Source organism: Myiozetetes cayanensis, unplaced genomic scaffold, assembly GCF_022539395.1.
Source record: "Myiozetetes cayanensis isolate MyiCay16 unplaced genomic scaffold, myiCay2020 scf31, whole genome shotgun sequence".
Lineage (NCBI taxonomy): Eukaryota > Metazoa > Chordata > Aves > Passeriformes > Tyrannidae > Myiozetetes > Myiozetetes cayanensis.
In genome coordinates this window covers 4,988,428-5,047,827 of record NW_026087533.1, presented here as the reverse complement: position 1 = coordinate 5,047,827, position 59,400 = coordinate 4,988,428, and the positions used below count along the sequence as shown (strand labels likewise).

At 65.2% G+C, this 59,400-nt stretch overlaps 4 protein-coding genes across 4 annotated transcripts; 2 read left to right on the top strand and 2 right to left on the bottom strand.

Moving 5' to 3' along the window:
• Positions 1 to 8,577: 8,577 nt before the first annotated feature.
• On the top strand, positions 8,578 to 18,474 carry KCNQ4 (potassium voltage-gated channel subfamily Q member 4). Its single transcript, XM_050326103.1, has 15 exons — positions 8,578 to 8,663; positions 11,455 to 11,545; positions 12,158 to 12,284; positions 12,369 to 12,544; positions 12,622 to 12,747; positions 12,859 to 12,969; positions 13,058 to 13,153; positions 13,369 to 13,457; positions 14,631 to 14,780; positions 15,520 to 15,564; positions 17,122 to 17,339; positions 17,467 to 17,569; positions 17,650 to 17,781; positions 17,936 to 18,071; positions 18,184 to 18,474. The coding sequence occupies exons 1-15, from the start codon at positions 8,578 to 8,580 to the stop codon at positions 18,400 to 18,402; spliced, it is 1,905 nt and encodes a 634-aa protein (XP_050182060.1). The 3' UTR covers positions 18,403 to 18,474.
• A 4,050-nt stretch (positions 18,475 to 22,524) lies between these two features.
• Positions 22,525 to 30,525, top strand: TINAGL1 (tubulointerstitial nephritis antigen like 1). Its single transcript, XM_050326599.1, has 12 exons — positions 22,525 to 22,541; positions 23,166 to 23,496; positions 24,215 to 24,278; positions 26,021 to 26,113; positions 26,209 to 26,323; positions 27,268 to 27,391; positions 27,490 to 27,640; positions 27,897 to 28,080; positions 28,334 to 28,379; positions 28,841 to 28,964; positions 29,405 to 29,450; positions 29,590 to 30,525. The coding sequence occupies exons 2-12, from the start codon at positions 23,184 to 23,186 to the stop codon at positions 29,728 to 29,730; spliced, it is 1,401 nt and encodes a 466-aa protein (XP_050182556.1). The 5' UTR covers positions 22,525 to 22,541; positions 23,166 to 23,183; the 3' UTR covers positions 29,731 to 30,525.
• A 2,105-nt stretch (positions 30,526 to 32,630) lies between these two features.
• PEF1 (penta-EF-hand domain containing 1) lies at positions 32,631 to 36,203 on the bottom strand. Its single transcript, XM_050326618.1, has 5 exons — positions 36,169 to 36,203; positions 35,638 to 35,857; positions 34,828 to 34,983; positions 34,189 to 34,332; positions 32,631 to 33,461 (listed from the first exon to the last, which is right to left on the bottom strand). The coding sequence occupies exons 1-5, from the start codon at positions 36,184 to 36,186 to the stop codon at positions 33,232 to 33,234; spliced, it is 768 nt and encodes a 255-aa protein (XP_050182575.1). The 5' UTR covers positions 36,187 to 36,203; the 3' UTR covers positions 32,631 to 33,231.
• Positions 36,204 to 36,836: 633 nt separating this feature from the next.
• COL16A1 (collagen type XVI alpha 1 chain) lies at positions 36,837 to 57,396 on the bottom strand. Its single transcript, XM_050326102.1, has 71 exons — positions 57,382 to 57,396; positions 56,415 to 56,527; positions 54,486 to 54,548; positions 54,231 to 54,348; positions 52,762 to 52,885; positions 52,400 to 52,675; positions 52,227 to 52,307; positions 51,876 to 52,007; positions 51,437 to 51,490; positions 50,632 to 50,667; positions 50,165 to 50,191; positions 49,944 to 50,006; positions 49,728 to 49,769; positions 49,606 to 49,650; positions 49,365 to 49,400; positions 49,131 to 49,193; positions 48,959 to 49,003; positions 48,786 to 48,881; positions 48,639 to 48,677; positions 48,335 to 48,379; positions 48,046 to 48,081; positions 47,750 to 47,866; positions 47,621 to 47,656; positions 47,481 to 47,516; positions 47,312 to 47,401; positions 47,163 to 47,210; positions 47,005 to 47,040; positions 46,835 to 46,888; positions 46,556 to 46,672; positions 46,445 to 46,480; positions 46,231 to 46,338; positions 46,022 to 46,144; positions 45,898 to 45,951; positions 45,788 to 45,829; positions 45,669 to 45,704; positions 45,427 to 45,480; positions 45,291 to 45,359; positions 45,131 to 45,175; positions 44,980 to 45,006; positions 44,837 to 44,902; positions 44,671 to 44,724; positions 44,545 to 44,595; positions 44,404 to 44,457; positions 44,233 to 44,277; positions 44,032 to 44,148; positions 43,588 to 43,623; positions 43,279 to 43,359; positions 43,093 to 43,137; positions 42,742 to 42,786; positions 41,500 to 41,553; positions 41,340 to 41,393; positions 40,992 to 41,045; positions 40,824 to 40,868; positions 40,667 to 40,720; positions 40,538 to 40,573; positions 40,232 to 40,294; positions 40,042 to 40,113; positions 39,786 to 39,839; positions 39,648 to 39,692; positions 39,389 to 39,433; positions 39,233 to 39,286; positions 39,098 to 39,151; positions 38,927 to 38,977; positions 38,691 to 38,780; positions 38,556 to 38,591; positions 38,413 to 38,457; positions 38,092 to 38,280; positions 37,923 to 37,989; positions 37,670 to 37,846; positions 37,434 to 37,511; positions 36,837 to 37,333 (listed from the first exon to the last, which is right to left on the bottom strand). The coding sequence occupies exons 2-71, from the start codon at positions 56,488 to 56,490 to the stop codon at positions 37,131 to 37,133; spliced, it is 4,839 nt and encodes a 1,612-aa protein (XP_050182059.1). The 5' UTR covers positions 56,491 to 56,527; positions 57,382 to 57,396; the 3' UTR covers positions 36,837 to 37,130.
• Between the last annotated feature and the right edge of the window lie 2,004 nt (positions 57,397 to 59,400).

The following is a 59,400-nucleotide window of genomic DNA, read 5'->3' as shown; positions in this document are numbered from 1 at the left end:
TTGAATGGGAATAAATTGCTTAATGGACAGAAAATGGGGAGGGAGACGCTGCTCCTGAAAGGAGTGTCCAGCTGTTGCTTTAAGTGAATGAAATTTGGCTGAAAATAAACCCTGTTGTGCCCCAGGGGATCAGGGGGACTGGGGGATGGCTGGGATGAATCCCTGGTTATATCTAATTAGGCACAAGAAGTCCTGTGATTTCGTTGCATTCTTCAGCACCAAACCAGGACCACCCTCCATCCACAGGGCCCTCCCAGCCCTTCCTGACGTCCCCTCTGCAGGTCCCCATCCCCAGAGGTCACCCAGAGCACATGCTGGGAAGGGTGAGCCTTGGCTGTTCACCCCCAGCAGGTGAGGTGGGAGTGGGCTGTGGGGTGACACAGAAGGAAACACGTGTTCCCTGAGAGGCCCAGTGAGCCCTGGCAGCCCCTTCTCTCCCAAGATCCCGTTTGTCCTGGGGGTGATGAGCTCAGCACTGCCCTGTGCTGGCACCTGGGCGCTGCCACGCTCGGTGTCCTGCAGGGTGGGCTGCTGGCAGCTGTCCTTCCCAAAGACACCCCATTCCAAGGAAAACTCCCTGCAGTGAAGGTCACACTGCCACCCTGGGGACCAGGGTCCCAGAGGGCCACCAGGTGTGAGAGCCAGGGAAAGGCACTGTCCTGTCACGGGCTCTGGGGTCACCACCTGCAGCCGGCGCTGGAAAATTCTGTTCCCTCGGGGATCAGCTCTGGCTCTTCTCCCCTGTGGGACTCGGATCCATCTTCACAGGGACCTGCTGCCACTGGAGGGAACTGGCTGTGAACTGGAGAGCCCAGGGGTGCAGAGCTCTCTTGGAGCTCCCTGTCCATTCTTCCTCCCTTACCCTGGGAGATGGGAAGAGGAGCTGAGTCCCTGCTTTGTCCCGCCCTCCCCCCGTTGCAGCAGAGTGGGGTGGGATCATCCCTGTTCCTCCTGTGGGGCTGCTCTGGGATGTGCCCCAGCTCCCGGTGATGCTGGCACCGCTTCCAGCTCGAGGCCAGGGCAGTGAGCTCTGTGATGGCCCCACAGCAGTGCCAGGACCTGGACTGGGGGCTCACCCTGGTTTTGGGGTAGAGCAGCTCCTGGCCCAGAGGGTCCCCCATCCCACAGTGGGCAGCAGGAAGGAGGGAGTGGGGGGGGGGCCTGGATGTCCCAGCCGCTTTGTCAGAGCGTGTGAGCACCGATGCCAGGAGCTCATTGCCCTGGGACGAGGCCAAGCCTCCTGAGAAGCAGGTGCTCTGCAGCCCTTCCCAGTCCCCCTTTGTCCCCAGCGCTCACCCCATGGACTGTGCCATCCCTGGAGCCCCCAGCTCTGCCCATCCTGCTCACCCAGGTCAGGCTCCCTCCCACACAGGGGCTGGGTTTGCATCCTCCCCTCTGCAGTGTCACCCTCGGGACCCCCCAGCACCCCCAGTCTGGGAGGCCAGGAGGGGCTTTGCTCCCATCCCTGTGAGAGGGGTCCCAGCTGCCCCGGTGCCATCAGCCCCTCTCCCCACCCCACAGCCCTGCAGCTGCATTCCAGGCCTGCAAAACTTACTGGAAATCCTGTAGATGCAAATCCTGGCCTCCAATCCGTGCCAGGAACTTGAGCTGCAATCCCGAGAGGGCAGCAGGCTCTGAGCACTCAGGCCTCCCCCTCGCCATCCCCTGGCCTCTGGAATCCTCCTGAAAGTCTCACCAGAGTGGGGAGCACCGGTGGCTCTGCGGGACCCCCGCAGCTGGGCAGGTGGGGGGCAAAGCTAGCGAATCCTGGGATGGCCTCCCAAAACCTCTGCTGGTTCTGACAGTGGCTGGGGTTGGTGCTGTGTTGATTCAGACTCCCTGGCTCCACTCCAAGCCCTCCCAGCTCCAGGCTCAGTGGAAGTTCCCAAGGTTTGGGCAGGTGGTAAGGTGTGGATGGGACCTGCCCACTGCGAGCAGTGACCCACAGCCCCGGGAATGAACCACCTCCCACCTGCCCTGGGTCACCTCAAGCGAGTGCCCACCTTGGTCCAAGTCCTTCCCAGGTCACCTCAACCCTGCCCCCTCCACAGCCCCGAGGCTTTAATCAATCCCAGGTGAAACCTAAACCTCCTCCCCAGGGGAATACGCTGAACAGAACGCAGCGGGATGAAGGTCAGGAGCATCTGCTGGGGGGTGAGACGAGCTGGGGGGACACTCAGGGGGCTGTTCTCCTTGGGGAGCACGTTTTGGGGGGGGTCTGCAGGGGTTAGGGATGGAGGGGAGCACAGAGGAGACATCGGGGTTCTCCAAAGGTGTGAGAGCATGTGGATGCTGCCAGGATGGGGCGTTTGCCTCTGGCTTGCTTGGAAAGGGGATTCCCAGCAGCCTGCCTCAGTTTCCCTGCTGCTGGTGGGAGGCTGTGTGGAGCCGAGGGGAATGAGGTGGGAGAGCCAAGGGCTGTGGGTGTTGGCCGGGAGAAACTCAGAGCCTGGCTCAAGGCTGAGTCCGTGGAGGATGGGTGGGTGTGGACGTGGGCTGCTCCATCTCCTCCAGAGGTGCTCCATCTCCTCCAGAGGTGCTCCAACCCGCGTGGGTTGGGCAGCTCACTCTCATCCGGGGATGCTCCACACCCCACTGCTTGGGATGCGGTGTGGGATGCGGTTTGGGATGGGATGCGGTTTGGGATGCGGTTCGGGATGCAGTTCGGGATGCAGCTGGGGTGTGGCGTGCGCTGCTCACTCCCGGGATGCTCCACACCCCGCGCCGCAGGACACCCCCAGTCCCCAGAGACCCCGCGGGGTCCCCTCACCTTACCGGGGGGTGCCCGCGGCTCGTCCCCCCCCGCCCCATCCCCTCCACGCCCGGGGGTGCCGCCACCTCTCCGCATCCCCGCATCCCCTCCCGGCGCCCGCCCCGTCCCGCGGGAGCCCCGGGGGCGGGGGCCAGGTACGGCGGGGCGGGCCGGGCCGGCGGGGGAGGCGGCGGGGAGGGCCCGGCGGCGTTGGCGGGCAGCTAAAGGCAGGTGATCCCGGGAGCGGCCCCGGGCTGGCTCGGGGTCCCGCGCTGGCCGGGGCCATGCGGCGGGCGGCGGCCTGAGCGGGGCGGCCATGGCCGGGGAGCGGCGGGCGGCGCTGACGGCGGTGCGGACCGAGGGCGCGGGGACCCCCGCAGGCGGCCCGGCCCCGCCGGCGGGACCCCCACCCCGCCGCCTCCCCGCCCCGCCGCCGGAGGCTGCTGGCGGGCCGCGCCCGGGCCGCCCCGCCCCGCCGGGGCCCCGCGCTGCTGCCGCCGCCGCCTCCAGAACTGCCTCTACAACGTGCTGGAGCGGCCCCGAGGGTGGGCTTTCATCTATCACGTCTTCATGTGAGTACCGCGGGTGGGTGGGTGGGTGGTCCGGGGGGTCTCCGGGGCGGCCGGTGCCGGTGGGGCGGCGGGGAGCGGGCGCTGCCGGGGGAAGGAGCGCCGGGAGCACCGCGGGGCAGCCGCCGCTCCCCGCGGGCACCTCCGGGCTCCACCGGAGAAGTTTCTCCACCGGGAGCGTCCGGCGTGGGGGACGCGCCGGTTCTCGCTCCTGCCGCCGCTCCCGGTGCCTCTCCCGGTCCCGGTGCGATGGGGGGATCCGCCACCCGGGGGGATCCCGGGCGGGGCGAGTCCTGCAGCGGGTCCGGTGCGAGTAGCAGAGCTTGTCCCCGGGGATGGGATTCGGTCCCCTCGGTGCCCCGGAGCCCCTTCCCGGTGGCCCCGCAGGGAACCGGGTCACCGTCCCGCTCTGCCGCTGTCCCAGGCCGGGGTCTCTGAGCCTGGGAAGACCCTCAAAGGCAGGAGCCGCCCGAGGGGTGACAGCAGGTCTGGGTGGGAGCAGGGACCCTGTCCTGTCGTGCTCTGGGACAAGGCAGAAGTGCCAGCCCAGCATCCCCAGAGACGTGTCCGGGTGGGATGGGGGACAGTGGGGGTGTTCTTGTCCCTGCTGTACCCCGGGAGCTGTGCCCGTTCCTGGGTCACTGTTGGTCCCCAGCACTGGAGCATCCCTCTCCAGAGCTGGAGAGAGCCCAGGATGCTCCCTGGAGCACACCTGCTCCCTGCCCTGCTCAGTGTGTTCTCCCAGGCACTGTGGTGCTGCTCCAGCTTTCCTTGCTGGATTTGAGCATCCAATGGCTCTTGCCAAGCAGAAGCCTCTCCAAGACGAGCAGGCTCAGCTTGAGGCTGGGGAGCAGCTTCACCCCCTGGGGGTTGTTTCCTCAGGGGGACATGGCAGGGCTGCAGTTTTGGGGCATCCATAACCCGCTGGGAGGCTGTGGGGAGACAGGGAGGCTCCGTGCTGGGGGTTGGTTTGGATTTCCCAAACCTGGGATCCCCTGCTCTGCTCCGGTGGCACTGCTGGGACACCGCCAGGACGTTGCTGCCCCAGCCCTGGGGAAGGAGGGTGTTTTCCCTCCCTGCCTCGCTGTGTGCCAGGTGTGTTCTTGGTGCCCCTCTCTGAGAACCATGAGCCCAAACGTTGCCTCCTTCCCTCTCCCCCCGCGGCGCTGCGTCCTTACCGGGGGTGCGTGAGCTGGAGCTCGTTAAGAGGCAGGAAAATGGGTCTTGCCTAAGTTAGCACATCGAGCTGGCAGGATGAATTTGTCACTGGATAAAAGGGCACCTGAGCTCCCCAGGGAGCCGCCAGAGGAGCCCGGGGCCCATTTGTAACGCCTGCGACACCTCCGCAGTGGGCTCCCGCCAGAATTCCTGCGTGGAAAATACCACCCTTGGAAGAGCTTCTCCTGCAAGGAACGAAGAGATGGCAGCCAAAGCCCCTGCCAGGGGAGGGAATCAGACTTTATGGCGTAGGTGCTCACGGGCTGTGGAACAGGGATGCTCCTGCTCGTCCGTGCCCTTCACCAGTTCGTCCTCACGATTCGAGCGTGTTTTGCCCCAGAAACAACCGAGCAGCTCCTCTTGCAGAGCCCACCGAGCCCCTCCAGACCCTGCTGGGCCTGGCCCCAACTCTTGGGTGACGGGCTTGGTCCCACAGGATGTGCAGAACAGAGAGCGGGGGCAGAACATCTTCAGTCTTGCCTGGGGAGGGTTTGTGTTCACCTGCTCACTTAATTTTAGGGCTGAGGCAGCTGCAGGGCAGAGTCCTGCCAGGGACCCCCTGACGCTTGTGGGAAGACACCGCAGTGGGTGCAAGGTGTGGACATCTGTTCTGTGAAGCCTTTCCTGTAATGTTGCTCATTTCTGGCTTCTTCCAAGTTGTGCTGTGGGTTTTTTTTTTTTTTTTCCTTCTCTCCCACAGCAGATGGGAGCTGCTAAGCTGTTGCAGTGGTGTTGAAGTTCTCAGGGATGATTTGTGTGCCTCGATACCTTTTTTTTTTTTTCCCTACAAAAGAGGAAGGAGTTGTCACCCCTGCTTGAAGGGGTAACTGAGGCACGGGGGGGATGGAGCCCCCGGCCCGAGGTCACGGCAGTGCTGGGGGCAGAGCCGTCCCCTGAGTGGCAGCTGCACTGCCTCCCCAGGGCAGCCTTGGCTCCGAGGCAGGGCTGGGAACTGCTAAAATGGAAATACCCGCTGAGAAGTGACGCCTTTCCCTCCCTGGAGCAGCTCGGGGCCGGGAGCAGGAGCCGGGCTGAGCCCATCCCGTTTATTGACCAGCTTCAGCCTCTTTCTGTCAGCAGATTGATCCCAAATAACTCCTTGAACCGGCTCCTGCTCCTGGCTGGGTAGTTTGGTGGCTGCACCATCTCTGCAGCCCCTGAGCCTGCTGCCAGCTCTGCCTGGTGGGCTGGGGGGGGCTTGGGGACGCTCCCGTGCTCCAGGGAGGGGGTGATGTGGATGTGGGTGCCCGTGCAGGTGGAAAGTCAAGGTTCTGAGGTGTGTGGAGTTGTCTGGCCACCTCCAGCCCCTCCAACCCTACGCTGCCCATGGCCCAGCCGGGCCCCCAAAGCTGCGCTTTGCCCGCTTGGAATGAGACTTTCTAGCCCTGGAGCTTATGGAGGAAATCCAGGAGTGAGCCCAGAGCATTAACCGAAGGGCTTTAGAGCCAGAAGGCAAAATATCAACTTCCTTTCCCAATCTCCTCCTCTTTAGCCAGTGGGAAGGCTGTTCCCTGCTCCCAGCAGAGCTGCCGTGGGCTCCTGCCCTTGGCACGGGCACGGCTGAGTGTCCCATGGGCAGGGGCTGCCCTGCCAAGGGGTCTCCTGCAGCCTGGAGCTGCACCACCCAGCTGTCCAGGTGTCCAGTTCCAGCCGTTCCTGCTGCCCACCGTGCCTTGTCCCTGCAGCATCCCCTCCTCACCCACCGGCCCCCCCACGGCGGCTCTCGGTGCCAGGCGGGGTCTGGGAGCTTGTATTGATGGTTATGAAATGGCTCCTGGGTGCACCAGGAGCTCAGCTCAGCACTTTTTCCTGTTCCTAGAGGAACACTTTCATACAGAACAGTTTAACCTGGAGCAAATTAGGGAAGACAGAGCCAGCAGCACCAGTAACAACCGCAATCCCCTGCCTGGAGCAGTGTCCCCCTTGCCAGGCCCGGTCCCCCTGCCTGTGCTGTTGGTGGCTCCTTGCCTGGGTTTTATTTGCCTTGTGGAAATGTCACCCTGTGCCTGGGGCAGGGAGGGGACAGGAGCACAGAGCTCTATCCTTGTCCTTGGTGTGTGTTTGGTGCCGTTGGATCCCTATGGGACAGAAGGGTGGCAGGTCCTGTCAGAGCCCCAGGGGCAATGCTGGCCCTGAGTGAGTGATGCCAGGCAGGGCTCTGCTCGGCTCAGGGCTGGCTGGGCACTCTGGGGCTGTGGGAAATCCTGGCTGGCTCGGGGCAGCAGGACAGAGGGGGTGGGATGTGTCCCCTGTGCTCTGGCCAGGGACCAGGGTGCTGGCAGCTCGTCTGTCCCAGAGCATCCCTGTGCTCGGATCCTGTTGTGGCAGAGGGTCTGTCACCCCGAATTGTGTCCCCTACCTCGTCACATCCCTCTACCGCTGCTTGCAGAGCAGGAAAGCGCTTCCCTGCCACGCTGGGAATGCCACTGTGGTCACTGCCTGCAGCAGCCCCAAATCCCAGCCCTTACCATCCCACCCAGGACTGTTCAGAGGGCTGGAGGAGCCCTGGCTGCTTTGCAGGGAATCTGCTCCATCCCTGCTCTGTGCTGACTCTCCACCGCCTGCCGCTCGGAAAAACCCCGTTTCAAACTCCAGGCTTTGAACTCGTCCCCCCGCCCAGCACTGGGGGGATGCCACTGCCACAGCCAGGGGGGCTGGAGGCTGTGCCCCCTGTGCCCTTTGAGGGCTGCCCCTGCTGGGTTTGAAACGGGAGCTGGTTTGGGGGCACTGCCAGCGGCGAGCAGAGCCGTCGCAGCACTTTCCCCGGCCCGGCGGTGTCACCGGGGCATAAAATTAAGCGGCTTCGGCGCAACATGAAACTGGGCATTGATTTTCCTTCTCGGCTTTTTCCCTTTTGCTGCTCCTGTCGGACCCCCCCCACCCCAGCCCAGAGCAGGAGGTGCCAGTTTGGTGAGGATGCTGGTTTTGGTGAGGCGCCCCGATGGTGGGGATGGAGGGGCAGCCCCATTGCCAGGGGGGGCAGGGCTGGTGCTGGGTCACCCTGGAGAGCTTTTGGGTCTTTGCCCCCTCCTGACAGCAACCCAAACCTGCCCCCTCTGCCTATGGGTGCTGCTGCCCTCCCTGCTTTGGGGTCCCAGCCTGCCTGGACTTCTTGGGGCCGCTCATGTCACTGTGCCCCAAATGCCCCCATCCCTCCCCAGGTGCTGGAGGAGGGTGCCAGCCCCGATCCCTCTCCTGGGGCACAAGGCCCAGCGGGCACCAGAGGTGCACTGGAGAACACTCTGGTTTCTTCCCCCCCCCCGCCCCCTCTCCAGCCCAGCTCTTTGCCAGATGATTCAAGAGCAAAACTATCTCGGCTGCTCCGTGTGAGTGTCTTGGCACCGTCCGCAGGAGCCTTGTGACCGTGCTCCCCGTGGGGACCGTGGGGCCGGGGGGTGCTGGGTGGCACTGGGGTGCAGACACGTGCCGTGCCAGGGGGATGGGCAATGCCATCGGCAGGATTTGGCTGCCAAAGGACAAAGGTGCTGGGGCCCTGTGTGTGCTGCGGGACGTCATCTGGACGTCACCCTGCTGCCGTGGGTGCTGCCGGGTCCCTGCCATGGGATGCAGCCTGAAGACAGGCTCTGCATCCCAGCTCAGCTTCCAGGCTCTGTCAGGGCACTGGGAACACCCCGTGCTGCCTCATCCCTGGGTGTGGGGGCCAGGAGGGCTCTGGAAGCAGTGCCCTTCCTCTGCTGCTGCTGATAACCGGGCTGGGGCTGGGCTCTGAGCGTGTGCTGGGGTTTGTGGTGTCAGAGCTGCAGCGGGGCTGGACGGCTCCTGGCTCCAGCCCTGGTTCCCCTGACCGTGGGGAAACACTCGGAGCTTTTCTGCTTCTCTTCTCCGCGGTGCGGGACAGACCCTGCCATGGTTACGGGCGCAAACAGGGCCGCTACACCCCGGTTATTTATATCCCCCTCAGCAGACAGGCCTCCTGCTCCACCTCTCCTGGAGGGCTGCTGGGGCGAGGGACGGGGATTTATAGGACACGCTGTTTATACAGCTGCAGAGGGTGCTCGGGGAGCCGGACCTGGCGGGATGGGGAGCACGGAGGGTCAAACACCGTCCACATCCCCACCGGAGCGGGGCTCGGGCAGTTCTGGTGCAAACGGGCACAGCTGTGGGTACGGCCCGGGCACCATGACGGGGCCAGGCTTGGCCAGGGAAGGGAGTCGTGCCATTCCCAGAACCTGTTTGCTCGCTCATCCCCCGGCCGGGCTGTTTATCCTGCGGCGCGTGGTGTTTTCCTTCCGCTGAGTTATTGCCGGGCTGGCAGCGCCCGCCACTGCCCGTGCCCCCAGCTCGGGGCTTCCCCGCAGGGCAGGGCAAAGTGAGGGGCCCGGCCAGCCCTGCCAGGGCACGGGGCCGCCCTTGCTGGGTGCTGGGGGGCACAGCTGGGCGGGCTGTTCCAGCCCCATCCCGCTGCACAGGCTCCCGGGATCACGGCCCTTCCATGGCACAGCTTGTCCCCGGTGCTGCCCGTTTGCCCAGCGGTGTTTGGGTAGGCACTGGTGCCAACTGGTGCCAAGTGGTGCCCCCTTGCCCAGAACAGCTCTTCACCATCCCGGGGCCGACTTGGCCCTGCTTCCCTGAGCTCAGCATCTTTCCCAGCTCACCTGTTCCTCTGCTGGATGGGGCAGCAGCAGATGGCAGAGTCCACCCTAATGAAGATTAATGGGAGGAGATTCACTTTCTCTGAGCCGGGCCCCTGCTGCCTTTTAATTATTATTTTGGGGAGGAGTGTTGCTGCAGACGGGCTCTGCTCCTGCCGGGTGAGAGCAGCAGGAGGGGTCCATCCCTGTGCCCAGGCTGCTGGTGGCACATCCCCTCCCGTGGGGGACTGTGTGCTGGCAGGGAGGGGTGTGAGACCCTGTTGGGAGGGAGCTGGACATGAGAAGTTTGTTGGGGAGAGGTGAAACACCAGCTCAGCCGCACCAGCGCCTGCTCCCTCCATTCCCTGGGTTGCTAGAACAAGGGAACAGGGAGACAGCGAGGCTCCTGCTGGGTGTTATCCCTCTATCTCTGCCTTCTCCCCATTTCCTTGTTTTTTAGGCCCCTTTGGTAGGTGGGCCTTGTGGGGTGGGGAGCCTGGCACTGTGGTGTTTGATGGAGGGGTCGCTGTGGGATACCCCCCTTGTAGTGGGGTGGAGCTGCTGAGAGCAGCGTTCCTGCCCTGGAGGAAGCGGGGAGTGCTGGTTCCCGGCTCCCCGTGCTGCCTCCAGGCATCTGACCCTTCCCTAAGCCGCTTAGGCGCTGCCGGCAGCCGGGACGGGGCGTTTGCCCAGGCTTTGGAGTTAATTCCTAGCAGGTGATGCGTTCCCAGGAAGTTTCTTTCCCAGCCAGCCCCGTGGGGCCTCTCATGCCCTGTATCCTTCACCAAATCCCGTGGGATGCCGAGGGGGCCGGGTGGGAGGTATCCCCACCCCGGCAGGGCAGGTTTCCAACACAGTGGGGCTCCAGCTTGGTGCCAGAGTCAGGGCCACCCACAGCAGGTCCCCGTGGGATCAGCGTGTGCCCAGGCCCCGGAGACCCCCCCGTCCCCGCTCCCTGGATGAGGAGAGAGGCACAAATCTTTGCAGGCTGGGAGATTTCTGCCTTCTCTCTTGCTTTGTGCTTCGCTGCCCATGTAATTGCCTGCTAAATCCTGCTTGGATAATCTTTATTGCTGATGATGCACAAAGCTGAGAGCTCTACCCTGGGCCGTGTTTTCCTGCTCAGCCCGGTGCCCAGAGCTCCCTGCCCACAGCACGGGGGCACCGCTGTGCCCGCAGGGGTTAATTCCAGAACTGCTGTGCCGGAGGAAAGAGCCCCAATTAATAATTCAGAGGGAGAAGGGAACTGGCTCCAACCTTCTGCCTTGCGGATGGGGAGTGCCCGGGAGAGCAGCATCGTCCTCTGCAGCGAGGGCAGGGCGGTGACAAGGCTGGGACACCCCCGGCCCCTTCGTGCCCGTTGGTGTGTGGCTCCAGCTCTCCCTCCTCCATGCTCTGCATCCAGCACTTCTCCCATTCCCTGGGGTTTCTCTGCTGTCGGTCCCATCTCCAGCAGCATTTTGGGGGAAAGGGACCCCCACCTGTCCCCTTTAGGCTGGGCACTGAGTTTTGGGTGCCTACTCCCCAGCCCTACTGTGGGGTGACGGTGCTGGGGGGTGAGACAGGTGCCCACCAGCTCAGGGAGACGGTGCCAGGGCCACTGCCAGCCTCAGCCAAGCCACCCCAGTGCTGCCCAGTGGGACATGGGTTCCCGGAGCCGGCTCTGAAGGAGCGGTGGCCCTTTGCTGTCACGTGGGCCGGTGGCACAAGCCCTCCACTTTCCTTTTTTAGAATAGCTGGATCAGGGGAAAAAAAAATGTATTTTTGGAGTTTCATTTGCTTCAGCTTCAGAGTCTACTTCTTTTTTTTTTTTTTTTTTTCCCCCCTCCTTATTTTAAATGGGCCAAAGCCCCTGTTGCCTGAGCCCAGCGCTCGGGGATGAACAGCCCCAGAGCAGCTCCCTGGGGACTCTTCCCCCCAGGTTGGCTGTTCCCAGGTGGTCCCCGTGTCCCTGGCAGGTCCCCACAGTGGCAGTGGTGCTGGGGACAGTCCAGAGAAGCTCTGGTCCCCTTTCTGCAGCAGCAGAGCTCTCCACGGTGTGGGACCCCTTGTCTCCCTCCCTGCCTTTAATTAAGAGCCAGCAGGGCTGAGGTGGAGCCTGGCACTGAGCCCCACGGCTGCTCCCGGGCTCCCCAGTGGCTCCATGCCACCATCTAGGGGCAAACTGTGTCCCTGGTGGCTCAGCCACTGCCGTGGAGGTCTTGGCTGGGGGGGTTCAGGCTGCGAGTGGGGGGCAGCACTGTGGGCTGGGCTCCCCTGGCTGCCCCAGTGCTGGGGTCCCCCTGACCACCCTGATGCCCTCACTGACACTCTCCCCTTCCAGATTCCTCCTCGTGTTCAGCTGCCTGGTGCTGTCGGTCTTCTCCACCATCCAGGAGCACCAGAAACTGGCCAACGAGTGCCTCTTCATCCTGGTAAGTGATGCAGGAGCAGAGCTGGTGCTTGAATTCCCCCTCCCCACAGTGCACCCCGAAAGACTCGGACAAGATCACGGACAAAACTCCTCCGACCCTTTCCCAGCCCGGACGTCACCGATGATCCAACGATGGCAGCCGCTCTGGCACGCTGGGGTGGAGCTGGGGGTGGCCTTGCTGTGGGTGTCCCCACGGCTCAGGGGGTCCATCCCCGCTCACAGCCCCTCTGTGCTGCGGAGAGGCATCAACCGCTGGAGAAGGCAGGGCAGGAGGGGCTAAAAAAGGCAACTTTCCCCCAAACTGTCAGAAAGAGCTGACGCGGGACTTCTCCCGAGTGATGGAGACTAAATTAGGAAGGTCCTTGTGACTTTCCTGCGAGTAAGCAGAACGGGGGCTTGTTTGTGCGAGAGGTAGGAGGACAATGCTGACGGTGGAGGAAAAGGACCCAGCTCAGAGCAAGGCAGGAGGGCCGGGATCCTCAGACAGCCCCGACGGCTGCGGCTCCCGTCTCACTGCCCCCATTCCCCCGGGACGGCTCCCGTGGCCTTGTGGGGGCATCACTGCAGGTTGTGCTGAGTCCCCTTGCCCACCTCAGCCCCCTCTCCCCCCCAGGAGTTCGTCATGATCGTGGTGTTCGGCATGGAGTACATCATCCGCGTCTGGGCCGCCGGCTGCTGCTGCCGCTACCGGGGCTGGCGGGGACGCTTCCGCTTCGCCAGGAAACCCTTCTGCGTTATAGGTAATAGGGGGGCTTCGGGGGATGGCAGCGTTTGGGGGGAAGCCCCACGCCCCCGACCCGCGTTTTCCCCCCCCTCCCCGCCAGATTTCATCGTCTTCGTGGCCTCGGTGGCCGTCATCGCCGCCGGCACCCAGGGCAACATCTTCGCCACGTCGGCGCTGCGGAGCATGCGCTTCCTGCAGATCCTGCGCATGGTGCGCATGGACCGCCGCGGCGGCACCTGGAAGCTGCTGGGCTCCGTCGTCTACGCCCACAGCAAGGTGAGGAGGCACCGTCCCGATGCTCCCCCCTAACACACCCACCCCGAGCCCCTCTCACCCCTCGTGCCCCCCCGCAGGAGCTCATCACCGCCTGGTACATCGGCTTCCTCGTGCTCATCTTCGCCTCCTTCCTCGTCTACCTGGCCGAGAAAGACGCCAACGTGCAGTTCGCCACCTACGCCGACTCCCTGTGGTGGGGCACGGTAAGCTCGGCCGCCACTGCCCCCCCGGCCCCGGGAGGGGACCACGAGGGTGGGATGGGGCCTCGGGGGGAGAGCTCCCTCCAGGCCTCGCCCTGCTCCGCCCCCGGGCAGGTCACGCTCACCACCATCGGCTACGGGGACAAGGCGCCGCAGACGTGGCTGGGCCGGATGCTGGCGGCCGGCTTCGCCCTGCTCGGCATCTCCTTCTTCGCCCTGCCTGCCGTGAGTAGGGCTGGGAGGGGGCAAACCCAGCCCTGTGCCCGTCCCAGCCTCTGCCAGCGCCCACAGCCTCGTCCCCTCCCATCCCCAGGGGATCCTGGGCTCCGGCTTCGCCCTCAAAGTGCAGGAGCAGCACCGGCAGAAGCACTTTGAGAAGAGGCGGACTCCGGCGGCAAACCTGATCCAGGTAGTGCGGGAATTCCCGGGAATGCTCTGCTCTGCCCCCTCGTCTCCTCTGCCTGCCCCTGCCTGCTGCAGGGAGCACCCCCACTCCTGGCCCCGTGTCCAATGCCTGGCTCCTTTGGGGTGGGCTCTGCAGTGGCCAGGGGGGATGGAGGGGTCGGCAGGGGGGTCTCAGCTGATCCCAACTGATCCCAATTCCCGTGGTGTTTCTCCCTGCAGGCTGCCTGGCGCCTGTACTCCACTGACGTCAGCCGGGCGTACCTGACGGCCACGTGGTGTTACTACGACAGCCTACTGCCCACCTTCAGGTAGGCAGGGCAGGGGGCAAAGGCTGGGGGGCTGCCAAGGGGGTCTCTGTGGGGATGAGCAGCCTGGGAGGCCAGGAGGGACCATGTGGAGCCACGGAGGGCTCGGTGGGGTCGAGCAGCACCGACACTTTCCTCGGCCCTGGATCGCTGGAGCACGGCATCTGCTGGAGTGTCCAACTCCCTCCTCCGCCCTCATCATCCTCACAGCACCCAGCACTCATCCCACCCTCTCATCCCATCCATAGCCTTCCTCCAGCACCACTGTGGGGAACAGGACGGTGTCACCAGCCACAGGGAGCCCGTGGCTGGGGCCATGGAGCTGCAGCCGGATGGGAGCCGGCTCCGAGTGTGGACCCAGATGGACGTGGTGGGATCCAGTGGGAGCCCCATGTCCCATCCCTGCCGAGTTCTCCCTCCCATGGCCCCTGGGATGTAGTTGGGTGGATCAAAGAATCTCCAGAGCTTTTCCAGACTCTCTCTGTGTCCCCATCGCCCTGAACTCACCTGGGTTTGCCTCCCCTGGGCCTCATCCCTGCCTGTGCCTCCTGCCCTGCTCCACCCGGGTGTTCCTTTGCAGGGACAAATTCGTTCTTCTTCTGTTCCCCTTTTTATTTTTACCAAAGACAGGACTCTGGACAGCCCAACAGCGAGTCCCTCTGGTCCCTGACTGAGGAGATGCAGCTTCCTGAGCATCACCACAGAGCCTGGGATCATGGGGGGCTTCACCTGCTGGGTCAGGAGTCACTTCCCCTGCAGTGGGGAGCTGAGATAGAGCCAGACTCAATCCCTGTTGGATCTGAGCTTTCCCTCCTGGCTATTCCAGCTGTGCCCAGATCCCTGGATCTGATGGTGGCAGGTTCTCCTGTCCCCACCCCATCCAAGGGGTGTCCTGCCTGTCCCTGCCTGACCCACCCCTCTCAGCACAGGTCCAACCCCTCCTTTCTGTGGGACCCTGTCCCAGCTCCCCATCCATCCCCATCCCCCCCCAACACCTCATCCTGCTGTTAAGAAACTGTCTTTTGAACAAAAATGCTGGTTTTTTCTTCTTGCTTTGCCCTGGTTTTGCTTTGTTTTGTGCTCAGGAGGACCCGGTGCTGCTCAGCCTTGGTTTGCACGCCCTGTTTGCTTTGGAAAATTTAATTTCTCCTTGTTTTTATTTCGCTCCGACCTCAGAGAGCTGGTCCTTATGTTTGAGCACTTGCACCGAGTTCGCAACGGAGGATTTAGGAACTCAGAGGTGAAAAAATTGCCCGACAGAGCCCCACCAACTTATCTCTCCTACACCCCTGCCCAGAAAAGCCTGGCCACGTGTCTAGGGGAAAGGTAGGAGGGGACAGCCCCCGTGTTCTCCCTCCTCTCTGCTCTGTCTCCTCTGCTCTTCTGTGTCCTCCTGCGATGCCACCGCGGTGCCATCACTGCCAGACCGGACCCCAGCCGTGCCCACCCCCCCAAACTGGCCCTGCTCCCCCACTCAGTGCCATGCTGGGAGTCCATCCTGCTCCTGGCACTGCTTCCAGCACTGCTCCCTGTTCCAGAGGGGGCACATTTGGTCCTCAAGGAGAGGCCCTGGGCTGTTGTATCTTTGTGAATCCCCTTTTTCTTGTGGCCACGGCACCTGGACCGGGCGCAGGGGCACCAACCATGGCAGAAAATACCCTGGCAGAGGCAGCGCTGCTGTGTTGTCGGGATGGCCAGCCACCCAGAGCACTGGCACATTGGCACAGGGCTCTGGGCCAGCAGCAGGGTTAGGTGGGGCACTCCCCGTGCCTCAGTGTCCCCTGTGCTGCCAGATGTGAGGCTGGGGGGGACCTGCTCCTCCCCAACCCCCAGGTGAGTCTGTGCTCAGGGGGCTCCTCCCTGCAGCAGCACCGGCCTGGGCTCGGTGTCCCGATGAACAGGGGAAGGGCTGCACCCCTCCCTCGGGGATCCCGAGCCCCCCATCTCCTCCGCGAGCATCACCTCTCATAACATCTCATCTTCTCTCTCTCCTCCCCTCTCCTGCTCACCCCGCTCCTCTCCATCCCTCCAACCTCCCCTCCCAAACCTCCCGTGCCCCCCCAAGCTGGAAGGAGGAGGACGTGCAGCCCCACAAGTGTTTACGGCTCAGGTAACGCTCTCCCCCGGCGCTGGGCGGGGAGCGGGGATCGCGGGGTCACCGGCGCCCCCTCCCACCGCTCGGCACCGCCTGCGGTCACCGAACCCTTCTGGCGGAGCCGCGGAACTGGAACAGGCACCGTGTTTATGCAGGACCTACACAAACCATCCTGCCCGTCCCCCCCACCCCGCCCCGGCAGAGGCGGTGCCGTGGCTCCGGAGCAGCGGGGGATGCTCAGCGATGGCACGCCGGGTCCCTGCGCCCACGTGCCCGGGGGGTCGGGAATGTGGCCCGGGATGCTGCGCTCCACCCACCCCCCACAGCCACGGCTGACTCTCTTTTCTCCTGTGTCTCTGCCCTGACCCTCCAGCCCCATCTTTAGTGGTAAGAGGAGGCTCTTGCAGACGTGGGGCACGTGGAGACGGAGGTACCGTGTCCTTGCTGCCTGCCCGCGCTGGCTGCCTGCCCATCCCGACGGAGAGTGGCACCGGGAAGGGCGGGATGCATGGTGTTCCGTGCCTGGATGCCTGTGGACTGCAGCGTGGAGAGGGGCGGGGAGTGAGGCAGAGCGGGGAGAGGCCGAAGGGGGGCTCCTTCTGCAGGGCAGGGGGGTCTGTGCATGGCCTGGGCCGAGCTGTCTCTCCCCACTGTCCCCCACTGGCTCCCACAGCAGCCCTGCCTCAGTTCCCCCATCGTGCATCGTGGATGGGGGTGCCAAATCCAACCAGCTGATGCACCCGGACTGACCCCATCCCACCGCTGTCCTGCAGCCTGGTCCCTCAGGACGCAGCCATTCCCATTCCCCAGACCAGCAGCCTGCATGGGGAAGGGCTCTACCCCTGCCTCCACCCTGCCTGTCCCCCTGCCTTGCCCTGTGACTCCTGCCCCAGGAAATCCAGGAGTCTTCCCAGAGACTGTGGAACCTGTCCTGCAGCATGGGTGGGATTTGCTCCTTGTCCTCCCTGGCTTTGGAGTCCTCCCCTGTGCATCCACTTGTCCTCCTGAGGCTCGAGCTGTGCTTGGGGTCCCAGGTCGTGCAAAAGGCAGCATGAGGTTATGTTTTTGTGTAGGTCCTACATAAATGATGCCTGGTGTTTCCCCCCAGTCCAGTGGAGTGGCTGGTTTTGTGAGCAGAGCCTGTGTTAGGGCAGGAGCAGAGCCTGGAGGAGGAGGAGGGTGCAGGGGCTTGGCTGGGTATCCCGGGATGCCCCGTGCCAGAGGGGGTGGAGCGGGAGCAGGGCTGCTCCCACCGGGCTCTGCCAGTGGCTCTGCCACGTGTCCCCCACTGCCACACCTGTCTGTCCCCACTCTGCCTGTCTGTCAGCCACCTCCTTCCTCTGCTCTTGGGACAAAAAATCAAAAAAGATGTTTAGAGGAGTTAAACCCCAGAACTGCCCCTGCTGTGGCACCGCCTGCTCCTGGCCTGGCTCGTGCCTGTCGTGTGCCGGGGGGCTCTCCATGAGCTCAGCACAGCCACCCCTACCACGGTGGGCACCTCATGTGCCCACTGTCCCCATGCCCACCCCCGGTGACGCCGCCCCCCTCTCCCCCACCGCTGTCCCCCCGCAGCAACAAGATGGGGCTGAAGGAGCGGATCTGGCTGAGCAGCTCCCAGCGGCAGGGCAGCCGCGGCCGCCAGCAGCTGGGGCCCCCCCTGCACCGCTCCCCCAGCACCGAGGACGTGGCCGAGGCCTCCAGCCCCACCAAGGTGCAGAAGAGCTGGAGCTTCAACGACCGCACGCGCTTCCGCGCCTCCCTGAGGCTCAAGCCCCGGACCCCGGTTGAGGGTGAGCCCTGGGACTCACTGGTGCAGTCTGGGACACGCTGGGGGGGGGGGCTGCAGGTGTTTTTGGTGGGGGGCAGATGGGGGGCAGCCCTTCGTCTCTGCCATCCACCTGCTCTTGGCACCCACAGCCGACTGCCCTCCGGAGGACAGCGGCGAGGAGAAGGGCTCCCACTGCGACCTGACCTTCGAGGACATCATGCCGGCAGTGAAGACCCTCATCAGGGCTGTCAGGTGAGACTATCCCCTCCCACGTCCCCAGGCACCCCCTGTCCCTCCCCAGTGCCCCGTAGCCAGCCCAGGTGTCCCTGCAGGATCCTGAAGTTCCTGGTGGCCAAGAGGAAGTTCAAGGAGACGCTGCGTCCCTACGACGTCAAGGACGTCATCGAGCAGTACTCGGCCGGGCACCTGGACATGCTGGGCAGGATCAAGAGCCTGCAGACGCGGTGAGGTGCCCTGGGGGTGGTGGGGTTCCCTGGGTCTCCCACCACGAGATGAGGTGCTGGCCTGTCGCTGTGGGTGGGACACATTCCCAGAGCCCCCTGCCCATCGCTCGTGGCCTCAGGGAGTGACGGGCTCTGTGCCTTCCTTCCCTGCCAGCGTGGACCAGATCATGGGCAGGGGGGCCCTGGCTGTGGACAAGAAGGTGAGGGAGAAGGGGGAGAAGCCGGCACTGGAGATGGAGCTGGTGGACGAGCTGAGCATGATGGGGCGCGTGGTCAAAGTGGAGCGGCAGGTCAGGAGGGGACACCCCCTGGGAATGCGTCCCCGGCGGGACAGGGGAACTGGAATTCCCATGTTCCCTGCAGTGGGAAAATGGGCTCAGCCCCACTCTGCCCTCCTTGCAGGTACAATCCATCGAGCACAAGCTGGACCTGCTGCTCGGCCTCTACTCCCAGTGCCTCCGCAAGGGCTCCACGAACTCCTTCAGCCTGGCCGCCGTGCGGGTGCCGCCCTGCGAGCCCGACATCACCTCCGACTACCACAGCCCCGTGGACCACGAGGACATCTCGGCCTCCGCCCAGACCCTCACCATCTCCAGGTCGGCCAGCGCCAACATGGACTGAGCGGGAGGCAGCGGGATGGCCCCTGCCCGCGCGGGGTGGGGGGCCGGGGACACGGTGGCACCGCCAGCCCCGCCCAGCCACGTCCCTCGCCGCGTCATTGAGCCAAGTCTTCCCCTGTGGGGGCACGGCTGAGCGGGGTGCCCGCTCTGGGGGCGCAGTGGGAGCCCATGGCACGGCCAGGCCGCGCTCCTGGCATGCTCCTGCCCTTCCCGGGGCATGAAACCCCTGCCCTGAGTGCTCCCCAGCCAAGCTGGCCCCGTCTCCTGGGGCTTGGCTCGTGCCCCAGTCCCAGCTCTCAGGACATGTCCAGCTCCCCAGTGGGGTCCTGCCAGGTCCCCCCCCAGCACCAAGCTGGGGTCACCACCAGCTATGCAAGGTCCCACCTCCCTCCTGCTGCTGGGGCTGAGTGAGGCTGTGGGGGCACAACCTGATGTGGTTTGACCTGCATCGCTCGGGGGCAGGGCAGCAGCAGGGCCCCCCCAGCTTGGGGAGTGGGGGTCTTTCCCCCCTCACCGGGCTGCACCTCTCTAGAAGCACAGCAGAGCCTTCTGCCTGCCCGTGCATGCTCCCAGGGCAATATATATATAGGAGATATATATATATATTTATGCAATAATGTCTTAATATGCAACAACCCCAGGAAGAACAACCTGAGGGGACATAGGCAATAAGCAACCCCCCTGCCAGCTCACAGGGCTGGATCCTGCTGCCTGTGGGGGCCCTGGAGGTCCTGGAAGCCAGGTGAAAAACCATGACCCAAGAGTGGCCCTGGAGCTGTGAAGCTGGGCAGGGGCCACAGAGGGAGCAGGGATGCAGGCACAGGTGCTGTCCCCAGGGAGCATCCCTCCCTCTGTGTCCCAGCTCCTGCTCTCGCTTAGAGGATCCCCTCCCCTCTGGCTCCTGTGGTGCTCAGTTTGTCCCTCCCCGTGTCCCTGTCCCCTCCGTGGTCCGGGGAGCATGGGCCGGGCCTGGGGGGGTGACAGCCTGGTGGGGACAGGGGGATCTCCTTGCATGTCACCTGCAGCAGAGCCACGGCAGCTCCTGTGCCGCTCCTGTCCCAGTCCCAGGGCTGGTTCCCAGCCCGGCAGCGCTGGGCTGAGCCAGGCTGGAAGCGATCGTGGTCGTGCCAAAGTTTGCCAGGCTGCAGCTGGTGGCTGCTCCTGCCCAGCTGGGGGTCCTGGGGAAGGTGACACCCACGGTGAGGGATCTGCCCTGGGCTGGCAGGATCCCACCGATCCCCTGGCTGCCAGCGCAGCCCCTCTCTGGGTTTCGGACCATAGGATTTGCATCCTGTTTTCCCAAACCCAGCCCCCCACCGTGCCTCTGGCAGTGGGGACCCCCGACCCTGCTCGTTTTCTGGCCTCCTTAGTGCATGTGGCCAGCACGGGCCGTGCCAGAGCTGCTTGCAGCCCCCCTCACCTTGCTCCTGCACCGCCCTGGCCCCCTCCCCTCGCCCCGGGGGTGGGACACGAGGGGTGGGTGGGTGCCAGGGAGGGGTGCCCGGCCGCGGGGTGAGGGTGCATGTGACAGCTTTGCCCGCAGCCGCACTCAAAAGGAACTAACTCGTAGGACCCTCCCCGGGGCTGGCTGGTCCCCGCGGACCTCCCGAGCCAGCGGTAGTTACCTCACTTGATTAAGTTATTAACTTATTTGTTTCATTAAAATTTGGAGTAGAGGCTGCTGTCGCCTGCTGCCGACTCTGTCCCCGCTCTCCCGAGAGGTGGCACTCCAGCCCCGCCGAGCCGTGGCCGGGGGACGGGAGTGTCCTGCCAGGGGACACGGGCACCCGGCCAGGGAACAGAGGCATCCGGCCGCCTTCCTGACCCCCTGGGGCTCCCCTTGAGCTGCAGCAGCCCCCCGCAGCGGGATGGGGGCCCCCAGCTGCAGCCTGATCGCCCCCCTCAGCTCCATCACCCCATGTGCCTGGAGGGTGCGAGCCTGGTGCCACCGCAGAGGGGCCCGTGCCCTGCCTGGGCGCCTCGTGGGGTCACTGCGCCCCACCTGCCTCTTTGGAAGTATCACAGTGTGCCCCCTCCTCAAAGGGGATGACTCTGTGATGTCCCCAAAGCCATTCCAGGCTCCCCAGGAGACCCCAGTAATCCAGGGACAGCAAAGCCTTGGCCCCATCCCTGTGTGCTGACACCCTACAGACAACAAGCCTGCAATGTCAGGGGGCTGGGGTGGCCCCTTCCCGTGCCTCTGGCTGGGGAGGAAGCTGGGGCTGGCTGCAGGTCAGTCCCTGCCTTTCCTGGCTGCCTCTTGCCAAGAAATTCACTCCTGGATCGTCTTGGAGCACGGCACTGAGGCCAGCACCTCCCTGCCCCAACCACACCGGCCCTGCTGCCCCCAGAGCTGCCCCAGCCTGCTGGGACGGGGGTCTCTGGGTGACCCCACCTGGGTGTGGGGTTTTTCTACGGCTCTGTGAGGTGGGGATGGGGTCCTGGGACCTGCTCCCTCCCACAGCGTGGCTGGGGGTGGTGGCAAAGGCAGGGTAGGCGTGTGTGCCAGCCCAGTGGCGCCCGGCTCTGCCCCCTGCAATCACATGGGCCCAAGGTGCCCTGGCAGGACTTTGTCCCCCCTCCACTTCCTCCTGGCCCCACGTGTGCCAGAGGCTGCCTCTCCCCGGAGAGGGGACGCACGTGAGGGGGGACGCCAGGGTCGGAGGGACACGGGGAGCCGTGACCCCGCGGTGCCAGCTGGCTGCATCCCGCCCCAGCGAGGCTTGGCAGGCGGAGCACGGCCCCGGGCGGGGGGTGAGGGGGTGCTCTGAACACTTGGACTGTCGCCGCTCCCGCCTCCGCGCACCAGCCCTTATCAGCTGGCGGGGGGACAGCGCTGTCACGGGGATGGGAAGGGGCCAGCTGTTCCCGCAGCACCCCACAGCGTCCCGCGGGCTGCCAGGGGGCTGGCAGGGGAACAAGGACAGGGAGCAGCGGTCTGGGATGTCCTTTGTGCCAGTGGCTTTGCGTTTGTTCCCGAGGGTCTTAGGGAATTTGTGAGTCACTGCGGATTCCTCTCTGTCCAGTCACGGAGCAAAGTGTGCTTGGAGACGGTCGGACTCTGGGCTGGACGCAGTTCCTTCCTGCGGCGCTCCAGCCCCAGCGCTGCCCAAGGACACATTTACAGGAAAAGGCCTTTCCAAGAGCTCTGGACGTGCAGCCAGTGCAGGGGGAGGGGGGGGCGTCTCTGTGGATGGGGCTCCTGCAGGACCCTCGTTTGAGCACCCAGAGCCCCCTGGGGTCCCGAGGAGCCGGCAGCCCTCGTTCCCAGTGGGATTTGGTGCTCCCCGTGCGTGGACACGCGGGGTGAAGCACACCCTGAGCGTGGCACCTGCCTCAGGGCTCAGCCAGGAGCCCGCCACCCACGGCCACGCAGGGAACCCCGCTCCTCCCGCGGTGCTCCCGTCCTGGCTGCCACGAGGCATCTTCGAGGAATCCCTTGGCAGCGCTGGGTGATTCTCCCGGCGGGGCAGGGACAGCAGGAGCCCCGGCGTGGGCGGCTGGAGCCCCGCAGCAGGTGCTGGTGCTGAGGAGGGAACCAAAGTCTGGCGGGGTGGCCAAGACCCCCCATTCCCGGTCCCCGAACACAGGGCTGGGTGCTGGCAGCGGGGGACACGGGGCTGGCTCCAAGTGACACCAACTCCGTACCCTGGGCTGTGATGGGGTGTCCCTGTATCGCTTATATCCAGCTGGAAGTGGGAGACACGCAGCCCCCTCCTCTCTCTTCCGCTTCTCTCCCCACACCTCGCCCAGGAATGGGGAAATCCCCCACGATGGATCCCCGGGAACCCCCTGGATGGAGCAGGGAGTGCTGGAAGGGCAGCCGGGACCCCTCATTTTGCTAGGGCTCCGGCGGGGCGGGGGGAGCATAGGGAGGGGGATCAGGATCTGGGGAGAGCCCGGCCCCGCGGGCACGGAGAAGGTGTCGTCGAGGACCCCGGGCGGGGGGCGACAAGTCCGGGGCTCTGCCGCCCGTCCCGCCGGGAGCCCCGGGCCCGACCCCCGCCCCGCTGCGCTCCGCCCCGGCCGGTCGCGGCTGCCCCGGCGCCTCCCCCGGCGCCCCCCCAGCCGGGGCGCGGTTATAAGGAGCGGCGGGGCCGCGGCGGCGGCGGAGCCGGAGCGGAGCGGCGGGCGCGGCAGGTACGGGACCGGGCGGGGACGCTGGGGACGCGGGTGGGAGGAGGGAGGGAGGGAGGGGGGTCCTGCCCCACAAATTCCGCGCGAGACCCTCGCATCGGGTCCCCCACCCCTCTCGCGGGGAACCCCCCGCGTGGGGCGCGGCAGGTACGGCCCGGGGATGGAACGGGACGGGACCACGCGGGAGCGGGTCCTTCCCAGTGCCGGATTGTCCTCCTCCCGCCTCTTTCAGGGTCCTCATCGCCCCGCTCGGCCCCGTGGGCTGAGACCTGGGAGCTCATCGCACTGCCCGCGGTGGGCACTGGGATTGGGGCTGGGAACGGGAGCCGGGCAGCCCCTCCCGGGCGTCCTGAGGAGCCCCAACCCGCGGGGGTTTTGCTCTTGGAGCAGGGTGGGCGGGCACGGGGCCCCTCAGATGCCCAGGAGTGGGCAGCTGAGGGCAGACGGTGTTTTGGGGGTTGTGGGAACCCTGAGCTGTGTGATCTCAAGGGGAGTTACAAAACTCTGAATGTTTTGAGCGTCCTGGGGGAGGGCAGGGCGGGGACTCAGGGAGGGGGGATGTGACCCAGCGGGACGGGTGTGTGCAGAATGCAGGACCCCCGTGCCCTCAGTGCCCTCCCTCTGCAGCGGTGCCGGCGTGGGGACATGCCCGGGGACATGCGCCCGCTGCGGGCCCTGCTGTGCCTCTGGCTGGTGGCCCGGGCAGCCCTGAGCTCCCGGGTCCGCACCCGCCGGGAGCTGGGCCCCGGCTTGTACCAGAACGGGGTCTACGACGCCGGGGGCTCCTACTGCCAGCGAGGGGACGTCTGCTGCCGCGGCCGCGACGACGCCTGCACGGTGCCCTACCACGACACCCTCTGCTACTGCGACCTCTTCTGCAACCGCACCGTCTCCGACTGCTGCCCCGACTTCTGGGAATACTGCCTGGGCATCCCGGCCCCCTTCCCCAAAGCTCAAGGTGAGGCGTGCCCGGCCCAGGCGGGCAGGGGTCTGTGGGGGGGGTGCCGGGCGCCAGCTCTGGGGTGCCCCGTGTGCTGTGTGATGCTGCTGGTGCTCCGTGGAGCGATGGATGCGGCGCCTCATGGTTCTGCTCCTGCTGCAGAGCCGCTCCAGACCCCTCGGAGCCGCAGGAGCTCACACAGAGTGTCCAGGATGGGGATGGGCTCCCACAAAAACAGGGCTGGGAGCAGCCTGTGACCCCGCAGCCTGTTCCCACAGCAGCACGTGCCTGTGGGGCAGAGCAGGGAGGTGAGGGGGACTCTATCCCAGCCTGCCCGGTCACGTCTGGGGCAGGCGGATGCTGGCCCTGACTTAACCCTCCCTGCAGCTGGGGCAGGCAGGGCGGCTGGGGGCAAGAAGGGGGCACAGGCAGCCCCCCCCACAGCACAAGGCCCTCTCAGAAGTCCCTGCAGAGCAGAGCCAGCTCCTGGGTACAACCAGCCCCTTTATCCCTGTCCCACCAGGCTGTGCACAGTTAACCCTCCCGGCACCGAGCCAGCCCTGCTCCCACCCTGCGCCGTGGGGCACGAGCTGACCCCCACCACAGGTTTGGGGGTGCCTGGCTTCAAGAACCACACTTATTTTCCCCTTGGTATGTACCCCCTGGAACACGGGGGTGCCAGCACGACCCCTGGCACATTCAGGCACTCACTGGGGCTCTCCTCTCTCCCACCCAGGCTGTGCCCGTGCCGGACACAACTATCCCACCGGAGCCACGTACCGGGAGAACTGCAACCTGTGGTGAGTGAGGGGCTCTGCTCCCTGTGCCATGAGGGCACCAGCGTGCCACCTGCCTGGAGGGAGGTGCCAGGTTCCTGTGGGAACCGCTGGCATGGCACGGGCATGCTCCCCGCTCGGAGGAAGGCACCGGTGTCCCGTGGGGTCCCGCAATCAGCGGGGCTCGGCGCAGCGCGGGGCCCGAGCTGGGTGGTGGGAGCTGGTGCCAAACGCCTTTGTTCTGGCATTTTCGGAGCCAAGAGCCCAGGGCCTTGAGCCACTCCCAAGTTCCAGCGCATGCCTGCGTGGGAGCCCTCGCTCTGCTCCGGCAGGATAACGCACGGCCGGGCCGGCCGCGGGCTGCCGGGTTTTGGCCACGCTGGTCCGAGCCCGGCTTGCCCGAACCTGATGGGATGTGCAGGCGGTTCCGTGCCAGCGACCAGAGTCCGGCTCTGCCGCCTTCTCAGGAGCCCCAGGAGCTCGCTGCCTGAGCGGCGTGGGGTTTATCTGGGAACGCTGGAATTGCTGGAATCCGGAGGTGGGGGATAGGGGAACCTGCAGGCGCAGAGCTGCCGGAGCCGAGGAGCGAACCCGGCGGGGCGATGTGGCAGATAAGGGCAATCAAAGGCTGCGTCTGGGGCGTGTGCAGGGCAGGAGCACGTGTGGGAGCATGTGTGTGCAGGCGTGTGCTGGGCTGCAGGTGAAAAGCCAGCCCGGCCCTCCACAAAGCGCCGGGTGCTGCCTGGTGTTTCTTCGGGATCATGGTGTGGTGTCAACGTGGGGCTGGAGGGGCTCCCTGAGCCCCGGGAGAAGGCCAAGGTGGGATGGTCTGGCTGCTGGGGGGGCATCTCTGACCCCCAGTGCTCAGGGGGGATGAGGCTCTTCTTCCAAACCCTCTTCCCCCCTGCAGTTGGCATCTGGAGAGCAGGAATTTCTGCAGCCCTTCACCCCAACCCCTGTCCCTGCCCGTGTCCCACGGGGTCTGGGGGCGCTGGCAGGGGGCAAACCCCATGTTGGGGTGAAGCAGAGGGGGCTGCAGTGGGCACCCAGCTGGTGGCACCCTGAGGTGCTCCCGTGGGAGTTCCCAAGGGTCACCACCCAGCAGCAGGAGCGCTCGGGGATGGGGATGGAGGCAGAGCTGGGGTACAGGTGCTGCAGGCAGGACTGGGATTGGGGTGTCTGGCGGGACAGGGCTCTGGCCTCGCACAGCTCCATAAAAGGGAAGAGTGAGCCGGGATCTGGGCAGGAGGGAGCATGCCAAGCATTGCTCACTACACGGGGGGAGCACAGCCCAGGGCTCCCCAGGGGACCCAGCAAACCCCCCAACCCCCCTGTCCCTGGCTCTCCCTGTGAGTGCCACAGGGCAAACCTGGCCACAGTGTCTCACTTGGGGGGGCATCCAGCCCTGACCCCCCTCCCCAGGCTGGCATCCAAGCCCCTCTCTGATGTCTGGAGCCCTGGCAGCTTTTCAGCTGATTTTCTGTCCCATGCCCTGTCTGCCCTCTGGGCTCCAGTGGGGGCTGGGGCGGCAGGGAACAGCCCCCAGGGCCTCCCAGAGGGCTGCCCACGCCTCTTGGCCCGGTCTCACCCTGCTCTGCCAAGCACTCCAGTGCCAAGCCGTGCTGACCCCAGCCCTCGGTGCAGAAGTAGCCCTGGCCCCTCGCTGGCTGCCCATGATGGCAGGGGGTGCCCAGCTTGGCAGGGGCAGCACCCACCTGGGGTCACCTTGGGGATGCTCCCTCCCGTGCTGACTGTCCCCTCTGCAGCACCTGCGGCCCTGGAGGGCAGTGGCAGTGTGAGGACCACGCCTGCCTGATGGATGGGGACCTGATCGACGCCGTCAACAGGGGCAATTACGGGTAAGGACCTGGCCCCGGGAGGATGGGGAGGGGACACTCCCCCCCCTCAGTGCTTTTTGGGGTGCCCTTGACCTGTGCCCTTTCCTCCCACGCAGCTGGAGAGCCGCCAACTACAGCCAGTTCTGGGGCATGACGCTGGAGGACGGGATCCGGCACCGCCTGGGCACCTTCCGGCCCTCTGCCACCGTCATGAACATGAACGAGATGCACGTGAGTCCCTGGATGGGGAACTGAGGCACATCCCCGCCCATCCCATGGCTGGGTCCGGTGATTCCCCGTCCCCTTGGCTGGTGATGTCCCCGCAGCGTCCCCACCCCTGGGAAGGGGCCATGGCGGGTGGGTGCCGCGGGCAGCCCTCGTGTTTGGAGACAGCGGCTCAGCAAATTCCCCGGGACAATCCCCGGGCTGCCAGTGTTGTTTTTTCCCCCTCTCCTCCGTGCCGGTTTCCCATCGGAAAGCCGGCCCTGGAGCTGCTGAGTCGGCAGAGCCGGCTGCGCCAGCGCTTTGCCAGTGGGGTGCCTCTGCCTGCACCCAAAACTGCCCCCACTCAGGGTGGGCATCACCCGTGGGTGCTGGCGGAGCGAGCATCACAGGCGGTGCACACCCAGCACCGCAGTCTTGAGCCCGAGTTTAATTTTAGAGGCGCTTCCTGCGCTGGATAAGCCGGGTGTCGAGGCCGTGTCCTCCCCAGGAAGGCTGAGCCGTGCTCGGCTGGGGCGGGGGCACCGTCCCCCCCTCCGGAGCGGAAAGGCTGGGCCGGAGTCAGCGGCCAGAGGCCACAATGGGGGGCTGAGTCACCCAGGGCTGTGCACTTGTGGTGGGCACCAAGGCCCTCACTGGGATCTGAGACAGGATACTTGATGTGCTGTTGTACGAGGAGCTGCTGGGGCTGTGGAGCCCTAATATAGGGAAAATCGAGGGATCTGGCTCCTCTGGGACAAGGAGGCACCCAAACCCCTATCCTGATGTCCTTATCCTGATGTCCCTATCTCCAGTGTGGGGCTGGTGTCCTTGGTGTCCGCAGCAGGGCTGGGCTGGGGGACACTGATGCTGGTTGGGGATCCCTGCTCAGAGGATGCCCTGGGAGGGCTGGGATGGCAGGGGGAGGAGCGGGGGTCCCTCTGGAATGAGCCCCCCTGGTCTCTGCTCCGCAGATGAACATGGACTCCAACGAGGTGCTGCCGCGACATTTCGATGCTGCTGCCAAGTGGCCTGGGATGATCCACGGGCCCCTGGACCAGGGGAACTGCGCTGGGTCCTGGGCCTTCTCCACGGCAGGTGAGGGGAAAGGTTGGGTTGGGGGGAATGTCCTGCTGCTGGGGAGCAGAGCAGGGCCCGGGGAGCAGCTGCCTCACTGTCCCCACACTCTCTCCCAGCCGTGGCCTCGGATCGAATCTCCATCCACTCCATGGGACACATGACCCCTGCCCTGTCCCCACAAAACCTGCTGTCCTGCGACACCCGAAACCAGCGGGGCTGCAGCGGGGGGAGGCTGGACGGGGCCTGGTGGTACCTCCGCAGGAGAGGGTGAGTGGGGATGGGAATGGGATGGGATGGGATGGGATGGGATGGGATGGGATGGGATGGGATGGGATGGGATGGGATGGGATGGGATGGGATGGGAGATGTCTGTGCTCATCCTGTCCCTTGGGCAAGTGGGGACTGAGAGCTGCCAGCCCAGGTGGGATGGAGAGTGTGGTTTGGGATTGGGGTTTGGGATGTGCACAGGAGTGGGGGTCAGGGTGAGGGTGGACCCATCCTCGTGCCCTTGTCCCTGTCCCAGGGTGGTGACAGACGAGTGCTACCCCTTCACGAGCCAGCAGAGCCAGCCGGGCCCGCAGCCCTGCATGATGCACAGCCGCTCCACGGGCCGGGGCAAGCGGCAGGCGACAGCGCGGTGCCCCAACCCCCGCACCCACTCCAACGAGATCTACCAGTCCACCCCCCCCTACCGCCTCTCCTCCAGCGTGAGTGCCCCGGGCGGGGCAGGAACCCTTTGGTGTGGGGAGCGGGAAGGGGCTGGGCTCGCCATGCTTTACCTGGGACGGCCAAGTTTGGGAATGAAGCTGGGAAAACCCCTCCGCTGAGCCCCCGGGGGAGCGGCTCCCCCGCCCGCCGTCTCCACGACGCCCACCCGTGGCGGTGTTTGCACTGCCCGGGGGTGGGGAGGGCGGTGCCAGGGGGTCCCGGCCCCGGTCCCACCCGGCTCTGTGCTTGCAGGAGAAGGAGATCATGAAGGAGCTGCTGGAGAACGGCCCCGTGCAAGGTAAGGGGGTACCCCACCTGCGCACCCCGAAACTGGGAGCAGCACTGGTTGGAGGGGGGGAGATGGAGGGAAAAGCTGCTCTGCCTGGGGTGGGGGGCTGGTGTGGGAGCCAGGACCCCTCCCAGCTCTCTCCCTGCTCCATGCTCAGCCGTGTGCCCAGGCAGTACCGTGATCTCCCAGCCCCTGTGCCCGTCACGCTGCCCACCCCAGCGGGCACTGGTTGCTCATTAACTCCTGAGATTTAATCACCGTCTAGGCAGTTGGTTTTGTTTAACTTTATAGTGTTTTTTTTTTTGTTTTAAACCTCCTCTGAGCCGTTACATTGCCCAGGGGAGGATCTGGCTGCTGCCTTCCCTCGTGTCCCCGGTGCCTCTGTCCTTCTCCCTGGGGGACGTGGAGCCTCGGGAGCTCATCCCTTGGGCCAGGGACAGTGTCCCCACACCCTCTCCCCCTTCCCACAGCCATCCTGGAGGTGCACGAGGATTTCTTCATGTACAAGAGTGGGATCTATCGGCACACGCCGGTGGCTGAGGGGAAGGGGCCAAAGCACCAGAGGCACGGCACCCACTCAGTCAAAATCACTGGGTAGGTGGGGGTGGCATGGGGGGCTCGGGGGGGACTCAAGGGATGCAAACAGGTTCAGTCTGGGTGGGAAAAGTGTCTTTGTTGGGTGTCCCCTTCCTCGGTGCGGGGTGAGGAAGCAGAGGAGGGAAAGAGGGGACCACAGACACAGTTTTGGGGTGCTCAGCACCCTCAAAGCAGGGAGGAGGGTTGGATGTGCAGACCCCAAGGGGGGAAGTGGGGCTGACTGCCCTGTGCTGGCACTTCCTTCCTCCTCCTGTGGCTAAATATACCTGCCTGCATTCCGGGAGAGGATGGAAATACCTCGGCCTGGCCCTGGGGACCTGCCAGGGTCAGGAAATGAGCAGGGTCAGCACAGCAACCCGCTGCCATGGGGCTGGGAGGGGGGATCCCACAGTCTGGGGGCGCCTGGGGACCCCCCTCATTGTCCTCTCATGCTGCAGGTGGGGAGAAGAGCAGCTGCCTGATGGCCAGACCCAAAAATACTGGGTGAGTGTTCCCTGTGAGTTTAGGGGGGGGTGGTGGCTCAGTCACGGGGTGCCACTGCTTACCCTTGCACAGGTGGGATCCAGCTTGGGAATGGGGGGGGGTTCAGTGGGCTGAGACACATCCCCTGCCCCCTCTGCAGACGGCGGCCAACTCGTGGGGCACGGCGTGGGGCGAGGACGGCCACTTTCGCATCGCCCGCGGCGTCAACGAGTGCGAGGTGGAGACCTTCGTGGTGGGGGTCTGGGGCCGGGTCAGCATGGAGGACATGCCCCACAAGTGAGCCCCCTCGCTGCCCACGGCCCTCCCGCCCCGGGGCCCCCCAGCCCCGCCCGTGTCCTCGTCCCCAGCACCGCAGCCCCTCCGTCCCCTCCTGGGTGGGTGGGACCCTCCCTCCCAGGCCGGGCAGGGGGCTGGCGCCGTCCCCCGGGTCCCCTTGGCGGGGGCTGCGGGTCCCCGCCGTGCTGACACAGCGGCTGGGTGCAGTGGGGCGTGCGTGGGGGGTGCCCCCGGGGGCTGCTCCCGTATCCCATGGGATTTACCCGCTAATCCCCCCGCCCCGGGCATCGGCTGGGCTGCGGTGCCGGCCGGGGGCTCTTCAAAGGCAGCTGCACCCCCACCTCCGGCTGGCGCTGGTGGCTTCCCCTGTTTCTCCCAGTGGATGGGGAGCAGTGGGACCCCCACGTTCCTGACCCTCCATCCCTGCCCCTGCCCAGGCTCAGCCGGGCAGCCCTGGCAGGGAGGAAGGGAGGTGTAGAATAACCCAGCTTGGGGTGGGGGGGTGTCCTCTGAGCCCCCAGGGCTGGCTGTTGCCAGGTTGGGGTCCCCACCGTCCCCCCCAGCCTGTCCCTATGGTGCTATGGACCCTGCCACCCCCTTGGGGACAGCGGGGACAGGGGAGGGCTCACCCCCGTCCTGGTGGGGCCACAACTGGGGGCCACGCAGCAGCACAGCCCGTGACCACCACCCCCACCCCCACCACCCCCTCCCCCCAACACAAGGGCTGTATACTTTTAAGAATTTTTCTTTGTATTTATTTTGCTTTTTATTATTTGTAAATAAACTTAACGCCTCCGAAGCCAGGGCGAGGACTCGGTGCTTGGGGGAAGGGGACACATGGCCCTGCTCAACCCCAAGGGCCCCATCCTGGGGGGGCCCAGGGTGGCCCCGGGAAGGGCTGTGGGGTGAGATAAGGCCCCGCTCATTGTGCTCCTTCCGGCCTCGAGGCCCCGGCGGCCGCGGCCAGCGCTGGACACGCCACGGGCACGCGCGGCCACTCGGGCCACCGGGCTGCCACCACGGCCAGGGGGGTCACCACGGCCAGCTGGGCCACCAGGGCCACGTGTGGCACCACGGACAGGTGTGACACCAAAACAGGTGTGACACTGCAGCTGCCACCAGGGCCGGGAATGCCACCGCACCCGGGGGGTGCCACCGAAAACGGATCTGCCACCACGGCCAAGTGTGCCACCACGTCCAGAGGAGTGGCTGGAGCCAGGTGTGCCACCACAGTGAGATGTGGCAGCACACCCAGGGGCATCACTAAATGTGTGTATGTGTGTGTCTATACCCGTGGGGTGCCCGTTTGTGTGCACGTATACACGTACAGACACACACACACACACATAAATCCATGTATGTTTATACACACAGAGTGCCTGTTGCTCCGTGTATGCACATACACACACTCACTGTATATATTTATATGTTTCTCTGGGTATACATGCACACACACCCCTGTAGGTGCAGGTGCCACCACGCCCAAGTGTGTCACTGCCACTGCCACCCTGGGCTGGGCTGGGGCTGCTGTTGCTTGCTCTAAATGCCTTCATTCCGTGCGGTCCCCCTCCCTTTCCATGTGCCCCCCGCCCCGGCCAGGCCCCCCCTGAGCCCCCGCCCCACGCTGGGTGGGCACACACCGCATGGAGTGCGGAGACACCTGGTGGGGGGCTCCGGTAACTGCACCGACATAGACATACTGGTGTGTGTGCATATATATATATTTTATAGCTTTATATAAATATATACATACATATAAAAATATATATATTTTTATAAAGTTATATATACACACGCATATAGAAATATATATATTTTATAGCAGGATAAATATATACAAGTACATAGAAATATATTCTTCATAGATTTATATATACACACATATATATATATTCTTATATATATATGTGTGCCTCTGTGTGTGTGCATATATATATGTGTAAATATACATGTATGTACACATTTATATACATGTGTGTACATATGTGTATATATATGTATGCATATATGTATCACATATGTATACATGTACATGGAAGCACACCAATGCATATATATATTTATATGTGTGTAAATATAATCATGCACGCCCCTTTATTTTATATATATATATATAAATATAAATATATAAATAATATGGACACATGCCTGTGTATCCATGTACACCCACACAGAGGGGTGTCAGTGTGTGTGCAAGGTCTGATGTTTGTGTATCAGAACACCCTGGGCATTTTATATATATTTCTATATATAAAAATATAGACATTTATATATATATATATATATATATGCCACATATATCCCCTATATATACATATGTGTATATAGATAGATAGATAGAAACAGTGCCAGGGGACAGCTCCCACTCCCTGTGCCCCCAAATTCCTCCCCCACAAAGGGCAGGGCAGCTCTGACTCAACAGGAGACAGCGGGAAATATTGGAATGCTCAGGGGAGAAATATTGCTGGAATGCTCAGGGATGCTCCGGAACAGCCCGTCCTGCCCTGGGCTGGAAAACACCGAGGTCAAGGAAAACACCGAGGTCGGGCTCTTTCCTTCTTGAAAGCAGCAGATCACACCCTCAGCCTTTTAACCATTTATTTCATAAGAACTCCTGCAAATCTCAAAAATCTCCCGAAATTCCTCGAGGCAAATTCCTGGACATCGCTTGGCAACCACAGGGAAGAAAACTTTGGCATTGGTCAAATCTTTCCATACCTCAGGAGCCCCCAGCCCCTTAGTTTCTGTAAACTGCCACAAAGTTTCCAAGGGACGACTTCAGGAAATCTTACCCAGCCCTGGGAGCTGGGATACAATCACAGGACATTGTCCCCATGGGGGGGGACACAAGAGTCACCCGGTGTCCCCTCGAACCCCCCTCGGACACACAGACCACGCGGCAGCCGCTGCACGTCGCCTTTTATTCCAAAGCTGGAAAAATAAGCTCTAAACCGTGTGTGAATTTGGCTTCAGCAGAGACAAATTGGCAACTGGGGGGAGGGGGGAGTGGGGGATGATCCCGTGTCGCTGCAGCAGCACATCCCATTCCTGCTCAGACCCCCAGGAAAACATTCCCAGCACAGCCAAGGGGCTGGATGTGCTCCCAGGGCAGTTGGGGAGGGAAGGAAGGACAAGCTTTGTCCTCACCTGTCCCCTTCCTGCTGCTCAGCTCTTCACCCCCGAAATGGGGGTGTTCTGCTGCAGACACCCCACCAAGCAGAGGGATGAGGTTGGAAGTTGGGTCCGGCAAGGGATCTAAGCACTCTCTGGGCACCATGGCACAGGCTACTGCTTTGGCTGCCCCACCATGTCCAGCCTGGCGTGGAGACACCCACTGCCACGGAGTGGGGACAAGGAATCAGAGCCAGGAGAGCCCCAGCAGCACTCGGGGCTCCTCGGGCGGAACAGGCTGGAAATTTGGCCCCGGGGGAACTCCCACCACATCCCACTGGGAGTCTGGGGATGGCTGCGGCTCCCGGAGAGCTGCCAGCCCTGGGAGGGGGTGTCACAGCATGCGGGTCACCACCATGGCCAGGAAATCCTCGTAGCTGAGCCGCACGTTCCCCACCAGCGCCGTGTCCTTCTCCCGGAAGGCGTCGGTGAGGCTCTGCAGCTGCATGCAGATGTGGATGAACCGGTCCAGCTGGATGCTGGGGTTGGGGGAGTGCTGGGCGTAGCGGGCCAGCAGCAGCTGGCTGAACTGGGGGCTCAGGTTGTAGCCCATCTGGGAGAAAGCTGGGAGCAAGAAACATCGGGATTAAGCCTTCCTGGCGGAAGAAACTGCGGCTGTGTCCTCCTTCCCTGCTGGCACACACCCCGTGTCCCACATTCCCCATGTCCCAACACAACAGGGGGTCTATAGGGCCTATGGAGCCCCATAGGGCTTATGGGGCTTAGGGCCTAGGGGCCCTATAGGGCCTGTGCAACCTTTAAACCTATGGGGCATATGTGGCCTATCTGGCCTACAGGGCCTGTAGGGTCTATGGGGCCTATGGGGTCTACAGGCCTATGAGCCCCCTCCCACCACCACGGTGTTCCCTTCCCACACTTCCCACCGAGGGTGTGCATGGGCAGGGCTCCCCAGAGGGAGGAATCAAACCATGGCACAAATTCCAGACGTTTTTCCACCCCCTTCACACACGCCCAAGAGCTCCTCCCAGAAAAACAGGCTTGAGCCACACTCTGTTTAGGGGGGCAATTCTGGGCTTCCTTAAGGAAGGAAGTTTGTGCCACAGCCCTGCTGCAGCTCGTCACCTCCTGTCCCGTGGGAAGCTCAGTGCCAGCTCTGCCACCACGGCTGGATTAGACAGCCCAGCATTCCCAGGATGCACCCCAGGAGCTCAGAGACCCCCCAGCCCGGCTGCAGGGACCACACTGGGAGGAGTCACTGGCTGGAAATAAACCTGGAGCAGAGCCAGGATGCTCGGGAGGGGCCAGGCTGGTGTCCCTGCCCCTCACCCACCTTGCTGGAGCTCAGTGAAGCTGATGGAGCCTGACTGGTCCCTGTCATACTGCTGGAAGAGGCTCTTCCACTGCTGGATGAAGCGGAGCAGGGCGGAGAAGCCGTACACGTCGATGCGCCCCGTCCGCGTCTTGTCGAACATGTCTGGGCAGGAGGGAGCAGGAGCAGGGCAGTGAGGAGTGGAAACGCTGCAGGGACTCCCAGGCAGCCCAGGATCTGTGCCATGGCTTCCCCCAACCCCAAATTTCTCCCCTCACCACGACTGAGATCAACTGGGACCATTCCCTCCCTGAGGCTGGTAAGAAACGGCACTAACGCCTTGTCAGGGCAAGCTCTGGGTCAGTCTCCAGTCACTGGGGCTTTCCTTCTCTTTCTTCCCTGGTTCTCTGGGACCTGGGGCTCACTCGGCCTCAGGCAGAGCTGGGGTTCCCTTTTCCAAGCAGGATTTTGGGCCCCTGATTCATTTCCCCCACCAAAAGGGCGCCGGGAGCTGCTCGGTTTGCTCAGCCCTGGCTCCAGCTGCTCAGGGGAGCGATGCCCAGGGAACAGGGGAATGGGATGGGCTTCACCCCGGCACAGGCTGACCCCAAATGAACCAGATTAAAAGCAGGAAGAGGGGAGGGAGACCCCCAGACTCACTGATCATCAGCAGGCAGGTCTCATCGTTGAACGACGACCAGTTGTTGTTGACCAGCGCCTGCTTCAGCTCCTTCACGGAGATGAACCCGCTGTGATCCACATCCACCGTCTGGAACCAGGAGAAGGCCTCGGGGTCCACACCTGGGGGGGCATTGCCTGCGTGGGGAGAGGCCATCAGTGGTGTCACCCCCTCAGAGAGGCCACGGGCTGCTCTGTGCCCCGGACTGGCTCACAGGGACTCGGCCAACAGCCAGAGCCAGTCAGCACTTCTGCTCCAAGCGGGTTTTACGGCTGTGGGATCCTGGGAAAACAGGTCAGGGAGGGCTGGGTTTGGCACATAGTGTGTGGGTGCTGAGAAGGAGCTGTAAATCAGTGGAGATTCAGGATGGACAAGGAACTACAGTGCTGCCCCATAAACCTGGCAGTGCCAGGGGACGGATGTGGGGTGTAAAGTTTTATTGGCGGTGCTCAGGGCTGTGGCCTCCTGGCACTTCCTCCTCCTCCTCTTCCTGCTCCTTCTTCTCTTTCTCCTCCTCCTTTCCCTCCTCCTCTTCCTCCCTCTCCTCCTCTTTCTCCTCCTCCAGGATTTTAAACTAATAATAATAAAATGGGACTTTGCCTTCCACTCACGTTGAATTCTGCTGAGCTGGGCGAGGGGCAGCTGAGATCACCCCTCCTGGCACCGAGTGGGGCTGGCACACGGCGGGGACTGGGCTGGGGACCCCCTCAGCCTCCCACCCCCGACCTGAGGACCTCCCCCCCGACCCTCCCTCTGTCCCGGGAACGCCACACAGAGACCCTCGCACTCACCTCCTGGGGCCGGCCCTCCGTATGGCCCGGGCTGGGGGCCGCCATAGGGGCCGCCGTAGGGACCCCCGGGTGGGGGCTGCCCGTAGGGACCCCCGGGTGGGGGCTGCCCGTAGGGACCCCCGGGTGGGGGCTGTCCGTAGGGCCCTGGGGGCGGCCCCCCGCCGTAGGGAGCCCCGGGGTAGGGGCCGCCCGGGGGGGCCTGTCCTGCGCCGGGGAAGCCCTGGGGAGGGCACAGAGCCGGGGTGAGGTGGGCACCGGGACGGACCCCGTGACAGCTCACCCCGCGCCCCCCGCCCCTGCCCCCTCTCGCGGAACAGCCTCCGGTCCGACTCCCGACCCCGGTTCACGTCCCCGGTCGCTGCTGCCGGTCTCGGTCCCGGTCTCGATGCCCATCCCGGCCCCGGTCCTAAGTCCCTGTCGCCGCCGCCTGTCCTCGTCCCGATCCCAATCCCAGTCCGCGGTCCCGGTCCCCTGTCTCGATCCCGATCCCGGTCCCGGTTCCCGGTTCCCGGTTCCCGGTCCCGGTCCCACCTGTCCCGGGTACGCCATAGCTCGCCCTCCGCCCCGGCCCCGCCCCGGTGACGTCACTGGCAGGACACGCTCCCATTGGCTAAGAAACGCGTTCCCGCGGAGACTCCGCCCCCTTTGGAAGTCGGGAACGCGCGGGAGGGGCGGGCTCGGGGGGCCTTAAAGTGGTAACGGGACCACCGTGTCCCGCAAGCATCGCCTTGGGAGCTGCCCGGGAGCAACGCCGGGATCAGCCTGAGAGCGGAGCCAGGATCTGCCGGAAGTGAGACTGGCAACCCCCCAAGATCAGGGTTGGGATTGCCCTGGGAGCAGGACCCACACCCCGCTAGGAGCAGGGCTGGGATCGCCCTGGCGGATCGTCTGGGATTCCCAGAGATTCCAGCCATGGTCAGGATCAGACCAAGAGCAGGTCCGTGATGAGCCTGAGAGCAAGGCGAGAATCCCAAGATGAGAGCTGGGATCTCCTTGGGAGCTGGGCTGGGATCCCCCCAAATCACAGCTGGCATCTGCTGGGATCAGGGCTGGGATCTCCCCAGGAACTGGGCTGGGATCCCCCAGGATCACTCCTTGGATTGCCCAGAAGCTGAGCTGGGATTTCCCCTGAGGCAGGGCCAAGATCCCCTGGGATCAGGGCTGGGATTCCTCCCGGACCCCCTCATCCATCAGTCACAGGGAGCTCGCCCACGCCGCCAGCTGGGGTGGCCTCAGGACCGGCCAGAGCAGCATCCCAGAGGAACAGGGATGAGGACACGCAGAGATCCCTCTGTGCCGATCACGGAGCGGGAGGCGCGGGGGCACCAGCACGGGTGTATTTGCGGGGGCAGGATCCACCCGCCCTCGCGATCCCGACGGGGCTGTACAATCCCAGATCCCAGATCCCGCCCCCCCGAGACAGGCACGGCCCCGGCACAGCGGGGAAACAATATTAACAGCAAAGCCGGGGGGCGCGGGGAGCGCGGGGACCCTCAGCCGAAGGGGCCCTTGACGTTCTTGGGCTGGAAGAGGGGCTGCTCCACGGGCACGGCTCCCAGGCACTCCGCCGGGCTGCAGTGCCCCGCCTTGCCCGGCTGCCCCGTGGCACCGGGGGGGCCCGGAATGCCGGGGATGCCCTGCTGCCCCACGGGGCCCGGGGGGCCCATCTTCCCGTAGCCTGGCGGTCCCTGGGGGCCTGGAAGAGACGGAGAGAAGAGAAGGAGGTGGTACGAAGCGCAGGGGCTGCAGCAAGCCCCGGCATGGGGCTGGTGGCCACGCGGAGGGAGGGGGCTCACCTGGGGGTCCTGGGGGGCCGCTGTCCCCCATCATCCCAACGCCCTTCTCGCCTTTCTCTCCTTTGGCTCCCGGCTCACCTGGAAGAGGCGTGGATGGAGAGGGGTGAGATCCTGGCACGACCGCAACACCCCGGCACCCAGGGACACTGGGGGCACCTTGGGAATGCTGGGAACACCCCGGGGACACCGGGAACACGCCAGCGACACTGGGAATGCCCCCCGGGAGCAGCACTTACCCCGCATGCCCGGCACGCCCTGCCGCCCCTCTCTGCCGATCTGCCCCGGCATCCCTGGGGAACCGGGGGGTCCCGGCCGGCCGGGCAGCCCGTCCTTCCCGGGGGGACCGGGTCTGCCCGGGGACGCCACCATCTCCACCGGGAAGTGCAGCCGGGATGTGTAGTACGCCATCCGCTCTGCGGGGACAGGGACGAGCTCAGTGCCGGCGAGGACGGAGGTTGGGTCACCTCGTCCCCACCGCCCCGTTGTTACCGTCAAACATCTTGTTCAGCTCCTGCCGGATGAACCTCTTGATCTCGTCGTAATTCACCACGTCTCCCTGGGGGGACACGAGGGGACACACGAGGCGACACGGCCACCGTGCCCCGCGGGGGACAGGGTCCTGCATCCCCACCCTTCTCCACGGCCCACCCCTCCTTACCATCATCCCCGGGGGTCCCGGCAGCCCGGGGCTGCCCGCGGGTCCCGGAGAGCCGGGGAGTCCCCTCTCTCCCGCGGGTCCCCGTGGCCCCACGAGGCCCATGGAGCCGCTCTTTCCTGGTCCCCCAGGCATTCCAGCTCTGCCCTTCTCCCCGGGGTACCCTCTTTCACCGGGGGATCCAGCTTCACCCTGCGGGGATGTGAGAGGCATAGCTCAGCCCCCATATCCTGAGGGGTGGTGGGGTTCTGGGATGGCTGGGGGATGTCAGGATAGTTGGGAGATGTCAGGATGGCTGCAGTGACACAGCCAGACTCCCCTCACCTTCTGTCCCGCCGGTCCCGCAATGCCCGGCTTTCCCGGAGGACCCTGAGGACACACAAAGGAGCAGGGTGGCAGGGATGTCCCCACCACGGGCACCCTGGGGGTCCAGCAGGGCAGGAGAGCTCCAGAGCCCACATTCCTACCTCTTTGCCGACGGGTCCATCTGGTCCCTGCTCCCCCTGTGAGACCAAAGTGTGAGACAGTGACCACCACAGCGATGACCACAGGGTGACCACCGGTCACCAGTCCTTGAGGTCCCTGGGCTGTGCTGCACTCACCGGTGGTCCAGGGTGTCCCGGGGGTCCCGGCTGGCCTGGCATCCCTGGCAGACCTCGCTCCCCCACGGAGCCACGCTCACCCTTCAGCCCCTGCACGGAGGAGGGAGGCGGGAGCACCAGAATCAGCACAGGATGAGGCACAGGGACCCCCAAACCCACTCTCTGTGGGACCTACCCAGCCCCACCCTGACCCCAAATCCCACAGCTGGGGATGTGGTGGGGGCTCCAGGACTCACCACTCCAGCGAGGCCAGCGGGACCCGGCTGTCCTGGGCTGCCAGGGGGTCCCTGGGGGCAGAGACAGGGGTGTCAGCTGGGGGGCTGTGTGTGATGACCCCACTCCCCGCACCAGAGGGAATTCCCACTGTGATCCCTCCTGGTGCCCCATGGGGGGCAGGTCCAACTTACGATGAGCCCTGGGGGTCCCTGCCGGCCTTGGGGTCCCATGGGCCCGGGGTCACCCTGAGGAAGATGGGGTGATGAGGAAGGCAGGGTGAGGAGAGGCTGCACGGTGCCCAAGCAGTGAGCTCACCCCTCACTCACCTCAGCTCCCGGCCGGCCTGGGCTCCCTGGGGGACCAGGTTTGCCACAGTCACCCTAAAAGGAGGAAGGGACATTGTGAGCAGAGCAATGCATGGATACCCTGGCCCAGGACTCAGGTCCCTGGGGATGTCACCACCAATTGTTCCCATCACTCACCTTTGGTCCTGGCAGACCTGGGTGTCCTGTCTTCCCCTTGAACCCCTGGAGAGAGAAAAGAGCTGGGTGGGAGCCCCAGATCCCACCAGCAGAGCGAGGCAGGTGACCCTGACCAGGGACTCCCTCCTCCCCCTGGGTCTCAGTGTCCCCAGGAACACACAGTGGGACAGTCCTGGCTCAGGGGACTCTCAGACCTGGCTGCAGGGACGTGCCAGGCACTGAGCGCCAGGGAGGGGTGACAAGGAAAGCTGTCACTCACCGGAGGACCCATCATCCCTGGTGGCCCAGGGGGGCCTGGATCACCCTGGAGAGAAAGAGACATGGATTGGGAGTGTCTTGGGGGGCATTGCAGGGTGGCTGCCCCCCACCAGCACCCCAGAGAGTCCCAGAGCCTCACCCGCAGCCCTGGCTTGCCGTCCTTGCCATCCAGGCCTTCCAAGCCAGCGGGGCCCTGCGGGGACAAGGTGAGGATGTCAGAGGGTGGTTTGCACTGAGGGGCTCTGGGGGTCCCTGAGGGACCTGCTCTGGACACTCCAGGCCATGGCAACAGGTTCCTGGGGAGTGGGAATAGCCAGCGGCGCTCCAGGGAGCACCATGACATGGGTGGTCCTGCCCCCTCTGCCCCCAAGGGTGACACATGGGGAGGGTCTTACCTGGATGCCCGGAGGTCCTGGGGGTCCAGGGGGTCCTGGCATCCCCGTGGGGCCTCGCATGCCCTCGCTGCCCTGTAAGAGCCACAGGAGGTCACGGGCACAGCCAGGGCACCAAACCCGGCCACAGCCCAAGGGATGAGCAGTGCCATCACACAGCCACGTCCCCGTGGCACTGACCCCTGGCACTCACCTTCTCAGCCATGGGCCCTGGTGGCCCAGCTGGACCAACCTTCCCTGGGAAGCCAGGGGGACCCTAAAGAGAAGGGGGTGTTCAGTGAGGGGGGTCCCAGCCCACACATTCCGCTGCCTCCGGGCACCTTAGCGGGATTGCCCTGGGGCTGCTCCCTGCATCTTATCCCACGGGATGTGCCCATGTCCCCCTTGTAGAACCCTCCATCCCCACCCCTGGCCCCGTGGGGACATGGGGACACACAGCCAGGGATGGGCATCACCTCCAGGGGACACCCTGCTGTGCTGGAGCAGGGGATGTACTCACCGGTGGTCCCGGGAAGCCAGGCTGGCCCTGGAAACCCTGCAGAGAGACGGGAGCTGAGCCAGGACCCCGAGAGCCACATCCTGCCCGCTGGGGGTCTCTGGGGGTCCCTGTACCCCTGGAGGTGCTCACCTGATCCCCCTTCTCGCCGGCGCTGCCCGGGAGCCCCCGCTCTCCCCTTGGTCCCTGTGGAATGACGGGATGAGGTGGTGGGGAGCACCCCACTGCACCCACAGCCTCCCCCCTCCCTCCCCACAGCCCCCTGGGGGCCGTCAGGGTGGGCACCTACCGCGGGCCCTGCGGGACCGGGGGGCCCGTCCACACCGGGGGGTCCCTGGGAAGGCAGGAATGGGGTCAGATGGATGCAGCTGGAAGGGCCTCAGCCCTGGTGCCCACAGTGAGAGGGGGCACCTGGGAGAGCCCCCAGCCCCTCTGCCCCCCCCCCCAAGGGACTCACCAGCTCCCCTTTCTCCCCGGGGGGGCCCGCGTAGCCTCGCTCGCCTTTGATGCCCTGGGGCAGGAAGGAGATGGAGGGGACAAAGCGGGGCACTGGGCAGGGAGGGGACATGGCACTTGGAAGAGGAAGGATGGGGGCACAGGCAGGGCATGCACATGGCACGGGTGAACGGGGCAGGGAGGAACAGGGCACTGGGAATGTGTGGGATGGGACTGCATGGATGGGACAGGGATGTGCCCACTGGGGGTCCCCCAGCTGCAAGATGGGGGGGCCACAGTGAGCACCAGGAGGGACATGGGGACCCCCAAGGGGGCTGGCAGAGCCTGCCTGGCTCCCCACAGTACTCACGGGCAGGCCAGGGGGGCCCATTGCACCGGGGTAGCCAGGCTGTCCTGGAGGCCCCTATGCAGGAGGAGGAGGATGTTGAGCCACCTGCAACGCCCCAGCCTGGTGCCCAAAGCCCACGGGGCATCAGTGTCCCCCTGTCCCCTCCTCACACACCACTCACCGGCTCCCCTTTGGCTCCGGCGAGCCCAGCAGGGCCGCGTTCCCCTTGGAGACCCTTCGGGGGAGAAGAGAGGAGCTGCAGGGGGATCTCCTACAACCCCTGCCCAGGGCTGTGCCTGCCTGGCAGCAGGACCCAGGCACAGCCCATGGGGTTTTGTGATCTCCACCAGCCTGCCTGGACCCCCGGGCACCAGGGAGGACCTGTTTGGCACTGGCTGTGCTCCCTCCACCCACGGCACAGCCGTGGGCACCACGTTCAGTGCAAGCCCAAGTGCTCAGACCCAGACACTGCCACTGCTCTGCCCACAACACACAGGGCAGGACCCACAGCCCAGCCCTGGGGGGCTGTGTGGGGTGCCCAGCTCCTGGTACCCAGCACATGGCCCAGCCTGGAGCCTCCCACGCTCCCAGGGAGTGGGTGACACAGGGACAGATGGGAGCCCCTGGGCTCCACGCCATGGGACCTCTGGGGCGGGTTAGTGGGGTGACGTGGTGCTGAGGTGACACAGGCTGGACAGGACACGCTGGCACACGGCAGAGCGACGACCCACAGAGCCCCCCAGAGCCCCACACAGACCGTGTGACATTAGTGGACGAGGGGACAGGAGCAGGAGGGCCGGATCCTCCAAGAGCCGCCAGCACAGCCCCGCCACCAGCTCCTGCTTGGAGCGAGCGCGGGCGGGAGCAGGAGGATGGAGATGGAGATGAGGATGAGGATGGAGATGAAGATCAAAATGGAGATGGTGGTGAAGGCTGCATGACCACACAGGAGGGACCAAGGGAGGAGGAGGAGGAGAGTGAGCCCAGGCAGCACTGGTTGCACAGAGGATCCTCCTGATCCCCACGAGGGGCTTCCCTGGGGGCAGCTGCCACCAAGGCGCCACCCAGCCCATCCCGTAGGAGCTGCGACGGGGCACCAATCTGGGGTGGCTGGTCCCTGGCACACCAGGTGCCGCTGAGCTGAACCAGGTCCCGTGATGATGAAGGGACCCAACACGTGGCACCAGGGCTGGTGAGTGCCAGCGCCACATCCCTGAGCTCAGGAAGGTCATTCTCAGATCCCAGCCCACCAAGACCCCCTGCTTTGGGATGGAGGGGGTGGGAATGGGAGGATGGAGATGGCGTGGAAGAGAAATGGGGCAGCTGTGCTGCGGCTGCTCCCAGGGGGGACAGGGACAAGGGACACAGCCAAACCAAGCGGCAGCGACACAGGGCACAGAGCAGAGCCGTGCTGGGTCCTTACGGGCAGTCCGGGTGCGCCCGGCGTTCCAGGAAAGCCTGGGGGGCCCTGAGGGGAAAAACAGGGAGGTCACAGCCTGGAAAAGGCATGGTGGAGCCTGGGCTGAGCCCTCGGGGTGCCACAGAGCTACTGCTCCATCTCCGGGCTGGCAGCACCTTCACCTCCATGTCCAGGCTGGGACGTCCAGGCCATGCCGCGCCTCCACCTCGCCATGGCCATGTCCCTCTGCCCATCACCACGGCCTCTGGGCACGGGGGCAGCCCCCTTGGCAACTTGCTTTTAGGGCCTCCAAGCCCTGCAGGACCACACCATGATGCCCACACAGCCTGGTAGCCCCTCACCCCGGGTACTTACGATGGGCCCGGGCGGTCCGGGGGGTCCCCGCAGTCCTGGTGAGCCCTGGGGAGAGATTGAGGTGTCAGGTGTGCCACGGGGAGGGGGGGACAGGGACCAGCTCTGAGGGGCACTGAGGGACCAGCCACTGCCCCTTGGAAGGGCTGGGATGGAGAGGGGTCTGTGGATGGACTGGAGCTCACCCACCTGCTCGCCTCTCTCACCGGGGATGCCCGGGGCACCCGGCAACCCGGGATGGCCGGGACAGTCGGTGTCAGGGCTGTCACCCTGCAGGGAGTGGGGACATGTCAGAAACCCAGGCTGGCTCTGCCCACTGCCCACTACCCACCACTGAGCCCTGCCAAGCCCCCCAAAGCAGCCTCTACCCCCAAAGCCCCGTCTGCTCCTGCAATGGGGATACAGTCTCTGCAGCACCCTGGGGGCCAGGGAGTCAGACTGGGATATCAACTCATCCCCAGGGGCAGGGAGAGGCGGGGGGGGACACTCTTCACTCACCCGAGCCTCCTCCTCTCTCGGGAACTGGGCAAAGCACTGGAAGAAAACCCAGGAGTCACCCAGGGATCACCCCGGAGGAGCCGCGGGACACAGCAGGGCTCGGAGCCCCTCACCCCACATCCCTCAGGGGCTCAGCACCCCCTGCTCCAGCCTGCACTGGAACGGGACAAGCCTGTCATCCTCCCAGGAACCCCACTGGGGCAGGCAGGGACTGTATGTGGGATCCTGCCTGCATTCCCAGCAGGACCAGCGTGCCCCGAGCGTGTCCAGAGCGTGTCCCTGTGTGCCCAAAGCGTGCTCAGAGCGTGTCCAAAGCGTGTTGCCTCCCACAACTGCCACACCATCCGAGGCCCAGGGAGTTGGGAGCATCTCTTCACCTCACCCCCCAAAAAAACAGGGGGTTTGGGCACCAAGGTTACCACTCAGAGGCATGGAAATACTCACGCGGGCGCAGCTCTCACTGCCGGGGGCACCTGGCATGCCCCCGTCCCCCTTCTCTCCCTCGACACCCCTGGGGGCTCCCAAGGCTGCCTGGAGCTGGACACAGTCCCCACAGAGAGTCTGGGGGGAAAAGGGGGAGTCAGGGGCACCCCAAGGCCTTTGGGGACCATGGGGCAGGAAGGTGACACGTCCCCACACTCTCACCTTCAGCACCTCGATGTTCCTCTCAGCCATGACTGCCAGCGGCCCCTGGGAGAGACAGAGGGAGGGAGGGATGGAGGGAGGGATGGAGGGAGGCAGGGAGGGACTGTCCCACAATGGGGGAGCAGGACGTGGGGCACAGGGGACACTGCCATGGGCACGGGCACCACCCACCAGGTCTCCAGCAGGCCCAGGCAGTCCTGGCAAACCGTTGTGTCCTGGCATTCCCTAAATCCAAGGAGAGGGTATTTAAAGCCCCTGCTAAAAGCCTGGCAGGACCAGACCCGCTCCCATCTCCCACCTCCCGTCACTCACCTGGCGACCGGGGGCACCGGGGGCCGGGGGACCAGGGGCTCCGGGGGCCCTGCAAGACCCCAAAACACAATCAGAGAGAGGCAGGGGGTGAGTGGGGGTGGGTGGGGGATGCAGCACAGCACCCACCTGTGGACCTGGCTGTGGCTGCCAGGACATCCCAGTCCACAGCCCTGGGGCTCCCTGGGGATGAGAGAAGGGGAAGAAGGGGAAGAGAATTTGATGGAGGGGGGGTGAGGGGGATCAGGGTGTGCCCGTGGGGGTGAAGCAGAGCCTGGGCACTCGTGGCACTTACTGGCATCCCGGTGTAGTTGGGGTCCTGGCGGGGGCTGGAGGGGCAGGAACACTCCCCGGGGTCTCCCTGTGGGGAGAGGGGGTGAGGGCAGGGGGGGCAGGAGGTGGAACAGGGGGTACGGCTCCACCCGGCCCCCAACTCACCTTCTCTCCCTGGGCACCCTTTTCCCCCTGCCAGGAGGAAAGATGGAGCATGAGCGGGTGGCCCCCAGTGCCCCCCACCCACAGCGAGCATCAGGGGCACCAGCTCAGCCCACGCTCTGGGCACGGCCCCCCCGGCACCCCACGCACGTACCGGCTGCCCAGCAGAGCCGGGGAGCCCCCGCTGCCCTTCGGGGCCCTGCGAGGAAGAGGAGGGTGAGGAAGCTCCCTGGCTTGGCCCCTGGCACGGCGGCTTTCAGCCAGGGTTGAGGGGCTGGGGGGTGGCAGTGCCCATCCCAGGGGGCAAGACGTACCGGTGGCCCTGTGACACTGGTCCCTGGTGGTCCAGGAGGTCCCACGGCACCTTTGGGCCCCGGAGATCCCTGCAGGGGAAGGACAGCAGGAGTAGGGGGCAGGGGGGACACAGAGGGCTGGGGGATGTTCCCTTACCTTGGCACCTTTGTCTCCTGCTGTCCCCGGAGGTCCCTGGGGTCCAGGGGGGCCCTGGGGGCAAGAGAGGGTGTTAGTTCTCCCAGACAGCCCCCCAGTGAGCCAAGGGGACAGCAGGGTCCCCAGGGTGGGCCTGCCAGGACCCCCCTGCCACTGCCCACAGGGAGGGCTGACACTGCAGGAACTGGGGGGCTGGTGGTTGCCCCATCTCCCAGGACTGGGCACCCTAAATTGCTACTCACGGGTGTGCCGGGGGGTCCGGTGCTCCCGGGGTCTCCCTGGGAAAAGCAGAGCGTGTGAGATCTGGCAGAGCAACCCAGTACGGCACGGCATGGCATGGCATGGGCACCCCAAAACCCACCTGTGGTCCCGGCTGGCCGATCCCCCGCGGTCCTGGTTCACCCTGGGGAGATGGAGGGGCAGTGAGGTGTCCTCAGGACCCCCCAAACCCAGCCCCTGCACCCCACTCACCTGCAGCCCCTTCAGCCCGGGAGGACCCTGGACCCCTGGCAGCCCCGGCTTCCCCTAAAACACACCAGGGTCACCCCAGGGCACGATGCCATGGGCACCGTGGCCGTGGGGAGGGGGCACTCACGGGTCTGCCCGGCTGGCCGATGCCAGGGGGGCCCTGGTCCCCTTTGGCCCCGGGTTTTCCTGGGATGCCAACCACGTCCGAGAGGTCCCCGAGTGGAGCAGCACCGGGCTCGCAGGGGTCTCCCTGCGCAGGAGGGGATGGGAGAGGGATGGAGGGGTGGGTGACACCACAGTGACAGGGGACAGGTCCCCAGAATATGAGGGTCTCACCTTCTCTCCTTTGGGGCCGGCTGGACCCCTGATTCCAGGCTCACCCGACAGCCCTGGGACACCGGCCATGCCCGGCGTGCCCGGGTCCCCGGGGCTGCCAGCGTCCCCCTGGCAAAGAGAGGGGACATGGGGAGGGGAGGGACATGGCTCACAGAGGTCACAGCCGCCTCTGCCATCACCAGCCCCGCTGGGACCCCCTCCCAGGCCCTCTCACCTTCTGCCCCTTCTGTCCAGCGTCACCCGGTCTGCCCTGGGGAAACGGAGGAATGGATCAGGCTGGAGCATCCCCCCAAAACTGGGCACAGGGGGCATGGGGGGCACTCACCGCTCTGCCCGGGGGGCCACTCTTGCCCCTTTCTCCCGGTGGTCCTGGCACAGCCACCGCTGTCGCTGCCCCTTGGAGGGCCTGTGGGGTGGGAGGGCACTGCCCGCACGGCTCGCCCTGCCGAGGGACATCCCGCTTGGAATGTGGCTCTGGGGACCGGAGCACCGCTGTGCCCGTCTCAGGGCCCTCCCATGCAGTGAGCTGCACAGGTCTCAGCGGGGGAAGTGGCATGGACAGGGCAGGGAGGGGGGTCCTGGGGGTCCCCATGGCAGGGCTCACCTTCTCTCCTTTGAGGCCCTGCACACCCGGATCACCCTTCTCTCCCGGGAGCCCCTGCAGAGAGAAGCCACGGCAGAGGTGAGCCCATGGCCCCCAAAACCAGCTCCTGCCCCCCTTGGGCTCCACCCTGAGCCCCCACATCCCCCCTGCCCCCCTGTGCCCCCACTCACCGGTCTGCCCGTGGGTCCCAGCTGGCCACTGTCACCCTGGAACGGAGCAGGGACAGGGACAGGGTCAGACAAGGCTGCCCTGACCCCATGGGGTGATCCAGCCATTCCCACTCCCTCCAGCAATGCAGGAAGGGGGGGTGGCTGTGGGAGTTACTCACCTTGTCACCCTTGATCCCAGCCAGCCCGGGGAGCCCCAGGTCACCCTGCTGAACACCCCCCATGGTCACACCCCAGCACCCCCAGCAGCCCTGGGGTGACCGGGGTGTCCCCCCAGGACCGGGGTGTCCCACTCAGCCCCAGGACTCACCGGCAGCCCCGGCTCACCCTCAAACCCCTCGGCAGGACCCCGGCGCAGCGCAGCAAGGACACGGACATCGCAGGACAGGCACGAGTCCCCCTGGGCAGGTGGGACAGGGGACAGCTCAGGGGGCTGCAGGGGCTCATAGGGAGGGTGGGACAGAGGGTTGGACACTCACCTTCTCCCCTTTCATCCCCTGGATGCCACGATCTCCCTGGGAAGCAAACACAGGAGCTGGGCTGGGTGCTGCCAGCACGGGCTGGACGCTGCTCGGTGTCCCCAGAGGGGGACAAGCCAGCCCACCCCACGGTCACCTACCCTGTCCCCTTTGGGTCCTGCAGGGCCGGGTCTGTCCTGGGAATGGAGGAATCAAAAGGGAGCATCAGGAACGCTGAGATGAGCCCCTGCTCTGCCCTCCACCCCACGAGCCCCCAGGCTCAGACTCACCGAGACCCCATCCCTGCCGGGTGCTCCGGGCTCTCCTCTGGGTCCTGGTTTGCCGGGCACCCCAATGGCACCGAGCACGCCCTCGGTGACAGTAGGACACACCTCACATGGCTCGCCCTGCCCGGTGGGGACAGTGAGACACAGCCCAGGCCAGGGGGTCCCTGGAGTGGCCCCCGAGCAGCCCCGAGGTGAGGGAGGGGCACTACAGTGCCCCTCCCTCACCTCGGGGCTGCTCGGGGGCCACTCCAGGGACCCCCCGGCACAGCCCCTCCCGGCCACTCTGTCACTGCACCCACCTTGTCTCCTTTTGGCCCCAGGGCACCAGGGAGACCCTGTGGGAGGAAGGTGGGGATGGGGCTGCATCATGGAGCCCTGGCAGTGCCACCCAGCACCCCCCAGTTGTCCAGCAGTTGTGGTATTGGATGATCCCAGCCCTGAGCGAGGCTGCTGGATCACTGGATGATCCCAAATCCCTCTCAGCTCCTGGGCTTGGATCCCACCACTGCTCTGGCCAAACAGCCACGACCCTGAGCCAAGAAACCCGTCCCTGACCCCGGGCCTTGGCTCCAGGCTCCCGGTACTCACGGGTGTCCCAGGCGATCCTCCGGGTCCAGGAGCTCCCGAGCTGCCCTGGAGCCAGAGATGGGAAACCCTGAGCCCAGCAAAGGAAAACACCACAGCCCTTGGCACCCCAGGATACCCCTCCCTCCCCCAGGGGGGTTTCCTGCCCCCCAAACCAGGTCCTTGAGCCACCCAGCTGGGGCTTGGGCAGGTGGCAGCTCCACCAGCCAGCACTGGCTCAGCCGTGGCAGATCCAGCTCCTAATCCCAGTCCCCACCAGCCCCCATGGGCAGTGAGGGGCAGCTGGGACCCCTTTCCCTCCGCTCACCTTCTCTCCCTTCGGACCTGGGGGGCCACCAGGGTCACCCTGAAAGGGACAGAGGGTGGTGTTAGCTCTGGAACACCTCACCCCTTGCCATGGTAATGCCCACTGGGGATGTCACCCGGGCAGAGCCCCTGGGCAGGGGGTCCTTACCGGCTTCCCTGGAAAGCCAATCCCTGGAGAGCCCGGCTTCCCTGGGGGTCCCGGCTCGCCAGCCAGCCCCTCGGGTCCCACAAGGCCAGGGTCACCCTGGAAGACAACACAGGGGATGTCAATGCCACCGGGTGCCTCATCTCCCACCTCCTCCCCCCAAACCCCCCACTCACCTTCTGGCCCTTGGGGCCCACCACGCAGATCTCTCCGGGCCGGCCCTGTAGGGAGGGGGAGCAGGGTGTGAAGGCTCTGTGTGTGCACCCCACGGGCAGGCTGGTCCTGCAGCTGGACCCCACTGCCCGGAGGGTGCCTGGGGGGTGCCCAGGACCCCCTGGCTCTACTCACATCACGCCCTGGGCGCCCCGGCTTGCCCTGCAGTCCCCCATCGCCCTTCTCGCCCTTCTGGCCCTGTGGGACAGATGAATGTCACCTGTGCTGTCACCCACGGCATCACCCGTGCCATCACCCCTGCTATCTGGATCAGCCCCTGCAGGTGCTGGCACTGCTGCTGCCACCCCAGGAGACACAGCTCAGATGTCCCTGCTGCAGTGCCAGCACCCACAGCGGGGCTGGACTTACCTTCTGCCCGTCAGCACCGGCGGCCCCCGGGGCGCCCTGCGTGGGAACAGCAGGGACAGAAGTGGGTGCCCACGGGTGGGCTCGTGCAGGGTCCCCTCTGCTCTGATCTCCGCTCCTTTTGTCCCCCAACCACCCACCCACAGAGCTGGACCCTCAGGGCTGGACCCAAGGCACACCAGCCACGCAGGGGGGGCCACTGCAGTGTCCCCACGATGTGTCCCCACGGCTGAGTGTCACTCACCACCTCTCCACGCTGCCCCTTCTCGCCCCGTGGCCCCTCAGCGCACTGGGGAGGAGGAGAAGGAGGTGAGCAGGGCGGCAGAGGTGGGGAGGGGGGGCTCGGGGAGGGTCAGGGGGTCTCACCTGCACGGGGCCGCCGGGGTGGGTGCGCACACAGTCAGCGCCCTGCGGAGGGAGGGAGGCGGCTCAGGGGCTCTGCCCGAACCACCCTGGCCAAGGGTGGGGGACCATGGAGGGCAGGAACACCCCCAGGGCAGCAGGACCCCCGCACGCCAAGGACCCCGCAGGGATCAGCCCCACAAAAGGGTGTCCACCCGGGACATGGTCGGGGACACTCACACGGTCGCCCTTGTCCCCCTTGGCGCCGGCAGTGCCGGGCAGGCCGCGCTCACCCTTGGTGCCCTGCAAGAGAGGGGAGGTGTGGGGGACAGAACGGGCACAGGTGTCCCCATGCCCATGTGTGTGCCCACAGCGGGCCCACGGCAGCAGGCAGGGATGCTCCAGGCACAGCGTGGCCACGTCCCTGCTGGGGCTGGGCCCTGGGGGGGTGACAAACCTACCTTTGGGCCTGAGGGGCCGAGTGTGACCTGGGGAGAGAGGAGAAAGCTGTCCCGGAGCCCCCCAGGGTCATGGTGGCTCCAAACGGTATCAGGAGAGCCCCAACCCCGCCGTGGTCCCCATCCTCCCAACACCCTGTCCCCAAGGGCCACCTCAGGAGCCCCGTGAGGCATGGGGGGTCCCAAACACCCACCAGCCCCCCACCAGCCTCCCCACACCTCCAGCCAGTGGTTGCTGCAGGAATGGGGCCACATCTGGAAGGGATCAGAGACCTTCCCCACAGCCAGATGTTGCAGGGCCCCGGGCCAGAAGGAGCCATGGGTCATGGGGGGCCAGTGACGATGGCAGAGGGGTGGGGGACACCCCTGAGCCAGCAGCCCTGGTGGCTTTTGCTGCCCCCAGCTCCCAGCCCAGCCAGGCTGTGCTAGGGTTCCCATGTCCTGCCAGCACAGCCCGGAGCCACACTCACATTTGTTGATGCCATCTGTGCCGAGCAGGGCGGGCACTGGAAGAGACAGGGATGGGGGTTTGGACCGGCTCCACACACTGCCCATGGCACCCCAAACCCTACAGCACCCACCCCTCCATGGCACACACCCCTCCGTGGGCACTGCCCCGCTCCCCTGGGCACCCCAAACCCGTGGGGCTGCCCCAGCAGCATCTCCCCATGCCCTGGATGGAGAAGGGAAAACCCGCTGTGCTTGCTCCCAGGGGAGGTGAAGAGGTGCCTGCCTGGCACCACTCCAGTCTGCTCCCATGGGATTGGGAACGGGCAGGATGGGGCTGCAGGATGGACCCCGTGCTCCCACGGGCCCCAGCCCACGCTGCTGGACCTGATCTACACCCCAGGGATCCCCAGCAGGATCCCACCACTGGGACACAGCAGCCCTGAATCCCCATGGTGGGACAGGGATCACACAGACACGCAGGGATGAGGAACAGGAGCACTGGAGACGCTTCCCAGCTCTGGCAGCGCTCCGGAGACGCTCGGAGGGAACAAAGAGGCCCTTGGCCATAGCTGGGATCACTCCAGCAGCAGCAGAGAGTAAGTGGGGCCTCAGTTCCTGCTCGGGGGAGCAGAGCAGCCGCTTCTGCCCTGCTCTTCCATCCCTGCAGCTCTGGCAGCAGTGGAAAGTTCCCAAATGCCGCGGGACAGACCCAGCCCTGGGGGTGGGTGGGCCCCTGGGATGGCACCAGTGGGAGGAAGAGGAGTGGAGCTGGGAATGGCAGGACCAGGACAGCCAGGCTGGGACACCCTCTGCACTTCCCCTCACCTTTCCCTTGGGATCTTCCTTCAGGCTGGTCCTCCCCGAGGTTCTCACCGGCTCCTGTGGACAGAGAAGAGCACCCCTGGGTTATCCCACCTGTGCACTCCTGGGTGCTCCCTCTCCATGAATCCTAGGTTATCCTGCCTGAGGCACCCATGGATGAGGGCCATCCTGGCCAGTGCAGGCAGTGGTGGGACCACAGGAGCCCTCCCTTCCCTCATTCCCAGGCCCTCGGTCACCGCCAGCTCCCTCCCTCGCCTGGCACGGTGGAAAGAGTGAGGCAGGGATTTTCCAGGGGCTGGATCCGTGCGGCTGCCGGCTCAGCAGCACCCGGCACGGCAGCTGAGCCACTGCCCATCCCGTGGGGCTGGGACCACTCCTGTGCTGGGATGGGGACGGGGATGGGGACGGGGATGGGGACCGGGAGGGGGATGCCGGAGCTCACGGTGCCCAGCGGCTCCTCCAGGCAGAAGCAGCGGGTGTAGACGCGGCCCTCGGGCTGTGGCACCATCTCGATGAGGTTGCTGCTCTGCATCAGCTCCGCCTGCCGACGGGTCTTGGGAGCTTCTGTCTGGCACTTTGGGGAGAGAGGGGGTCGGTGGGGGGCTGCCAAGGGGAGAGCCCCGCCCGAGCACCTGGTGTGACTCAGGAGAGGGATGTACCCCGCGCTGGCCATTGGGACAGGCACCATGAGGCCACCACGGGTGTGAGGTGACCCACAAGGGACCCTCTGACCGTGCACAGGGCCATTGCAGGGTCCAGCTGGGATTGGGGTGAAGGATTCGGGAGCACTTACCCCGCTGGCCGAGATCTCACAGCACCCCTCCTGCCGGGCCAGCTCGGCATCACAGTAGATCTGGGCTTGCTGGATGTCAAACTGCAGTGGGTGGGGGTGGCAGGTCAGGGCTGGCAGCTCAGGGGTGGCTCCAGCCCCGCGGGCAGAGGTGCCCTCGCCCCACGGGCACTCACCCGGACCGGGGTGCCACGCACAGCATCCAGCCCCAGGAAGGCGTTTCCCTCCAGGGCCAGCGCCCGCCGCGGTGCCAGCGGCTTGGAGGAGATGGAGGAGCAGTCGAGGTGGACGGAGACGGCGCGGCCCTGCACGGCCACCACCACCTTGTGCCACCGCCCGTCGAACAGGGACGCCACGGCCTTCCCCGCGAACACGGCGCTGACGAACGCGGCCCCCGCTGCCCTGGCCTGGAACTCCAGGCTCTTCTCGGGGCCGTGCACGGACAGGGAGAGCTGGGCACAGAGGGGACAACGCTCAGGGACGGCTTCTGGCTGTCCCCGTGCTGCCCGTGCATCCCGCCGCCTTCCCGCGGCTGTACCTGGGGGTATCCCTGCCGGTCGGTGATCTGGAAGAGGTACCAGTGCTCCCCGGTGCTGTTTTTCTTCAGCAGCAAGGTGAAGATGAGGGTGAAGGTGGGGGGCAGCCCACGAGGAAACACCTGCCTGTGGGGAAGGGTGTCAGGGGGTGGCCAGACCCTGCACCGGGCTCTGGTGCCAGAGTTGGCACCAAGGGTGGTGGCAGCACCACCCCAAAATCCCTCCGTGAATCCTGCCAGGCTCTGTCCCCACCGGTGGCACTCCAGATGCCATCATGGTGGATTCAGCCCCAGCTGCACCATCCCCATCCCTGCCCCACACCCTGCACCCCAAACACCTCCCTCCTGGGGTGGCTGCAGCAACCAGGGCCATGCACTTATCCCCACATTATCCAATTTTCCCCTGGGAAGCCATGAAATACACCCACAAGCCCCAAGGCTCTGTGGGCTGGATAGCAGTTCCCCAGTGGGACTGTGCCCAGCTCGCCCACAGCCCACTCAACCACTGGAAATATTTGCTCTGGGTTCTGCTCCGCTCCCGGCCTCAGCTCCAAACCAGTAATTTTCCAAACCACCCCTCTGGAGCTGGACCAAGGGATGGGGAGCAGGACAGGGCCCGTGGTCCCCTCTGTTCTCTGCAGGACACGGGGACATTCTTGCTGGGCACTGAGGTGGATGAGCACCCATAGGGAGCTCACCTAGAGCTAACAACCCGGGTAGGGCTGTCCATCCCCCCACTTGGCACTCCCCACGGCTGGATCTGGGGTGCCACAGGCACCCAGCCAAGAGCAACACCAGTCTGGAGCCGCCCTGAAGCCACCTAAGGATTTGGCTGCCCAGGTCAGGAGCCAGGGCCGGGTTTCCTCTCCCCCAGGAGAGCCCCATGCCCGGTGTAGCTGCGTGCCAGCCCTGGGGCAATGTGGGGACAGGCTGGAGGAGGCAGGCGTGCAAACCGCAGCAGTTTCCTCCAGGAACAGCTCCCAGGGACGTGGATCTGCTCCCACCTCGCCACGCTGCAGCGTCCCTGCCAGCCCTGCCACGGGCACAGCCGGGCAGGACGCACCAGAGGCGGAGAGGACAAGGGCCATGCTCCGTGTGCCTCCCCCCAGCAGACCCCCCAGACCCCACAGTGCCTGTTTGGAGCTCTGTGGCGTTCTGAGCTCCTCCAGACCCCAGGGGCGCCTGCCAAGCGCAACCACAGAGCAGCCACAGAGCCCTGGTTGCGTAAGGCTTGGCCACCACCCAGCTGAGCTGCGACAGCCCCTGATTTACTTTCTAGGAGGAAGGTGTCTGGGCAGCCCCTGGGGTCTCCTGCATCCCCCAGGGTGCCGTGGGGCTGCCTGGGGTCCCCAGCACGAGCTCAGGGCAAAGCCCACCCAGCTTCCCCTGGGCTCCATCCTTACAGCGCACGGGGATGGGGCCTGGGGGAGCTTTGGTCAACCAGAGCCACCCCCTGAGCCCCCCACACTCACTGGGTGGGCTGGACCAGGGGCACAGCCCCCAGCCGCAGCACCGCCGGCCCCCGGGGGCTGCGGACCTTCTTGATGGACGAGATCTTCAGCAGCTCGAACCTTTTAATCAGGTTAAAACCTGCAGGGCAGAGCGGAGGAGGTGAGACCTGGCCCTGGCACAGCGTGACGCTCCCCAGACAGGGTGCAGAGCCCACCCCCAGGGTGTCAGGGCTGCCCAGGGACTCCCCTTTGCAGGGTGAGAGGGGCTTTCCTTACCCGTTATGTTCTCGTACTTGTCCCCAACCAGATCCTCGTCCCAGAGCTGCGGGCACAGCTCCCCTGCAAGGCAAATCAGCACATCACCATCACTGCAGCACCCCCAGGAGCACAGTGGGACAAGCAGAGGGGCAACACACAGAGCTCCCCAAAACCAAGAGGGTTCTGCTCCAGCCCCCCAAGGCTGCTGGCAGCACAGATCCAGCAGGGATCCATTCCCACGGCAGCACTGGCTCCTGGGAGCATGGAGGAGGGAAGCTGGAGCCCTCCAGGGGCAGTTTGGAGGGGAACAGGCAGTGATCTCAGAGCCTTCGTCTCCCACAGCCAGTTCACCAGGTGAAATGCTTTCCCCAGTTCACGCTTGTTTTGCCTCGAGACATTTCCACAGCTGAAATCAGCATCAGCCGACTCGGACGGGTGCCACAGACACCCACAGCGGGGAGATGGCACCCAGGGCTGCCCTCTGGCCTTCCTGTCCCATCCTGGTGACAGCTCACACCTGGTGGCCCAGGGGACAGGCGTGAGGGTGCAGCCAGGGGACAGCAAGAGGCTGGAAATGCCGTGTGAGCCGTGATCACGGGGATGCTGCTGCTGTTTGCACTGATGAATTACTGCTTCAGAGGCATCCATCCACCTCCACTGGATGCACCAGATGTTGGGAGGTGCGAGATAAAGGAGTAAACAAGGAGGCAGTGAAAGAGGAATTTGTTTTGTCTCCATGCACACCAGCCCTGGAGCAGGGATGGCCACCAACAATTCACTCGCCTCCTCCTTGGCTGTTCCTGGGGGGATTTCTGACAACCCCCAACCCAGCCCCACTGCCCACCTCCATCTCTGCCCTCAGAGAGGGGCCTCATGCACCACCACAGTGCTTCTCCCCCAGGCTGACCACTCAAAGGGGTCAGCAGTGGTGTGGGGGGGGTGCCCCCACCCTCGGGACCCCCGACATGGCAGCGGCAGGGGGGCTGTGCATGTCCCAGCCGGGGGCAGAGCTCCCTCCTGCTGGCGCTGAGATCATCCTCAGTAGGCCAGGGGACGGAAGGCAGAGCATAAATCACCCCAGCCCAATCTCTTTGAAGCCTCTCCCAGCCCTGGTGCAGATCCTAAGGGAAAATCTCATCTGTGCAAGCCTTGTATCCCTAAGGAAAGGCCAGGAGATGGGAGGCCAGGCCGTGCTGGGCAGTGGGAGCTGCCGGCTCCAAGATCCCTTCCACGGGCAAACCCAGGCCCCCCAGACGAGCCACTGCTCCACCCCCACAGAGCCTGATGCAACCACGGCGTCGCTGCCAGCGGCTCCTCCCCGGCATCCGCCTTGAGCTCATCCCACACCGGGACCCAGGCACAGTGACCTCATGGCCAGGGACACCCCGGCAGAGACCCCCGTGGGCTCAGTCATCGTCCCCCTGTCCCCTGCTGCACGTGGACAGCCCCCAGCCCCCACCACAGCGTGGACCACGGCCAAACCTCTTCCCAGCTCGCAGCTGGAGGCCAAAACTCCCTTGGGAGCTCTGTGCATCCCTGCCACAGCCCTGAGTGGTCCTGGCTCACCTTACCCCACACGTGCTGCCGGACGCGCTGCCGGCGCTGCCAGCTGGCACCGAGCGTGGCGCGGCCGGAGCGCGGCCAAGCCCAGTCCCTCCATGAGCACGGCCAGGGGTGTCCCTGGGCTGGCTCCCCATGGCTGGGCTCGCTCAGCTCTCCCTGGCCCCCTGCCCACACGGGATGCTGAGCAAAGCCCCGCAGCCCGGGCTGGCCGGCGCGCAGCAGGGAGCCGACGTCCGCAGCCACCACACCGGTCGTGGCACGTGGGGACCACGGTGTCCCCAGCCACCCTGCCATCCCTAGGTCTGACCAAAGGCTTCCCAGGGACATGCAAGGAGGGGGCTGCTCCAGTGCAGACCCTGAGCTTTCCCTCCCAGTGTCCCTTACCTTCCGCTGGTGGCAGCTCCTTCCCCTCACAGGCACTGATGAGCCCCGCGAGCACGAGGGCCCAGAGACCCCTCATGGTGCCCGTGGCAGCAGCTCAGGGCCAACACAGCTGCCTGCAAGGGAGAGACATTGGGCAGCAGCAGGATGGGCACGTGGTGGGCACCAGCCCATGAGGTTGCCAACACTGGGATACTGCCAGCAAAGCCACCAGCATGGAGTTGGTGCTGACCCTCTTGGCCATGGCTCCATCAAGTTTTGGAGGTCAGTGCGGCTTCCCCCCATCCACTGCTGGATCACCATCTGCTGCACACCCACCCCAAGCACACAGGGCAAGCCCCAGCATCCCATGGGTTCAGTCCAATCAGAGCACCTGGATTCACTCCAAACATCCGGAAACGTGAAGACTGAGATTCCCAGTAGGGATCTCATGGGCACCTACTGCATGAACCCCCCCGGAAGGTCTCGCTCCCTCCTGTTTTGTCTCCGGGTCCAGAGTGGATCCCAGGGTGTCCCAGGCCCTCCAGGTCACCCCGACCTGGCCTCCCTCCTGCTTCCTGCCACGAGGCATGCCGGGCTGCACGGAGGGAGACAGAGTCGGGACAAACCGGACACACTCCGGCTCCACTGGCTGCTGCCAGACCGGGACGTGCATCCCTGAGCTTTCATCCCACGCACAGCACCCGGGGACCCTCGTGTGCAGGGACCCCTCTGAGTGAGGACCCACCTCTACACTGGGCTCTCTCGCACCCCCTGCTCTCCCTGCCTGCGACCCAGCCCCCCTATCCCAAAACACAACCCCTGCACCTCCCGGCTCCTTTCTGCTGCCTCCCGGCTCTCTTGGTCTACCACTGCCTGCACCCACCCCTGCGCCCACTCCTGAACTCCCCCACCCCCGCCAGTGCTCCCCGCCCTGCTCCCCATCTCCCCCGCCCGCTCCCCGCCTTCCCTACCCTGCACCCTCCGGCACCGGCGGGTCCCCACGGCCCCGGGGCGGTGATTAACTCCGCTTATTAACGGGGAATCCCCTGCTCGCCCTGTCCTGTCCCGTCCCGCCCCGCCGCGGGGCCGGCTCTGCCGGGCTCTGCCCGCTCCCGGTGCGGGGCTGTGCGGGGCTCACCTGCGCGGGGGCTCGGCGGGGACGGGGCTGCCCGGACGGTGCGGGACACCGGGAACTCCGCCGCGGGACACCGGGAGCCGCCGCGCCGCCCCCGCCGCCTTCCCCGCCTCCCTCCGGGGCCTGAGCGCCCCCAGCGCTGCCCGCCCTCCGCCCCCCCAACCCGGGGGCCTGCGCCACCGCCCGCCTTCGCATCCCCGCCCTCCTCCTCCTCCTCCTCCTCCTCCTCCTCCTCCTCCGCCCTGGGTGCCTCCCCCGGCAGCGCCCTCCTTCCCCTCCCCACCCGCCTTCCCCCACCTCGAGGGGCTGGATCACCGCCCGGAGGAGGGAACCCCGATCCCGGGGGTGGGAGTGAAACCAGTTCCTTGGCTGTCATCCCTGCAGAGCAGCTCTTCCTCCCCACGGGGACCGGAGGGGACCTCTGTGCTGGCACCGCTGGTGGCACCGCTGGCCAGAATGTCTGTCCCTTTGGGGCAGACCTCGGGGAATGGTTCTCAGGGATGCTACTCCGGAGGAGCAGCTCCCGGCAGACCCCGAGGCGTCGGGGCAGGTAGACCCCGCTGTGACACGGAGCTGCTGTCCCATCCCCGGTGCCCTGGGGTGGCTTGGGGACAGCCTGGCTCAGGACAGGGCACTTGGGGTCAGAGCCCTGAGACGGGATCCCTGCCACCACCCCTCCCGCTGGCACTGTGCTGCTGCCATGTCCCCAGCGGCAGAGCTTCCCAGACTTCCCAGAGCCTCGCCAAGCCCTGCAGGGATCCGGCACCCATCCCAGCTCCCAGCTCTGCGCCCGCTAGGACGTGCCAGCCTGGAATGCTGCCCTGGGGCCTGGCTGCCCAGCTCTGCTCCATCATCCCCTGCCCACACGTGCTGGGGCACCCTGATCCCCCACAGGCAGGGAGGAGGCAGGGAACAAGCCCACCCCACGCAAAGTTTGGGTCTGGGGCACTCCAGGCATCCACTGGCACCCCCATCCTTGCATCCCTGCTTCCAGTGATGCCCAGCATGGCACCAGGCCCTGGCTCAGCTGCTTTCCTCCCAAATTGTGATGAATCTATCTAGGCTGCAGCTTTACAAACGCGTGAGGGATGCATGTATCTCCATAAACGGGCTAATTAACAACTGCTGTTTAGTCAGAGACAGTAAATAAGCTGTCGTGGGCAAACCCAGCAGCTCCACTCCGCCAGTCACTCACCCGCCAGCCCCAGACGTGGTGACAGAGCACTCGACGCTCCTCCGAGATGCCTACTGAGGTAATTAAGGGTAATTAAAGCAAGTGGGAACGAAACACAACGAAACTTTTACAATTCCTGTTTTTCGGATGGCTGTTCACCTCGAGCTGTTCCTTGTTTGGGGCCTCCCAGCAGCAACGAACCCGGTGCAGGGGCACTGGTGGGGTTTGTGTGTCTTGTGGGCAGGGGGCATGGCCCCAAAACTGACCCCACAGCCCACCCCAAAGCCACATCTCGCCCCACAGCAGAGCAGGGATAGAGGTCAGCCTTGTCCCTTGTCCAGCCAGACCTCTTGCACGACCAGTGGCTTCCAGAACCCTCAGTTCAGCTGTGGATGAATTTGGGGGGAGGGGGTGTCACACTCATCCCTCTCACTGCCCATCCCATGCCTCAATTTCCCTCGTTTTCTGGGTTGGTTGTCCCCAGTCCAGTGGCACGAAGGCACCTCAAAATCCCCAAAAGCACAGGGCCGGCAGCAGGGTGGAAAAACCGCTCCGTGCAGCTCCCGCTTCCCGCGGCCGTTCCAGCGCACGGGATCGGCATCTCCAGAGGGAAAGGGGCCGGATCCTGCCTCCCCCAGCATTCTGTGCCGGCATCCCCTGGAGCGCTGCCGAGCTGGGGGATGGAAGGCAGGATCCTG

Excerpts from the sequence above, each read along its gene's own strand:
- KCNQ4 (XM_050326103.1), top strand. The coding sequence starts at position 8,578 with ATGGGGAGCACGGAGGGTCAAACACCGTCCACATCCCCACCGGAGCGG. Across the intron at positions 14,781-15,519 it reads GCCACGTGTCTAGGGGAAAG|CTGGAAGGAGGAGGACGTGC; the intron begins GTAGGAGGGGAC and ends TGCCCCCCCAAG. Across the intron at positions 17,782-17,935 it reads ATCAAGAGCCTGCAGACGCG|CGTGGACCAGATCATGGGCA; the intron begins GTGAGGTGCCCT and ends CTTCCCTGCCAG.
- TINAGL1 (XM_050326599.1), top strand. The coding sequence starts at position 23,184 with ATGCCCGGGGACATGCGCCCGCTGCGGGCCCTGCTGTGCCTCTGGCTG. Across the intron at positions 23,497-24,214 it reads CCCCTTCCCCAAAGCTCAAG|GCTGTGCCCGTGCCGGACAC; the intron begins GTGAGGCGTGCC and ends TCTCCCACCCAG. Across the intron at positions 28,380-28,840 it reads GGAGAACGGCCCCGTGCAAG|CCATCCTGGAGGTGCACGAG; the intron begins GTAAGGGGGTAC and ends CCCTTCCCACAG.
- PEF1 (XM_050326618.1), bottom strand. Across the intron at positions 34,333-34,827 it reads GACCTGCCTGCTGATGATCA|ACATGTTCGACAAGACGCGG; the intron begins GTGAGTCTGGGG and ends CCTCCTGCCCAG. Across the intron at positions 33,462-34,188 it reads CTTCACTGAGCTCCAGCAAG|CTTTCTCCCAGATGGGCTAC; the intron begins GTGGGTGAGGGG and ends TCTTGCTCCCAG.
- COL16A1 (XM_050326102.1), bottom strand. The coding sequence starts at position 56,490 with ATGAGGGGTCTCTGGGCCCTCGTGCTCGCGGGGCTCATCAGTGCCTGT. Across the intron at positions 48,082-48,334 it reads GAGGATCGCCTGGGACACCC|GGTCTCCCTGGTGCCCTGGG; the intron begins GTGAGTACCGGG and ends TTCCTCCCACAG. Across the intron at positions 47,657-47,749 it reads CCGGCAGGGATGGGGTCTCG|GACAGACCCGGCCCTGCAGG; the intron begins GTGAGTCTGAGC and ends CTCCATTCCCAG.